General features: G+C 42.3%; 2 protein-coding genes and 1 long non-coding RNA gene across 7 annotated transcripts; 1 reads left to right on the top strand and 2 right to left on the bottom strand.

Annotated features, from left to right (window-relative positions):
• Positions 1-7,137: 7,137 nt before the first annotated feature.
• On the bottom strand, positions 7,138-10,998 carry LOC115143944 (neurogenic differentiation factor 2-like). The gene is made up of 2 exons (XM_029684424.2): positions 10,857-10,998; positions 7,138-8,498 (listed from the first exon to the last, which is right to left on the bottom strand). Exon 2 carries the CDS (start codon positions 8,489-8,491, stop codon positions 7,436-7,438), a length of 1,056 nt encoding a protein of 351 aa, XP_029540284.1. The 5' UTR covers positions 8,492-8,498; positions 10,857-10,998; the 3' UTR covers positions 7,138-7,435.
• A 13,621-nt stretch (positions 10,999-24,619) lies between these two features.
• On the bottom strand, positions 24,620-46,971 carry LOC115143943 (uncharacterized). Of its 4 annotated transcripts, XR_010459283.1 has the most exons (10): positions 46,080-46,971; positions 42,621-45,834; positions 37,160-37,252; positions 34,374-34,485; positions 32,835-33,137; positions 32,619-32,750; positions 29,031-29,389; positions 28,799-28,909; positions 28,155-28,269; positions 24,620-26,271 (listed from the first exon to the last, which is right to left on the bottom strand). It is a non-coding gene; the product is annotated as an uncharacterized LOC115143943 (long non-coding RNA). The 4 variants fall into 4 exon arrangements; XR_010459284.1 differs by having other exon boundaries at positions 28,799-29,389; positions 32,835-33,181; XR_010459282.1 differs by having other exon boundaries at positions 28,799-29,389.
• On the top strand, positions 46,890-67,666 carry LOC115143942 (myc-associated zinc finger protein-like). 2 transcript variants are annotated; one of them, XM_029684421.2, is made up of 7 exons: positions 46,890-47,752; positions 50,966-51,116; positions 51,352-51,749; positions 52,081-52,322; positions 52,630-52,693; positions 53,725-53,896; positions 65,160-67,666. In XM_029684421.2, exons 1-7 carry the CDS (start codon positions 47,720-47,722, stop codon positions 65,504-65,506), a joined length of 1,407 nt encoding a protein of 468 aa, XP_029540281.1. In that variant the 5' UTR covers positions 46,890-47,719; the 3' UTR covers positions 65,507-67,666. The 2 variants fall into 2 exon arrangements, with proteins under 2 accessions (XP_029540281.1, XP_029540280.1); XM_029684420.2 differs by having other exon boundaries at positions 52,630-52,702.
• Positions 67,667-72,089: the final 4,423 nt, after the last annotated feature.

The following is a 72,089-nucleotide window of genomic DNA, read 5'->3' as shown; positions in this document are numbered from 1 at the left end:
ACTGGAAGATCCTTTCAGACAGTTTTTCCACGATGTCTGATTTCATAGACGGATTGCTTAGTGTTCCATCCCTTTATGTGTGCTTCATTAGCTGCCTCAAGAATAAGCTCTGTATCAGTACTCAGGAATGTCTGGATACGTGAATACCCAAAAAAGAGGAATTGTATTCAAAAATGACAATGTCAGGAAAATAAAACTAAAATGATTTCAGCTTTAGATTTCAGCTTGATAAAAAATGGAAACATAACAATCCTAGCTGACTTGGAAGAGCTGCTTGTTATCTATCTTACTAGCAGCCCAGTTATTACATTTAGCTAGCTTGGCTGTTAGATTATTGACTACATACTGTAACTACTGCACAAGGTCAAAGTTTGCAGTGCTGCCTTGTTGTGACGTTGTGAATAACACAAAGGTTTGTGCAAGTACAGGTGTAGCTAGATAGCTAGGTGTAGATAGATAGCTAGCTAACGTAAGTATTGCTCGTTCCTGTCTCTGCCTGGCTGGCTTGCCTTGCAGGCAAACATTAAATTGCAGGGGCACATGTGTTCAGTTCTACTGTAATGTTCGCTGACAATGCATTTTTTGGTAAGCTAGGTAGCTAATATGTTACATAGCTATTTCGGTTCAAATAAAACTTACACAAAAATGACAAAGATTAGAAACAGTGCCGAGGTGAGAAAACGCACTGCTAACTTACTAACGTAAACTCACCCCATTCCGTAAAAATGTGCGCAACCGCAACATTCAAACGAGGCTACAAAGAAAACTAATGGGACTGTAGCGACTGTGTTGACTACAAAATCTGGGGTGTGAACTACGTTTCTATTCAAGCGTTGAACGACCTGGTAATGGCTCTATAGTATTGGAGAAAAGTTGAATAAACGGACCCTCCGTTACATCGGGACATGTCATAACATACAGCACACATAAAGCAACTATTTCTGTCTGACAATCTCTCGCCACCAGGTGTAGCACTTCTCTAATCCTTTAAAAACAAGAAATGGACAGTTACACGGGGGTAAGGGGGGGATACCTAGTCCTTTTTTGCGTCATCATTGCATGCCATCATCATTCTCAAAGCCGCTGTTTACTTCTAAGATCACTTTAGCACCACCCTAAAAACCCGATTCAAATTCAACACAAACCTTCAAATAGGTATGTAATGACACATTATATAAACTCTTTATAGTGTTTTCTTTACATCTTAGAGGCGATAAGGTGATAAGTTGGACAGATCGTTTAGGTCATGCCATTTATTTCGTTGGAAAGGGGAGAAAGTGTGCTTTACAATGGTATTGACATTACAGTTGATCTGGAAATATGACGTTTTTGGGGCGCTAAAATAAGGTCAATTGTACGGACCAAGGCGATGTACGAGTTTACGTGAGTTTAGTTAGCTACTGTAGCCCGAGGTAAAGACAGCTTCAGGTTGAATATTCGCCTGTAGTTTTCCTTACGTCCACCAACAGCAGTTAGGGACCTTCAACATTGTGACAAATCTAATTTTCACATTTCAGCAGCTCTTTAACTATACCTCCTAAAACTTTCAAAACTGTTTCTTGCTAACCCGATGGCATAGACACACATTGCACACACTTTTTTTTGTCGATTTACATCTCGCATCTCTTTAAATGATTTATTTACATTTTTGAATTTCTCCGTAGTTCTTTGGTCATATGACCTACTGACTTCAAACACGGTTCAGAATGTCCACTCACTGGGCCTACACATTGCAACACCTTCAGTTTGTCCATTTCCACCTCACAAGATTTTGCATTAATTTTTCAAACTTTAAAATGTCAATAGAACCTTTGTCATGTGACCTACTGACTTCAAACAAGATTCAGAATGTCCACTGACTACCCTTATATAGTCAGTGGACTATAGTTATTCCATTGTACTGGATGTAATACATATTAGTATTTCACATACATTCATAAGTGCAATACTTTTTTATGACATACTGTGAAAAAGTCTCTTGGCTGCAGGCTCTGTCACTTTCAGACATGCGCAGAGCAGACTGAAAGGGCAAGGGTAGCTCATGACTTGAACTACAGGGGTTCTCTGTAAAGAGAGAGTAATCCTAAAGGCACAGACACACCCCTTGACTTTCAATTGGCACCCTGGTATTGGTATTCTCTCCTGATTGGTCTCCGTGGTGCTTAGTCAATGGGAACTGTGTTGCCAGCCCCATCATGAAGTTGTTACACAGTCTGGCAGTCTGACTAAAGTGCCAGAGGTATGAGGAGAGACATCCTCCTCTGTTTTTATGGGAATAAATATTTTCTAACACTTTGCATCCTATTCTTGGACAGTTAGAAGACACAATGCATCAATGCAACAAAAAAACAAAAAAAAGAATTACTGTCCATGAGTAACCTCAACCTTGTGGGTCTGTGGGTGTTTGGGCCAATAAAGTGCCAACTCAATTCTACCACTGACTAGTCTATCATGCCCCTATGAATGGGGACACAGGGCAAGTTTTTAATCTAAACCAGCCCTTCTTTACTGGAGTTCACTAACCCCTAATCGGGGCTCTTTTCTTGACACACAGTAGCAATTTACCAGATAAATTGCTTTGATTTGATTTGATTTGATTTACCAGCTAAGAAGTCAAGAAGATCAAAAAGTAGATTGTAAGGGTGTATTACATCCTGTGCTGGCCCCATTGTCATATCCATTCTGGACTCTGAGTGGTAAAATCATAGCTGAAAAATACCTCTATGTGTATACTGTATGTGGGAATGTCTTATGTCCGTCCTACATGTAGTGTTGGTATATGGAATATTCTTCAACGGCATATATCATAAATTGCTATTGCAAATAGAAGTATTATGTTCAACAACTGACATTTTCATATATTATTTTGACAAACACACTTTAACACACTTTAGTGGTTACAATTAATTCTCTATTGTCATAGACTGTCATCTGTGATAGGACTTTCTTTAAGCACGTACTGAAGAAACTGTCACTTAATATTTTTTCTTAAAGTCTAAACGCTCTACATTTTTTCACTCTGTGATAGGGTTGGATACTATATGCTACTTTTATATTTTTTATACTAAACATGTCTGGTAATGACATTTAATTCAAAGTAAATGTAAATTCTTTATTTTGATGTAGTTGTGTGGGACAGCCATATGTTCAGTTCATGCCTATGATTTCAGAGGTCAACAAAGCCAACAACTGCTTCATTTTTGTCACTGATAAAGAACCTGGTGTGGCCCAAAGACTGACTGGGTTAGTAACTTTATTTAACATGTTTATAATCTTTTGACAATTTATGATATAACACAATGTATGGCTAATTCGTCATACTGCATTGATATTTTACATTATATATAATGTGTTACGCTTTGTTTTGCTAACAGTGGTTCCATGTGCTGTGCCTAGGAATGAAGACAAGAGTTCAACAGAGTAAAGAACACAAACTGGAAGTGCAGTCTTTGTTGTTGAAAATGTATGCTATACCCCATCCACACTGAAGAGGCTCTGACATGTACATCAATCAATCACCACCTTCCGGAGACACCTGAAACCCCACCTCTTTCAGGAATACCTAGGATAGGATAAAGTAATCCTTCTCACCCCCCCCAACCCCCCCCCCCCCCCCCTTAAAAGATTTAGATGCACTATTGTAAAGTGGCTGTTCCACTGGATGTCTTAAGGTGAACGCACCAATTTGTAAGTCGCTCTGGATAAGAGCGTCTGCTAAATGACTTAAATGTAATGTAATGTACATCAACCAGGGATAAAGATAAAGTTAACACAGTGAAATGTTGTGTCTGTTGACATGTTGGAAAAGATGAAAGGTCTACAATTTCTGTTTAATTTGTCAATATTCCATTTTTATTCATTGATTTACTGGGCACCATTACTATGGTTACATGTTCAGTATATGTATTGACCAGCAAACCCACTGCAGCCCACCTTACTAGCTCACTCTCCATCCCTGCTTTGGACAATTAATAGCATGACTCTCGTACTCTGCCCTTTTCCTGTTTGGTTGATATTAAAGACGAAAGGAGATATTATCTGTCTCTCTCCTATTGTGTACCGCTGTTAAAGAATGTGGAAAAATAAAAAAACATGGAAAATAAGTACTTAGAACTACCAATTATTGTAGATAAATATTAAAGAAAAGGGTAAACTGGACAAACTAAAGGACAAACTTAAGGATGTGCAATGTGTAGGCCCACTGATTGGACATTCTGGACCTTGTTTGAAGTCAGTAGGTCACATGACAATGGAGCTAATGAAATGTTTAAGTTTGAAAAATTAATCTAAAAACATGTGAGATGAAAATTGACAAATTAAAGGGTGTGCCCCGTGTAGGCCCAGTGACTGTACCTTCGGAACCTTGTTTGAGTCCTCCTTTTCTGCAGCAACCAGTGATCCGGGTCAACAGCATCAATGTAACAGTTTTGCTTCTGTCCCTCTCCTTGCCCCTACCTGGGCTCGAACCAGGGACCCTCTGCACACGTCAACAACTGACACCCTCGAAGCATCGTTACCTATCGCTCAACAAAAGCCACAGCCCTTGCAGAGCAAGGGGAACAACTATAGTACTTCAAGGTCTCAGAACGAGTGACATCACCGATTGAAACGCTAACTAGCTGGCACCCCGCTAACTAGCTGGCACCCCGCTAACTCGCTGGCCATTTCACACTGGTTACACTAGCATGTCAGTCCAACAATGATAATTTGAATATATTTTTAAGTTGTTGATTGTTACTTAGAAATATTCGTTCAAATTTAGCAGCATATTACCTTGGATTTTCAACACACAAATTAAGTACTATATAAAAAAAAAAGTGAAGTAAAACCAGAAACCTTTTATTTTAAGTCAAAATCATTGATTTTCTTTTGCAATATTTACTAAGCCCGTGGGCCATTTTTTTACAGTGATGATGGTCTTGTTAAGCTGCTGGAAATGTGACGGAATAAACAATGTAAGAACAAAATATCCAAGCCAGCATCATGGTCTGGGTAGGCACAGTGGTGTAAAAAGTGTTAGTGTGTGAATTAATATGAGGAGTAAATTTGAAGAATTCTTATACATCCCTTCAATGTCTGGTCTCTCAACGAGGAGTACTTTTGAAAGAGTGTACACACACCCATGTTTTGCCGGGTATTGGGATACCTAAAACATAAGAGAAACATACAAGATAACATGTAGACTAACAATTACTTTTGTAATAACAATGGCATTGATTATGGGTGTTGATTATCATCAATTAAAGTTGAGTATGTGCTATGCAATCAGCTGCAGTGATAATAACGAGACAGTATGGAGGACAAAGACAGGGTAACAGAACACACAATAATCCCACTGTAAATTCATTCACTATTCAGTTAGTATTGGAAAGACAAAGAAATGGCACAGAACGCTATAATCACACTGCAATTACATCCAGAGAATTTATAGAGGCGAACCTTTTTGTAGATCCATAGAGAGCCTTACACATTGTCTTGATTTCGTCTGAAATACAGAGGACAGAACAGGCTGCCCCAATATACCAGCCTTAAATACATAAATTAGACACAAACACAACATAAAAAACATGAGCATTCACGACATCTCTCTCGCTGTTTGTGTGTGCCTTACCTGTTTGTGGAGGTTGCTACATTTCTCTATCACAGCACCTAAACTCTCCACCACTTAACCGTCCAGGATAAGACAGGGACTAAAGGGATAAAGATGGAAAGAGATGTTGAAAGAGTGTATCATGGGTTGAAATATTTTTGTCAGGTTTTACAACCCAGTTTCCTGGGTTGCAAACTAAACATAACTTAGATTAAGTATTCTGAGGTTGATTTTCTCTATCAAAGCAGTCCGCCCCAACACATCAGCCTGAAATACATAAATTAGACACATTCAACATGGGTAGTTGATAGACGTAAGATCTGAATGTTTTCATTTTTGCACGTTTAACATAACCTAGATTGCGTCCTCTCTCTGTGTGTGTTTTACCTTGTTTGTGGAGGCTGAGTTTCTCACAGCACCCAAACTATCTACAACTTAACTGGACAGGGGCAGGATAACCTAGTGGTTAGAGCATCGGACTAGTAACCGAAAGGTTGGAAGTTCAAACCCACGAGCAGACAAGGTACAAAATCTGTCGTTCTGCCCCTGAACAGGCAGTTAACCCACTGTTCCTAGGCCGTCATTGAAAATAAGAATTTGTTCTTAACTGACTTGCCTAGTAAAATAAAGGTAAAAATAAATAAAAATAAATAAATAAACATTCAACGTTACTATGCTAAACAAAAAAAGTGGCAGGTAGCTAGCTAGCAGAGATGCAATGATGAGAGACAAGAACTTCAATAAATAATGATTGAATAAATATCCAATAGGCCTACATAGGCATAAACTATTATGGTTGGCGAGTCCGAGCTAACCAAGGTAGTTGGTGATGCCTAGTTATATAAAGGATAAGTACTTTTAAAAAAATAGTGACGTTTCCGTTGATGGCACACGAGTGGAAGAACTGTCCATGGTCCTGGCTCTGGTTGGCGACAGCTAGTGCTCGCGTCTTTTTTTGCTGGCATGAGAGAGATCACATTTGTAAAATGATACACGCACTAGCGCCATTTACTCAGGAGCGCACTGCTGGTTCCAAAACCCCTCTTTTGAACAGGGTTATTCAAGGCATCCCTTATGTCTACAACGTTTAAAAAACGAACTGATAGCAGATTATGGGTTCTTAAATTAAATGTAAGGTTCCCTTAACCTTAATTATCCTAATGGATCCTACAGGAATCTAAAGGTTGATTACTTTAAATTACCCCGAAGGATTTTCCAGGAAACGTTTATTTTTTAGGGTGTACAGTATACTAGGCTATAGACCTATTCCTAAAACGCCCATTAAGCTTTTGGTCAGTTTAATGATGAATTGTCTTTCGTTTCAATATTGGATTTGGAAACGAACCTAATGCAGAAAGTGGTTCTTGTCACTTAGATAGTTATGTACTCAAATAATGTATTTGTGATTCCATGGTGGAGCTCTTGCCCTTCAGCATACAGTGAGATTGACTCAATTTCTCAAGTCAGAAATAATTTATTTGTTCAACCACCTCATGTCAGATAATTATAAAATATTGTTTTATTTTTTGTTTTATAAGATGTTTCGTTCATGTAACACATTTTATTTTGAGTGCACTCGCATTATGCATACACGGCGACATTTGATTGGAAATATTGATTTCTGACATACCTTCAAATGTGCATAACGACAATTCAGGAACGACATCAATAAAACAGAGAACCAACATTGAGAATATTGGTATTTCTCTCTCAATTCCTGCCACCCCACCTTCCGTTTTCTAAAAACCTCATCCAGTGTCAAAATGAATAGGCTATTATAGCCTAACGTTACGATTTTTAGTTGGGTATTTAGGGGTCCGGTGGGTTGTTAGGGTTTTGGTGAATTCAGTTGTGGTAAAGGACGTTAAGTTCCTCGTACACGGGCGTCTTGTCATGGTGTAATAAGTGCATGTCATGAAATGGCGGCGGCACGTTTTCAGAGTGCGCGGAACCGCTGCGCGCTCCCGATGTGCCGAACGCTAGTCCGTGGACAGCAGTGGCGCGCGAAGCAGACAGTCCAGAGTAGTGCATAGCATAGTGATAGTTCATGTCTGTGTCCGGCGACCCACACTCCTGTTGACTCACGGAAAAGTTGCCGTTGACGCACACAGGCGAGCTGTGATGGCCCCCATAGTCTGGGCTGTCGTACTCTGGGGAGATTGCCCCTGGGTAGACCGCGTCGCCGTAGCCGTAGTTATGGGTCCTCATATGCCGACTGGAGCCGGGTTGGCACTGAGGGCTGGACAGACGGGGACACTGGTAGGAGTAAGGGTGCACGGAGAAAGAGGAGTTGGGGACATGGAACCGGGCCCCGTCAGGACACTGCTCTGTCAATAAGTTCCGAGAGTTGAGCTGCAGACAACCAGCTACTAGATTTGTGGTGGGCTGGGACAGGCCCTTGCACAGTGTCTGCACGTAGGATACTACATCTGGCCTTTTCCCATTGCGCAAGATCTCCCCGAGCGCCCAAATGTAATTCTTGGCCAGTCTCAGCGTCTCTATCTTTGAGAGCTTTTGCGTTTTGGAATAACAGGGGACTACTTTGCGCAAATTGTCCAGCGCAGAGTTCAAATCGTGCATACGCGTTCTCTCTCGTGCGTTGGCTTTTTGACGCCGCACCTTGGAGCGCTCAATTCGTGCTGGCGTCATCTTGCGTTTCTTTGGCCCGGGCTTTTCCCCCTCGTTCTCATCACCACAGTCCTCATCGTCGACGTCATCCCCAGCCATCTCGGATTGATCCCGGCTGCTTCCCTCTCTGGCGTCGCCGTCATCCAAGTCGTCGTCTTGCACGGGACCCATGTCTTCCTCCTTGGTTTTGGAGTCCTCGCCCTCGCTGTTCTCCACCCAACCCGAGAGCTTCTGGACATCCGGCAGAACCTCGCTGAATAGCCTTGTCAACATGGTGGCACTGGAAAACACATCACAAGACAGATGAGAACTAGAAGCAGTTTCAGACAGTGCATGGTCTTGGTGATAGGCAATGTCTTATCCAAAATGAGATGTATACCTATGTGTGCACTTCAGCCAAGTTCCATAGGCCTCTAATATAATAGGCTAATGTTCCTATAAGAACTTTAGACATCGTGTTAATTCATGAGTCTAAAATTACTTTGATTAGGCTATTCGTCAAAATAACAGGCTATTATTAAATATATGTTTTATCTTAGTAGGGGGTTGCTACAGAGGGGCGACAGACGGGACCAACTAAGCGCTTCCCTCAATTCTCCGTGCACGTGCCTTGGCGTGCAGTCTCACAGCAGGTTTTTCGGTGCTGGCCCTATGGGCTGGCTGATCATAAGGTCCCATGGGGCACGTTGTGCGGCGGGTAGACACCCCCCCCCCCCCCCCCCCCCCCACACACACACACACACACACCATTTCTGGCCACATTCCAACACAGGCATAATAAATTGTGGACTAATTTTAGAATATACCCTACCCATAAATTAATATACCCTACCCATAAATTTCTGATAATATTCACAATTTTACTTCGTTAGTTGCATCGAATAATAACCGATTCTACGCATGTGTGAATGGCCTAAATGGTTATGCCAATTTGACATGACAGATTTGCTGTAAAATAGCCTTAGCTTTCTTTTCCTCCCTTTCCCCTTCAACAATTAGCAGGCTGCCACAGCAGAACTAAGTCTTCAGTCTATATTTTTGTAGGTTATCTGGATTTGGAAAAAGAGGATAAAATCATCCCTGGACAACTATGTTTACAGTAACATGCTGACCAGAACGCTCTCCCGCGTGCGTCATCATGCGCATGTTGATTGTGTCCTTCTACACCAGACACGATTAGGACACACAGGTTTAAATATCAAAACGAACTCTGAACAAACTATATTCATTTGGGGACAGGTCAAGAAGCAAACATTTATGGAAATTTAGCTCGCTATCTTGCTGTTGCTAGCTAATTTGTCCTGGGATATAAACATTAGGTTGTTATTTTACCTGAAATGCACAAGGTCCTCTACTCCGACAATTAATCCACAGATAAAAGGGTAAACCGAGTTTGTTTCTAGTAATCTCTCCTCCTTCAGGCTTCTTTATTGGACGTTTCCTGGGGCCCAGAGTTTTTCCTGATCTGGTAGCTTACCTAACCAACTTTGGACCCTAGTTGAGACATTTGATTTACTTCCATATAAAACAGCTACTCCCGGTGTTATAGCCTACCAACGTTTTCAGTCACAATTACCACATGTAATGATTTGCATGATATTGTTCAAAATTAACCCTGGTTTGTTGTAATGTTGGCCTACTGTAGCTTACTTTAATATTGTATGACAGGGTTAATCTTTCATTTCGGATAGGCTAACGTTACTTAATGACATGCTGTTATAGCAAGTCTGTATTTGGTCTTGAAGCTCAAATGTAATGCGTGTAGCCTACAGACAAGAATATAAAACCAATAATTGTCTGCTTGTGAATTGTTGCATTATTCAAGAGTTGTATATGGTTCGGTTGCAATATACAATAGTTTAATATGTTTATAAGAAACGTTTGTCATTGAATAGTTTGTGCTTACTGGCTAGTGGTATTTACTGTCATATTCATGGTTAATTTGAGCTACTGACCAAGAATGTCGCGTTGCCAGCCACAACGAAGGTAAGGCAAGGATGTAATGTGAATTGAAAAGTAGAATTCTCTTCCGCTACCACTCACTCTCCTTCATATCTTGTAGGGCCATAATGCTCTGACACACAGACACATTTACCGTATCCCATGTGCTGCTTAGTATGATTTCCTTTTGATTTGATTTTAGGTTCTGTCCCTTAAATGGCTCCATTTCAAACGGAGATACGATTTCAGGGACTTTTAAAATAAAGTCCCAACCCTCTCTCAAAGGAAACGACAAAGCTCCATCGATAAGCCTCCGATATGAATAGAATAATGCATGTACATTTTTAGTGGACCTATAATGCATGTCAAATTGATAGTTAAAGGCTTTCTTATTAAATGTAGTTGTCCGCGCTGTGCATGGAATCAACCCCTTCCCGTGTTCGCGATACATGATAGCGCGGATAAAGAGCGTGGAGCAGGATTAAATTATGTCTTTGACTCTGTCACTCTTGATATGCGATAAAACAACGAGGGTTGAACAATATCATTTCATTCATGCGCAAGATACGCTGTAGCCTAGTTTCTCTAAAGAGCAATCTTGTGAAATAACACATGTTCCATTCAACCTTTGTATAAATTCTCTCGTTGGTGTTAGTTCCATAATTCGTTGAGGGCCACCCAAAAAATGTAAACCTACCGCCGTCTTGGAGCTGGGTGAGAGGCGAAAGCACGTTTGTTTAGACCATCTCCGGGTGGCCAGTCCAAGTCCACACCGCTCCTGCATGGACACTTCAATTGGTGCGGCTGAAGTCAAGCTCGCTGCTTTTTCGCTGTGCTATCCCTACCCCAACTACGCAGATACAGTAGTGCGGTATACTCTACCAGGGCTGGGTGGGTTACATACAAGCTATGATGCAAGGCCATATGGCTGACACATCATTGGCAAGAGTCATGACATGAGCGCGGGTGATTGACATGCGCCCGCATTCACAGAGAGTGCCTTCTGGAGGGAAGAGGGACTCGCCATCTGTCACAGCCAGCCAGTAAGAGAGAGAAAGAGAGTAACAAAAACGGAGAGAGAATGAAATGTTCTCGTTTGATGTCGTTTTTATGACAAATTTCACTCCTATCAGAGCATAGGCCTAACAATGGACACCCATTTATGAATCTATTTAGGCCTAGCTAGGTCATTCCTACTGTCTGGTGCTTTTTGGACCTCTTAACTTTTGAAAAATAAAGTATGTTTTTTGTTTTTGTATTCTAGCAGAAAAAGGACACATTTGATTTCCCGAAAAACAGTCAAGCTCAGGTGCATTTTCCAACCTGTTAGTGTATACTTCTAACAGGGTGGACATTTGGAGCCTAAACTAGCCATAGCGCTTGTGAGTGAGCCAGATTGAGCTAGAATAATGGGGACCACTTGAACAGGATTTTAACTTCTCTATCAAACATATTTGACCATTTAGTAATTGGGTTCATTTTCTTCATAATTTAGCTTAACAGGGTGGAAATGTATGAGTGGAGCACACAGACTACCACGAAACATTGTCAAATAGATACAACTGAGACTGAGTGTATATATTTATGTTGCTTTGTACCGTTGTTTTCCCACCAAAGAAATTGTGACACTTCCTGAATGTGGTGTCGTTGCAGGACGGTGTTGTTTTCTTAAAGGAGAATTACAACAAAAGACATTGGTGGAAAGTTATTTCAGGGGCACACAGAACATCTAAAATAAAATAATAATAATAAATACAATAATTGTGAAAAACATGTCCATGAGAGAATTTTAACTAGGACTATAAAATAATGGAGACAGATTTTAAATATTGTATTATGTTATGGCTTATATTATATTTCTCATGGAAGTTGATGAATAACATCTGGGGGACATGGCAAAAACACCTACATCCAGTGAATTGTTTTTTTGAAAATGTATTGACTTCCCTTTCAATATCCATATTTTTGTGTTTTTTTAAGGATACCTGACCTTATAATTAAAGCCTAATTTGCTATTTAACACTAAATAAGTGATATTTCCCGAGGACAGAAAATTCACATCACTATAGGAATGACCCAGCTATATATTTAGGCTATATTAATATAGATGTTATAAACTACATTACCAAAAGAATGTGGACATCGAACATCTCATTCCAAAATCATTCAAATGAATATGGGTTGGTCCCCCCGTTGCTGCTATAACAGCCTCCACTCTTCTGGGAAGTCTATATACTAGATGTTGCAACAATGCTGCTTGCTTCCATTTAGGCACAAGAGCATTAGTGAGGTCAGGCACTGATGCTGGGCGATTAGGCCTGGCTCACAGTCGGCGTTCCAATTCATCCCAAAGTTGTTCGATGAGGTTGGGGTCAGGGCTCTGTGCAGGCCAGTCAAGTTCTTTCACATCGATCTCAACAAACCAAATAAACAAATTTCTGTGTGGACTTCGCTTTGTGCACGGGGCATTGTCATGCTGAAATGGCCTTCCCCAAATTGTTGCCACAAAGTTGGAAGCACAGAATCATCTAGAATGTCATTGTATGCTGTAGCATTAAGATTTACCGTCACTGGAACTAAGGGGCTTAGCAAGAACCATAAATACAGCCCCAGACCATTATTCCTCCTCCACCAAACTGTACAGTTGGCACTATGCATTGGGGCAGGTAGCGTTCTCCTGGCATCCGCCAAACCCATATTAGTTCTTCGGAATGCCAGAAGGTGAAGCATAACTCCACATAGCCTTGGATAGCCATAGTCTCTGATCCACCTCTATGCAGACGACACCATTCTGTATACTTCTGGCCCTTCTTTGGACACTTAACAACAACCCTCCAGGTAAGCTTCAATGCCATACAACTCTCCTTCCGTGGCCTCCAATTGCTCTTAAATACAAGTAAAACTAAATGCATGCTCTTCAACCGATCGCTGCCTGCACCTGCCCGCCTGTCCAACATCACTACTCTGGACGGCTCTGACTTAGAATACGTGGACAACTACAAATACCTAGGTGTCTGGTTAGACTGTAAACTCTCCTTCCAGACCCACATCAAACATATTTAATCCAAAGTTAAATCTAGAATTCGCTTCCTATTTTACAACAAAGCATCCTTCACTCATGCTGCCAAACATACCCTCGTAAAACTGAACAACCTACCGATCCTCGACTTCGGCGATGTCATTTACAAAATAGCCTCCAATACCCTACCCAACAAATTGGATGCAGTCTATCACAGTGCAATCCGTTTTGTCACCAAAGCCCCATATACTACCCACCATTGCGACCTGTACGCTCTCGTTGGCTGGCCCTCGCTTCATACTCGTCGCCAAACCCACTGGCTCCATGTCATCTACAAGACCCTGCTAGGTAAAGTCCCCCCTTATCTCAGCTCGCTGGTCACCATAGCATCACCCACCTGTAGCACACGCTCCAGCAGGTAAATCTCTCTGGTCACCCCCAAAACCGATTCTTTCTTTGGCCGCCTCTCCTTCCAGTTCTCTGCTGCCAATGACTGGAACGAACTACAAAAATCTCTGAAACTGGAAACACTTATCTCCCTCACTAGCTTTAAGCACCAACTGTCAAAGCAGCTCACAGATTACTGCACCTGTACATAGCCCACCTATAATTTAGCCCAAACAACTACCTCTTTCCCTACTGTATTTATTTTATTTATCTCCTTTGCACCCCATTATTTTTATTTCTACTTTGCACATTCTTCCACTGCAAATCTACCATTCCAGTGTTTTACTTGCTATATTGTATTTACTTTGCCACCATGGCCTTTTTCTTGCCTTTACCTCCCTTATCTCACCTCACTTGCTCACATCGTATTTAGACTTGTTTCTACTGTATTATTGACTGTATGTTTGTTTTACTCCATGTGTAACTCTGTGTCGTTGTATGTGTCGTACTGCTTTGCTTTATCTTGGCCAGGTCGCAATTGTAAATGAGAACTTGTTCTCAACTTGCCTACCTGGTTAAATAAAGGTGAAATAAATAAAATAAATAAATAATGCGTTTCCACTGCTCCAGAGTCCAATGGAGGCGAGCTTTACACCACGCCAGCCGAGACCATGGAAACCCATTTCACGAAGCTCCCGACGAACAGTTATTGTGCTGACATTGCTTCCAGAAGCAGTTTGGAACTCGGAAGTGAGTGTTGCATTCGAGGACAGATTATTTTTTACTCACTACGAGCTTCAGCACACAGCAGTTCCGTTCAGTGAGATTGTGTGGCCTACCACTTCATGGCTGAGCCGTTGTTGTTCCTAGACGTTTCCATTTCAAAATAACAGCACTTATAGTTGACCGAATTTGACGAACTGACTTGTTGGAAAGGTGGCATCCTATGATGGTGCCACGTTAAAAATCACTGAGCTCTTCAGTAAGGCTATTCGGCTACTGCCAATGTTTATCTATGGAGATTACATGGCTGATTTTACACAGTTGTCAGCAACGGGTGTGGCTGAAATAGCCAAATCCACTAATTTGAAGGGGTGTCCACATACTTTTGTATATATAGTGTATATCACTTTCTTGCAATTAGAGAAAATACATAATCAATGTGAATTCCACACCAAACCACAAAGCTAACCACAAAGACCGCCAAGGTAAATTTGGCTAAATGAGTCATTTGAACAGAGATAATCAGGGCTGTGCTCTGAGAGAGCCTCCTAGCTTAGAGATGCCCACATGCCTGGCAGTGCTAGTGGGCAGGATACTGATGGGTGGCGGGACAGTGTGGAATCAGAGGGGCAAAAGAAGAGATAGAGAGGCACATGTTAAGGAATATGTATTGCGAATAAGCTTCAATAGCCACATTCTTAATACTCGTCCAAACCCTACATTTCGGCAGGATATCCATCTGGAAATGGGGAGACCCAGGTGCCCAATATGTGCCAGCATGCATATGGGTCGTGAGTTTCATGTCATTGAATATAATTGTCACAAGCTGAATAAAATTATATTTTGGTTGTTAATTTTATTTATATAAAACTTTATTTGATTAGGCAAGTCAATTAAGAACAATTTTTTTATTTCAATGACAGCCTACCTAGGAACAGTGGGTTAACTGCTTTGTTCAGGGGCAGAACAACAGATTTTTACCTTGTCAGCTCGGGGGGTTCGATCTAGCAACCTTACAGCCACTAGGCTACCTATCGCCCTATATTTAGTTTAGAAAATAAGTATTTGGAAATTGACAAGTGATTAAAATATGCATTTGTTTAAGATATTAAGACCTATATTGGCGCATTCGTCCGTTGCCATGGATTTGCATAATGCATTTTTGCATCCAACCAATCTGTGACCGTCTAGGCGTCAGATCTCGCCAACTAGCTAGCTAAAAAGAGATCTGGGGCCTTGTACCTGCTGGTACACATTTCTGTAGCCTAATACAAGCTTGTGTTCATCATGGTAGAAACAATTTGCTTAAATCATTAGTAAACTATATTGAAAAGCAATATACTTTGCACATGTTCGACTTGGGAAAGCAGTTAGCGATTGCCCTTACTGATTAAGATTTTACGCACAGGAGGGGGGGCCCAGACTATGCTTCGCACCCATGGGGGTGAAAGCTAAGCTCTGCCCCTGGACTGAATGCAACAATAGCTGTATTCCTTTCAATTGTATAATATTAGCTGGACCATATGGTAATAGCCATGGCCTATATACCTTTGATGATAGCATGATACAGAGCATGAGACAGAAGAAGCGTCAGTGCAGGACACTCAGGTATGCTTATATTGATTGACATTAAACCTTTTCAAAGGAAATAATAAGAATGACAAAACTATCTGGCCTAAAGCAATTGACAGTCTCAGATACAGGGTTTCAGGTCCACAACACTGCTGGTTTTCAATCTTCTCCTCTATTCTGGGACTAATACAGGGCTAAATGGGGAAACCTGGGCTGCGTTCAGTACATTTTTACGTTCTCGAACCTTTAATTGAATGGAAACGGTGCTTTACTGAACGACCAGTTGAAAAACAGGGAGGGGGTTGGGTTGTGGAACGCTGTCAGCCTACTGCCCTTTAAATATGTCACTCTTTGCTTCAAGAAACACCTCGCACACCCACCAAACGGTGGCAAACGTACCTCAAAATCTGTTCAATAACTTTTTGGGGAAACGTGTTGTTCAGTACAAACCGCTCTGCAACTTAGCAAACGTTCAAGCGACCGGAACGCACCTTAGGTGAGTGGGCTCTCCCAGCCAATCAATGACATTCAATCGATGAAGAAAACCAGCAGTACTGCAGACCACAAGGCTCGCACGCAAAAAAGGAAGAGAAAAACCTGTGCACAGCAGTGTGTCTAGATCCAGTTGCTGGTTTTGGCATTATTATGAAATTATATTTGCTATACATTACAGGCTAGATGGAAGCATTTTAGATAGCCTTTAATTTAAGGTACTAGCATTAACAAAGTTGTGGGTTCAACTCCCACCCAGGCTATTTCTGCTGGTTGTTGTTGCGGGGGAAAAGTGGCTGCCCAAAAGCGGATTACTCTGCGGCTGCCGGCTATAGGATACTCTTTCTTGGAATAGATACTTTATTGTGCATTTGAGGAACATAAATGTGACTTCTGCCTAACTCATACACACATGGAATGGCAAAGGGTCAGCCATGGAGCACAGTGCCACAGGATGGAGAGCAGTTTTATAGGGCTTAAGTGTCTTGCTCCAGGCCACGACAGCAGGTACCTGGGATCAGAGACCAGCAGCCATCAGGTTCCCACAGTTCCGTTTTTATGCCCTGCCCGGGCTCGAAACAGCAACATTCCATCTACCAATCTGCCTTCTGAACCTCTTGGCAAGTGGTTCTCAATCTTTTCATTTTCCAAGGTCCTTCTAAAATGCTTTCAGAAAATCTGGGGACCTCATAAGTCAGAGATAACATGTATATGCTAATTGTGATTGATATTCATTGTCAACACTCAAAATATGAAAATTAACATTGTTTTAAATATTTTAATTCCTGATAAACAGTACTCTCCTATTAAATGTAAGATATTTTGTCCTTACTGCAGCTATTTTCTGTTTGTATGTTTTCTTCCTAAAAGCTCTGAGACCCTCCTGGGTTCCTAGCCCCCCTGGTTGAGATATGTTGTCCTATGTGCCCTTACACCGTATGGCTGTTTCTGTTCCCTCATAAGTGGTTGAAGTTGGTTAAATACATTAAAGTGTGTTTTACAAAGTGGAATGTGCCAGTGAGTCTACCAATCAGCACCTTTGAGCACTACTCTGTATGATGCATGGCTGACATCTAGTGGTCGTGAATAGGTACTGTAGTAGTATGCCTACACCTAAATCATTTCGTGTCTCTTTTTTTCAACTGCAATAAGACTGTTTGATACGACCACCATTGGCAATTTTAGCGTATAAATCTTGGTGGGGCAAACTCCACCAATGTTTTTTTAGATGCATGCACTCGTTCCTTGTTCCTCGTTCCAATGTTCTCACAGCCAGATAGGAGACATGCTGGACATTCCGTACCCTTGCCTCCTCGGTCTCCTTCACCCTAACATGGCACTCCAGGAATTCAAGCGCATGTTCGCTTCCACAATTGGAGCATTTCACTTCATCTGGCATATGATACTCTTCCCTCCTGCACACACTTGACACAAGACCAAATATTTTATAATTATGACACTGAAGGGGCTTGTGCACAACAGCTCTTACAGGGTATCTCATGAATCCTAACTTTATATGAGACGGGAGAGACTCTTCATCAAAGAACAGTAGCATGGATGCAGTAAAATTATTTTCTCCATCCACCATACAGGTCAGTCTGGATACCACTACATCTATGTCTTTAGTTATGTCCTCTGCCTTTACAGTACTTATTGTGCCACCCCAGAAATAACCCCCTTTATAGGCGCCCCGCTACAAAAATCCATACAGGAAACATTCCACTTCGATATCTTTTTTAGTCTTAACACACACTTCTTCTCCTCTGCAGAAGCACAGGAAATCTATATAAGACCACTTCTTGTGACTCTCACCGATTTCACACTTCCCTCCAACACATTCCAGATTTTCCTCGAGACGTTAAATGGATTTCCCAGGTAGCATTAATCCAAAAACAACTACAAAGCCAACTAAAAATGAATCTAGTGGTTTCCTATTTTCCACCACAGCTTTTACTTCTCTTGTTTCACTTTTTCTTTGACACTGTCACACACTCATTCTCACTCTCTGTGTTATTATCTTCACCTGACTCACTAGCAGTTTGAAGATGACGGTAGGTGAACATGCTTTGACTTGAAGTTTGCGTGGGCAGAGCCTTGGAGTGCGTCCAAGCGCCCTGATTGGTTGGAATTGAGATAGGCGATTGACAGGTCTGAAGGTCAGGTTACGAGGGTCTGCCTTTATTTATTTTTTAGACAAATCATTATTTAAATATGTAATCCCACTTTCATTCATTTACATTTTCTTAATTAAAAAAAAAATGTATTTCTTCCTTAAATATGATAATGAGGGTTGTCAAGCAAACGTATGTGGGTGGTATCTAACACACCATTGTTTGATCAATGTTAAGGCACGTTGCTCAATTTAATTTGCCTGGGCTGCATTCAGTAAGACAGAACTTGTTCAACGTTTAATTAAACAGAAATGGTAATGTACTGAACGAACAGTTGAAAAACTGTGCAATTATGGTGGCCCAGAGGACAATAGTCTATGGTGTGCTGATCTAGGTCTCTGTTATCACCTGCACTCTGGTGAAGTCGTAGGGCACATTTCTTGAAATTGTTAAGAACTAACCGGGTCCACTTCTGTGTTCGTTGTAGCAGCTAGCCGACCCACGTTTTTGATAAATGGATCCACATGGAAAAGCAGGTAATCTGGAGAGGCATCATTTCCAGCAGCTTTAGCCAGCACTGCCAAGTCTCCGGCAACCGTTCACCTGATTACAGCCATACTACTTGCCAGAATAACTGGGCTACTGTAGCTATTTACTGGTTATAAATCTCTCAAGTGATTGTTTACTTTCCAGGCCATCAAAGCCAGGCAAAAAGCAATCGAGCAACGCACAGTGACATTCAAATCAAATGTAATTGTCACATGATTCATAAACAACAGGTGTAGACTAACAGTTAAACACTTTCATTGATCAACCAATGGTGTGTTAGATACCACATTGATTGACACCCCCTCATTATCATATTAAGGAAATACAGAAATAAATAAATGCATAAATATAAAAAAAACAAAAGCACAAAGTGTTGGTCCCATGTTTCATGTGCTGAAATAAAAGATCCCAGAAATGTTCCATACATTTTTTACATTTGAGTCATTTAGCAGATGCTGTTATCCAGAGCGACTTCCAGGAGCAATTAGGGTTACGTGCCTTGCTCAAGGGCACATCGACAGATTTTTCACCTAGTCGGCTTGAGGATTCAAAACAGCGACCTTTTGGTAACTCTCCCAATGCTCTTAACAACTAGGCTGCCACAAGAAGCTGACTTATCAAACATGTTGTGCACAAATTTGATTACGTCCCTGTTAGTTAGTATTTCTCCTTTACCAAGATAATCCATCCACCTGACAGGTGTGGCATATCAAGAAGCTGATTAATTAAACAGCATGATCATTATACTGGGGACAATAAAGGGCCACTCTAAAATGTGCAGTTTTGTCACACAACACAATACCGCAGATGTCTCAAGTTTTGAGGGAGCGTGCAATTAGCATTCTGACTGCAGGAATGTCCACCAGAGCTGTTGTGAGAGAATTGAATGTTAATTTCTCTACCATAAGCCGCCTCCAACATCATTTTAGAGAATTTGGCGGTACGTTCTACCGGCCTCACAACAGCAGACCATGTGTCACCATGCCAGTCCAGGACCTCCACATCCGGCTTCTTCACCTGTGGGATCATCTGAGACCAGCCACCCGGACAGCTGATGAAACTGTGGGTTCACACAACCAAACAATTGTTGCACAAACGGTTAGAAACCGTCTCAGTTAAGCTCATCTGTGTGTTTGAAGCTTGTGATCCTAACCAGGGTCTTGACCTGACTGCTGTTCGGCATCGTAACCGACTTCAGTGGGCAAATGCTCACCTTCTATGGCTTCTGGCTCTCTGGAGAAGTGTGCTCTTCACAGATGAATCCCAGTTTTATCTGTACCGGGCAGATGGCAGATAGTGTGTACGGCGTTGTGAGCGAGCTGATACTGGTGTCAACACTGTTAATAACAGAGTGCCCTAGGGTAGCGTTAGGGTTATGGTATGGGCAGGCATAAGCTACGGACAACAAACACAAGGCATTTTATTGATGGCAATTTGAATGCACAAATATCGTGATGAGGTACTGAGGCCCATTGTCGTGCCATTCATCCACCACCATCACCTCAAGTTTCAGCATGATAATTCACAGCCCCATGTTGCAAGGATCTGTACACCATTTCTGGAAGCTGAAAATGGCCCAGTTCTTCCATGGCCTACATACTCACCAGACATGTCACCCATTGAGCACGTTTACGACGTGTACGACACCGAGTTCCAGTTCCCGCCAATATCCAGCAAGTTCGCACAGCCATTGAAGAGGAGTGGGAAAACATTTCAGAGGGCACAATCATCAGCCAAATCAACTCTATGCGAAGGAGATGTGTCGCGCTGCATGAGGCAAATGGTGGTCACACCAGATACTGACTGGTTTTCTGATCCACGCCCCTAACTTCTTTTGTGACCAACATACACATATCTGTATTCCCAGTCATGTGAAATCCATAGATTACGGCCTTTTGAATTGATTTCAATTGACTGATTTCCTTATATGAACTGCTACTCAGTAAAATCTCTGAAATTGTTGCATGTTGCATTTATATTTTTGTTCAGTGAATATAAATGAATAAAATGGACGAAAGTGTGAATAATTACATAATTCATTGAATTAGTTTGAGTCGTGGCCAAAAGTTTTGAGAATGACACAAATATTCATTTTCACAAAGTCTGCTGCCTCAGTGTCTTTAGATATTGTTGTCAGATGTTACTATGGAATACTGAAGTATAATTACACGCATTTCATAAGTGTCAAAGGCTTTTACTGACAATTACATGAAGTTGATGGAAAGAGTCAATATTTGCAGTTGTTGACCCTTCTTTTTCAAGACCTCTGCAATCCGCCCTGGCATGCTGCCAATTAACTTCTGGGCCACATCCTGACTGATGGCATCCCATTCTTGCATAATCAATGCTTGGAGTTTGTCAGAATTTGTGGGTTTTTGTTTGTCCACCCGCCTCTTGAGGATTGACTACAAGCTCCCAATGAGATTAAGGTCTGGGGGGTTTCCTGGCCATGGACCCAAAATATCGATGTTTTGTTCCCCGAGGCACTTAGTTATGACTTTTGCCTTATGGCAAGGTGCTCCATCATGCTGGAAAAGTCATTGTTCGTCACCAAACTGTTCCTGGATGGTTGGGAGAAGTTGCTCTCAGAGGATGTGTTGGTACCATTCTTTATTCATGGCTGTGTTAGGCAAAATTGTGAGTGAACGCACTCCCTTGGCTGAGAAGCAATCCCACACATGAATGGTCTCAGGATGCTTTACTGTTGGCATGACACAGGACTGATGGTAGCGCTCATCTTGTCTTCTCCAGACAAGTTTTTTTCCGGATGCCCCAAACAATTGAAAAGGGGATTCATCAGAGAAAATTACTTTACCCCAGTCCTCAGCAGTCCAATCCCTGTACCTTTTGCAGAACATCAGTCTGTCCCTGATGTTTTTCCTGGAGAGAAGTGGCTTCTTTGCTGCCTTTCTTGACACCAGGCCATCCTCCAAAAGTCTTCTCCTCACTGTGCGTACATATGCACTCACACCTGCCTGCTGCCATTCCTGAGCAAGCTCTGTACTGGTGGTGCCTCGATCCCGCAGCTGAATCAACTTTAGGAGACGGTCCTGGCTCTTGCTGGTCTTTCTTGGAAGCCTTCTTCACAACAATTGAACTGCTCTCCTTGAAGTTCTTGATGATCCGATAAATGGTTGATTTAGGTGCAGTCTTACTGGCAGCAATATCCTTACCTGTGAAGCCCTTTTTGTGCAAAGCAATGATGACGGCATGTGTTTCCTGGGAGGTAACCATGGTTGACAGAGGAGGAACAATGATTCCAAGCACCACCCTCCTTTTGAAGCTTCCAGTCTGTTATTCAAACTCAATCAGCATGACAGAGTGATCTCCAGCCTTGTCCTCATCAACACTCACACCGGTGTTAACGAGAGAATCACTGACATGATGTCAGCTGGTCATTTTGTGGCAGGGCTGAAATGGAGTGGAAATGTTTTTGGGGGGATTCAGTTCATTTGCATGGCAAATAGGGACTTTGCAATTAATTGCAATTCATCTGATCACTCTTCATAACATTCTGGAATATATGCAAATTGCCATCATACAAACTCATCATACAGGCAGCAGACTTTGTGAAAAATAATATTTGTGTCATTCTCAAAACTATTGGCCACAACTGTACAGATATGAAGAGAAAAATAAATACATTTTGATCACTATTTTTGTATTTTCTTGTTCATTTATTTATTTGTATGGATGTCAGAAAATTAAATACACCTTAGCCAAATACATTTAAACTAAGTTTTTCACAATTCCTGACATTTAATCCTAGTAAGAATTCCCTGTCTTAGGTCAGTTAGGATCACCACTTCATTTTAAGAATGTGAAATGTCAGAATAATAGTAGAGAGAATGATTCATTTCAGCTTTTATTTCTTTCATCACATTCCCAGTGTGTCAGAAGTTTACATACACTCAATTAGTATTTGGTAGTATTGCCTTTAAATTCTTTAACCTGGGTCAAAAGTTTCAGGTAGCCATCCACAAGCTTCCCACAATAAGTTGGGTGAATTCTGGCCCATTCCTCCTGACAGAGTTGGTGTAACTGAGTCAGGTTTGTAGGCCTCCTTGCTCGCACACGCTTTTTAATTCTGCCCTTAAATTTTCTATAGGATTGAGGTCAGGGCTTTGTTATGGCCACTCCAATACCTTGACTTTGTTGTCCTTAAGCCATTTTGCCACAACTTTGGAAGTATTCTTGGGGTCATTGTCCATTTGGAAGACCCATTTGCAACCAAGCTTTAACTTCCTGACTGATATCTTGATATGTTGCTTCAATATCTCTACATAATTTTCCTCCCTAAATGATGCCATCTATTTTGTGAAGTCCCCCAGTGCACCAGTCCCTCCTGCAGCAAAGCACCCCCATAACATGATTCTGCCACCTCCGTGCTTCACGGTTGGGTTGGTGTTCTTCGGCTTGCAAGCATCCCCCTTTTTCCTCCAAACATAACGATGGTCATTATGGCCAAACAGTTCTATTTTTGTTTCATCAGACCAGAGGACATTTTTCCAAAAAGTACGATCTTTGTCCCCATGTGTAGTTGCAAACCGTTGTCAGGCTTTTTCATGGCGGTTTTGGAGCAGTGGCTTCTTCCTTGCTGAGAGGCCTTTCGGGTTATTATTGGGGTGGCAGGGTAGCCTAGTGGTTAGAGCGTTGGACTAGTAACCGGAAGGTTGCGAGTTCAAACCCCCTTTCTATCCCTGAACAGGCAGTTAACCCACTGTTCCTAGGCCGTCATGGAAAATAAGAATTTGTTCTTAACTGACTTGCCTGGTTAAATAAAGGTTAAAAAAACATGTCGATATAGGACAAATTTGACTGTGGATATAGATACTTTTGTACCCGTTTCCTCCAGCATCTTCACAAGGTCCTTTGCTGTTGTTCTGGGATTGATTTGCACTTTTCGCACCAACGTACGTTCATCTCTAGGAGACAAAACGCATCTCCTTCCTGAGTGGTATGACGGCTACGTGGTCCCATGGTGTTTAATACTTGCGTACTATTGTTTGTACAGATGAACATGGTACTTTCTGGCGTTTGGAAATTGCTCCCAATGATGAACCAGACTTGTGGAGGTCAACTATTTTTTGCCTGATTTCTTTTGATTTTCCCATGTCAAGCAAAGAGGCACTGAGTTTGAAGTACATTCACAGGTACACCTCCAATTGACTCAAATTATGTCAATTAGCCTATCAGAAGCTTCTAAAGCTATGACATAATTTTCTGGAATTTTCCAAGCTGTTTAAAGGCAGTCAATTTAGTGTATGTAAACTTTTGACCCACTGGAATTGTGATACAGTGAATTAGTGAAATAATCTGTCTGTAAACACTTGTTCGAAAAATTACTTGTGTCATGCACAAAGTAGATGTCCTAACCGACTTGCCAAAACTATAGTTTGTTAACAAGAAATGTGTGGAGTGGTTGAAAAACAAGTTTTTATGACTCCAACCTAAGTGTATGAAAACGTCCGACTTCAACAGTAGCTAGAAATGGCAAACAAGTTAGCATATTTCATACTAAGATAATGGTTCTAAAACATGTTCTTGGGTTCAAAATAACCCTACTGAAAATGTCAGATGAAGTTTGTGAGTGAATTAAACATGAGCTTATTCTCTCACCGAGTTTAATACAAGAGTTTAGCCATCTTGGAATTAAGAACAAATCCAATAACATCATTTTCAAGAATCTAATTCCTTCCCAACTTTATGCTTAATGGGAAACAGAAGAAATTGCACAATAACATTTCCAATAACCTTTTTGAGTTAAAAAAAAACCTTCTTCATAAGACAGTTAAGAAATGTCTTCTTAAGGTTTTGATGAATCTCGGCCCTTTCATTTAATCCATATGTTGGTCACATCACATTTGTATTGCCTCATTAACCTACAGTATAGGTAACATAAATCACTGACTTCCATGTGCACGAACATACATAGCCTTGTCTGACCAACATATTTTTCAGCATAACATCCTATTTGTCCCAAGTATGACAAACATATACACTGAGTGTAATAAACATTAAGGACACCTGCTCTTTCCATTACGTAAACTGACCAGGTGATTCCAGGTGAAAGATATGATCCCTCATTGACGTCACTTGTTAAATACATTTAAATCAGTGTAGATGAAGGGGAGGAGAATGGTTAAAGGATTTCTATGCCTTGAGACAATTGCGACGTGGATTGTGTGCCCTTCAGAAGGGTGAATGGGCAAGACAAATTATTTAAATGACTTCGAACAGGGTTATGGTAGTAAGTGCCAGGCGCACCGTTGTGTCAAGAACTGCAACGCTGCTGGGTTTTTCACACGTGTGTCAAGAATGGTCCACCACCCAAAGGACATCCAGCCAACTTGACACAACTGTGGGAAGCATTGGAGTCAACATGGGCCAGCATCCCTGTGGAACGCTTCGACACATTGTAGAGTCAAATCAAATTGTATTTGTCACATGCGCCGAATACAACAGGTGTAAACTTGACCATTAAATACTTACTTTACAAGCCCTTATACAACAATGCAGTTAAGAAAATAGAGTTAAGAAAATGCATTTACTAAATAAAGTTAAAAAAAGTAACAATTAAATAACAATAACGAGGCTAAATACAGGGGGTACCGGTACCGAGTCAATGTGCGGGGGTACAGGTCCATTACCTGACGATTTGAGTCTGTTCTGAGGGCAAAAGGGGGGCTGGGGGGGTGCAACTCAATATTAGGAAGTTGTTCCTAATGTTAGAAATACTCAGTGTATAGTTTGCCCTATAAAACTCACACACACACACACACACACACACAGACATTCATTCCTCAACCACTTTCATCTTCTGATTCACTGTCCTCTTTTACATCTGTGCTGACCGAGCCATCATCAGCCAACATTTGAAAATGCTCTTGCTGGCAATACAAAAGGCCATTGTGTAGGTCTGCCTGTATTGTGTGCCTCACCTCTGCTGCCCTAAGGCACATGTTATGCATCTTTAAAAAGCCCCAGCTCTTGCTGGCAATACAAAAGGCCATTGTGTAGGTCTTCCTGTATTGTGTGCCTCACCTCTGCTGCCCTAAGGCACATGCTATGCATCTTTAAAAAGCCCCAGCTCTTGCTGGCAATACAAAAGGCCATTGTGTAGGTCTGCCTGTATTGTGTGCCTCTCCTCTGCTGCCCTAAGGCACATGTTATGCATCTTTAGGCGTTGATCTGCGGTTTTATTCTCTCCGATGTCCGCTTGATTTTTCTGGAGAGCCACACAGCAATGGTTTGTCCATCTGAAAAACAATTTTAAGAAATGGTCATGAAAATCGTGAAGTTTGATAGAAATCTTTCATATAGTTCAAAGCACCTGGGTGAATGAGACGTAGATAACAGCAGTGATATGCCAGCGTGTGATGCAGTGTTCAACAACACTGAATTGGCTGCAGTACCTGCATACTTTCTGACCAGGCCACAATAGGAAGAGCTCGACAGGACCAGTCTATTGGCTGCAGTACCTGCATACTTTCTGACCTGGCCACAATAGGCAGAGAACTACAGGACCAGTCTATTGGCTGCAGTACCTGCATACTTTCTGACCAGGCCACAATAGGAAGAGCACTACAGGACCAGTCTATTGGCTGCAGTACCTGCATACTTTCTGACCAGGCCACAATAGGAAGAGCACTACAGGACCAGTCTATTGGCTGCAGTACCTGCATACTTTCTGACCTGGCCACAATAGGCAGAGCACTACAGGACCAGTCTATGGATTGTAGCCAGCAGGCAGAGAATCATCTTAGTCTGCATACTTTCTGACCAGGCCACAATAGGAAGAGCGCTACAGGACCAGTCTATGGATTGTAGCCAGTAGACAGAGAATCATCTTAGTCTGCATACTTTCTGACCAGGCCACAATAGTCTGCAGACTTTCCATAATTGCTGCACAGTGTTGAAGAGACCAGCGTACAATCCGGTTTCTCTTCTCCATGGCCTTCAACCTTTTCTCCAGGCTGAAACGTGAACATTTATGTTATAAGGTTTAAAACCTATATCGAGTAGCCCCAATACAGTGGGACAAATATAGAGACAACATCCTACTTTTCAAGCTGAGTAGTCAACTGAGCATTCCTTTCATCGGTGATTGCCGGGGACATCATGTCAGACCTTGAAAATATTATAAAGATATATAACTGAAAATATAAACAGTATGAAAGCATCTCAACATACAACTAACCAGTTAGGAAGGCAACAATACCTTTGAGTGTAGAGTGGATAATGCAGAGTGAAGTGTTGGTACTTCATGTACAATAGATTAAAGCAGGGGGGGGTACTCATGTTTCTGGGTTATGTAGTGGAAGGGTCAGCTGGAAGCAGGAAGGGGTGATAAGTGTATAAAGTAACAGGAAGTAGCTATGCAGATCCAAGATATGGTGAGACTAGGACACAGACTAAGCCAGACAGAAAGGGGTGTTTAGAGATGGTGAGAGTAGGACACAGGCTAAGCCAGACAGAAAGGGGTGTTTAGAGATGGTGAGACTAGGACACAGACTAAGCCAGACAGAAAGGGGTGTTTAGAGATGGTGAGACTAGGACACAGACTAAGCCAGACAGAAAGTGGTGTTTAGAGATGGTGAGAGTAGGACACAGGCTAACCCAGACAGAAATGGGTGTTTAGAGATGGTGAGACTAGGACACAGACTAAGCCAGACAGAAAGGGGTGTTTAGAGATGGTGAGACTAGGACACAGGCTAAGCCAGACAGAAAGGGGTGTTTAGAGATGGTGAGACTAGGACACAGACTAAGCCAGACAGAAAGGGGTGTTTAGAGATGGTGAGACTAGGACACAGGCTAAGACAGACAGAAAGGGGTGTTTAGAGATGGTGAGACTAGGACACAGACTAAGCCAGACAGAAAGGGGTGTTTAGAGATGGTGAGACTAGGACACAGGCTAAGCCAGACGGAATGGGTGTTTAGAGATGGTGAGACTAGGACACAGGCTAAGCCAGACAGAAAGGGGTGTTTAGAGACAGTGAGAGTAGGACACAGGCTAAGCCAGACAGAAAGGGGTGTTTAGAGATGGTGAGACTAGGACACAGGCTAAGCCAGACAGAAAGGGGTGTTTAGAGACGGGATAAAACCTTAGGTCAGAGATGTAGCAACTGCTTATGTGGCTTACTGTTGTTCTGCGAGAGTTTCCACGCATCTCTCCTGCCAGGTAAGGAACAACGTCCTCTTGTCTGTGAGGGTCTCCATCTGACGGGTCCAAACTTCCACGTCCGACTGGGTGCTGCCTACGACATAATCAAGGGCTTCATTAAATCCATTGCAGAACATAATAAACCACACTGGCAGTTGTGCTGAGTTCTACATGTGCAATGCTCACAGGTTAGAGAGAAATATCTTATGGACAATGTTAGGAATTTTACTCAAATATCAAATGGTCAGTGAAACCACAACAAGGATTTCATCATCAAATCAATCAAATGTATTTTATAAAAGCCCTTTTTACATCAGCAGTTGTAAAACAGCATCACATAGTGCGTTACAGATACCCTGTCTAAAAACACCAAAGAGCAAGCAATGCAGAGTCAGAAGCACAATTACAAGCAGCTCTTGGTGTGCTTGTCATACAGATGGATAATCAGAACCGCATAGGGCACACAAACACACGTTCAAACGTTCATACTGTAGATGACCAGCAGGGTCAGGCAAAGACTGCAATGGCTATAGAGGGTGCACAACACTCTAGGGTCAGATGGCTTTCATGTTTTAGGATGTCAAGGTTTATGGGTAGGGTGGGTTGTGTGGGGGGGCTAGTACCTTTCCGTTCACCTTCCCACCCATGGGCAAGACGATACTCAATCATAGGACTGACAGACGAGAGAAGATCTGACTCTTTCACATCGGCAAACCATTCCATAAAGATGAGCTCTGTGGGAGAAAGCCTTGTCTTATGATACTGCAGCCCTGCTGCCAATGAATCTGATTGAATTTGCAGAAAAGGATCATGATATATAAATAAAAGTTATGAGCAAAACACATGGAATCTAACCTAGAATGCTGTTAAGCAACACCATCAACTCCTCCTTTGCCTCGGCTTCCTCTATCAGGACCTTCTGCCGACGGAGTTGTATTGCCGGTGCTATAACATCAGCGTTTTTTGGGGGCAAAATGATATCAACACAATCCTGAACAATAGGTCGTCTCAATACTTAACTGATTTCCAGTTATACCTTGCTTCTCCCTGACCCTGGATGCGTAGTAGAGGGCATCTTTGAGGGCGTCAACACGATGAGTTGGTGTCATCTCTTTTGTGATCTTCACAAATGTTCTAACGTAGGACCACATCCTCTCCATCTGTTCTCCGTCAGCAAGCCCACTACCAGTCACACACCTGGTACCATTAGTGACCTGAAATGTAAAGTACAATCAGAAAAAATAATGAGCATTACAATGGGTGATGATGAATTAAAGGACAAATTACAGGACTGCTTTGCTAGCACAGACTGGAATATGTTCTGGGATTATTCCGATGGTATTGAGGAGTACACCACATCAATCACTGGCTTTATCAATAAGTGCATCGAGGACGTCGTCCCCACGGTGACTGCACGTACATACCCCAACCATAAGCCATGGATTACAGGCAACATTCACACTGAGCTAAAGGGCAGAGGTGCCGCTTTCAAGGAGCGGGACTAACCCGGAAGCTTATAATAAATCCTGCTATGCCCTCCGACAAACCAGCAAACAGGCAAAGCGTCAATACAGGACTAAGACTGAATCGTACTACACCGGCTCCGACGCTCGTCAGATGTGTCAGGGCTTGCTAACTATTACAGACTACAAAGGGAAGCAAAGCCGAGAGATGCACAGTAACACGAGCCTACAAGATGAGCTAAATAAATATGCTCGCTTCGAGGCAAGTAACACTGAAACATGCATGAGAGCATCAGCTGTTACAGACGGCTGTGTGATCACGCTCTCCACAGCAGATGGGAATAAGACCTTCAAACAGGTCAACACTCACAAGGCCGCAGGGCCAGACGGATTACCAGGACGTATACTGCGACCATGCGCTGACCAACTGGCAAGTGTCTTCACTGACATTTTCAACCTCTCCCTGTCTGAGTCTGTAATACCAACATGTTTCAATTAGACCACCATGGTCCCTGTGCCCAAGAACACTAAGGTAACCTGACTAAATGACTACCGACACGGAGCACTCACGTCTGTAGCCATGAAGTGCTTTGAAAGGCTGGTCATGGCTCACATCAACACCATTTTCCCAGAAACCCTAGACCCACCATAATTTGCATACCCCCCCCCCCCCAACAGATCCACAGATGATGCTATCTCTATTGCACTCCACATTGCCCTTTCCCACCTGGTCAAAAGGAACAACTATGTGAGAATGCTATTCACTGACTACAGCTCAGCGTTCAACACCATAGTGCCCTCAAAGCTAATCGCTAAGCTAAGGACCCTGGGACTAAACACCTCCCTCTGCAACTGGATCCTGGACTTCCTGAAGGGCCGCTCCCAGGTGGTGAGGGTAGGTAACAACACATCCACCATGCTGATCCTCAACACAGGTGCCCCTCAGGGGTGCGTGGTCAGTCCCCTTCTGTACTCCCTGTTCACTCATGACTGCACGGCCAGGCATGACTCCAACACCATCATTAAGTTTGCTGATGATACAACAGTGGAAGGTCTGATCACCAACAACGATGAGACTGCCCATAGGGAGGAGGTCAGAGACCTGGCCGTGTAGTGCAAAGCCAACAACCTCTCCCTCAACGTGATCAAGACCAAGGAGATGATTGTGGAATAAAGGAGAAGGAGGACCGAGCACGCCCCCATTCTCGTCGACGAGGCTGTAGTGGAGCAGGTTGAGAGCTTCAAGTTCCTTGGCGTCCAGATCACCAACAAACTAACAAGGTCCAAGCACACCAAGACAGTCGTGAAGAGGGCACGACAAAACCTATTCCCCCTCAGGAGACAAACAATTTGGCATGGGTCCTCAGATCCTTAAAGGTTCTACTGCTGCACCATCGGGAGCATCACTGCCTGGTATGGCAACTGCTCGGCCATCCGACCATAAGGCACTACAGAGGGTAGTGCATACGGCCCAGTACATCACCAGGTCAAAGCTTCATGCCATCCAGGACCTCTATACCAGGCGGTGTCAGAGGAAGGCCCTAAAATTTGTCAAAGACTCCAGCCACCCTAGTCATAGACTGTTCTCTCTGCAACCACACAGTAAGCGGTACCGGAGCGCCAAGTCTAGGTCCAAGAGGCTTCTAAACAGCTTCTACCCTCAAGCCATAAGACTCCTGAACATCTAGTCAAATGGCTACCCAGACTATTTGCATTTCCCTCCCCTCCGGAACACCGCTGCTACTCTCGATTATTATCTATGCATAGTCACTAAGAACTCTACCTACATGTACATATTACCTCAATTACCTTGTCACCGGTACCCGGCACACTGATATTGACTCTGTGCCGGTAACCCCTGTATATATCCCGCTATTGTTATTTACTGCTGCTCTTTAATTATTTGTTATTCTTATCCTCTTACCTTTTTGGGGGGGTATTTTCTTAAAACTGCATGGTTGGTTAAGGGCTTGTAAGTAAACACCAGTCTCCAAGTCAACAGTGAAGAGGCAACTCCGGGATGCTGGCCTTCTAGGCGGAGTTGCAAAGAAAAAGCCATATCTCAGACTGGCCAATAAAAAGAAAACTTTAAGATGGGCAAAAGAACACAGACACTGGACAGAGGAACTCTGCCTAGAAGGCCAGCATCACGGAGTCGCCTCTTCACTGTTGACGTTGAGACTGGTGTTTTGAGGGTACTATTTAATGAAGCTGCCAGTTGAGGACTTTTTTCCAAACTAGACACTCTAATGTACTTGTCCTCTTGCTCAGTTGTGCACTGGGGCCTCCCACTCTATTCTGGTTAGAGCCAGTTTACGCTGTTCTGTGAAGGGAGTAGTACACAGGGTTGTACGATATTTTCAGTTTCTTGGCAATTTTTCGCATGGAATAGCCTTAATTTCTCAGAACAAGAATAGACTGACGAGTTTCAGAAGAAAGTGCTTTGTTTCTGGCCATTTTGAGCCTGTAATCGAACCCACAAATGCTGATGCTTCAGATACTAAACTAGTCTAAAGAAGGCCAGTTTTATTGCTTCTTTAACCAGCACAACAGTTTTCATAATTGCAAAATGGTTTTCTAATGATCAATTCGCCTTTTAAAAAGATCAACTTGGATTAGCTGACACAACGTGGCATTGGAACACAGGAGTGATGGTTGCTGATAATGGGCCTCTGTACGCCTATGTAGATATTCCATCAAAAATCTGTCGTTTCTAGCTACAATAGTCATTTACAACATTAACAATGTCTACACTGTATTTCTAATCAATTTAATGTTATTTTAATGGACGAAAAGTGTTCTTTAAAAAAACAAATACATTTCTAAGTGACCCCAAACTTTTGAACGGTAGCGTATATAAGAAAGACAACCGAGGTTGGATATATTTCCCCTTATAAATGATGAACAACACTGAATGAAAATAAGAATCCTAGCTTAATGAGACTCTATAGTTGTCCATTCATTGTTATCATTGACATACCTATGGACCGAGAAGGCACTTTGTTTCATCCGAGGTCAGTGGCGCCAAATCCCTGAGAGTCTCTCGTTCAAACTGCCAGTGTTAGAACTCCTCAAATGACTCATTTGTGAGTTTCCGGTAGAGCTCAATTGTCTGGAGATAAAAATAATAATACTCCTCATATTAAAGAACACTTACATATATGGTTTGATTTCCAATCTAGAATACAATAACTACCTTCCAGCATGTATTGGATTTATGGAAAGGTAATCCCCCTCAAAGACACTCCTCACTCCAGCTGCGGGGCTGCAAACTGGCGCAGGAGATCCACTGAAATTTCTGTTTGCGGCATTTGGGGGGTGGCAGGCCAGTCTGTGGAGGATCAGAGTGACAGGTTCTAGCTCACAGTTGGGGGGTGGCAGACCAGTCTGTGGAGGATCAGAGTGATAGGTTCCAGCTCACAGTTGGGGGGTGGCAGACCAGTCTGTGGAGGATCAGAGTGACAGGTTCCAGCTCACAGTTGGGGGGTGGCAGACCAGTCTGTGGAGGATCAGAGTGATAGGTTCCAGCTCACAGTTGCAAAACTGCAGCCAGACATCATGAGCTCTTCCAGAAATGAGGACATTCCGTTACATTGCTAAAACATTACATCCGATGTTGGTGAGATGCATGTCTCCTAAGAACTTTCAAAATGACTCCATATTTTCATCAAAATTACAGAGTGAACAGGGTTATGGTAAACTACATCAAATTAAATCAAAATTGTTATTTGCGCAGGAATACAGCATAGTGTGCACAATACAATGAAATAAGTAGATTACAGTATATTAAGTACAGTAGTTGCCATAGCAGCAAAGAGTCCGTTCAGTTTTCATCAACAGTCTTATGACTTGAGGGAGAAACTGTCTCTGAGCATGGTGCTGCTACACTTGACTTGAGGGAGAAACAGTCTCTGAACATGTTGCTGCTACACTTGATGCTCTGATACACTTTGTCTTATGACTTGAGGGAGAAACTGTCTCTGAGCATGGTGCTGCTACACTTGATGCTCTGATACACTTTGTCTTATGACTTGAGGGAGAAACTGTCTCTGAGCATGGTGCTGCTACACTTGATGCTCTGATACACTTTGTCTTATGACTTGAGGGAGAAACGGTCTCTGAACATGGTGCTGCTACACTTGATGCTCTGATACACTTTGTCTTATGACTTGAGGGAGAAACTGTCTCTGAACATGGTGCTGCTACACTTGATGCTCTGATACACTTTGTCTTATGACTTGAGGGAGAAACTGTCTCTGAGCATGGTGCTGCTACACTTGATGCTCTGATACACTTTGTCTTATGACTTGAGGGAGAAACTGTCTCTGAGCATGGTGCTGCTACACTTGATGCTCTGATACACTTTGTCTTATGACTTGGGGGAGAAACTGTCTCTGAGCATGGTGCTGCTACACTTGATGCTCTGATACACTTTGTCTTATGACTTGAGGGAGAAACTGTCTCTGAGCATGGTGCTGCTACTCTTGACTTGAGGGAGAAACTGTCTCTGAGCATGGTGCTGCTACTCTTGACTTGAGGGAGAAACTGTCTCTGAGCATGGTGCTGCTACTCTTGACTTGAGGGAGAAACTGTCTCTGAGCATGGTGCTGCTACTCTTGACTTGAGGGAGAAACTGTCTCTGAGCATGGTGCTGCTACACTTGATGCTCTGATACGCTTTGCAAAATGGTGAAGGACACAGACGTCTTAGTTTCCAAATGTAATATAAGTCCTACCTCTAATGTTAACAGTCAGAGTACGGTTGTACTGGCTGTGACAGTCATGGTCATCTTGTCTCCTGCACTCTCATCGTAGGGCCACAGGAACACATGGGTTGAACTGCCCTGACTAAGACAGACAGGCAGACACAAAGTTGTTGTAGAACAGACGACAGTAGCTGCAGATTAGAAACTACACTATCAGGGGGATATTTAATTGCACAAGTTATTAGAAAACTCCAAATCAACTCTGTGCTTGGCACGAGAGATTTTATCACATTTACCTTACCACTGCAGAGAACTGTAACTTTTATAGAAAGTGAACTGTATGTACATGATTAGGGGTGTTGCGGTGACCGTACTACCGCCACACCGGAGGTCACGAGTCATGAAGGCAGTCAAATTCCACGTGACCGTTTAGTCACGGTAATTAGGCTTCTCCAAGCTCTGATGCTGCTGATGGTCATTAGTATCCTACCAAACTTGCCTGGTACCCAGCACTCCATTGTCCCTCCAATCACTTTGACATCTATGCAAATGTATCAAAAATCAAATCAAACACTTAATGAGATCCCATGAGTTCATGTTGCGCACAATTTCTATAGGCAACTGCTTGAGAAAACAGAGTGATTGCCTTTATTAAAAAGAGGAGGATCCCATCAGCTTTCTATAGGCCTACTATATTTATTTCTCAACTTTCCTAATGTTAAGCACATTGCTTATATTTACAACGAGAGTATAGCCTACCTGGCTGGCATGACAACGAACCACGGGAAAAGCGACCTCCATTCGCTATTTTAGCGCATAGATTACATCCATTTTTTCCCCCACTGTCCATTTCGATACATGTGCATGAAAACAGTCCATTCTAAAAACACATTTCACACAAATATTATTTAGTATATGTAAAGATAAGATTAAATCAAGAATAGCTTGATGGGTGACAATATTATCCTATCACTATATATGATATATTATCACTTTTGAATGATGCCCAGCATAAGAAACAATGCCTTTCTCAAATCATAGACGCACACATCTTTGTAGCCTAGCCCATAGGCCTATATGTTCTGATAAGGTTTGGATCACGACTAAAGTGTCCAAATAATTTATTAAAATTAAGCATCGTTAATGCGCTTTACAAGGGGTGCCTAACTGGTATACATAAGCAGCGCGTGACTTTCAAGATTGGGGTAGATCATTTTCACCATATAAATGCACTTTTATAATAAAAGCATTACCTGCATAATCACATTTGTGGTCACTTTTGATAATGGTGTTTTCCGCTAATGACACATTCATGCTTATTGCCTACTGCCCTGTGTTCATTTCTGCGCTTTTAATGTGAAGAAATAGCCTATTAGTTTACCAACATTTTAACCTAAAAATTCTGATCTGTTGCGTCAGGCTCATTGCATATAAAAGTTTAGTTGATGCTGGTGGTTGTATTAATTTTGGATCTATCGCATCCCACAACTGTCCCAGACTATGTTTGGAATATTTATTTCCCACACAGGATAGGTCGACTTTTGTACTTTGTCAATCTACTGTCCCCCATAGGCTAGTGCTTTTGCTGTTCGTTAGGCCTACACATCCTGTTGGCTGACGAAGAGTAAATGTGGACAGTCTTGTGTCTGTCTTCATGTGTGGCCTGTGAGACCCGATCACGTGATGGAGAACCATGTGAGTGAGAGGTGATTCGGAGCGCACGGCACTCAGGGAGAAGGCATGGTGTTTTTTGGGGGGTGCATTACAGCGACACAAAGGGGATGCCGACTTGAAATTCAAGGCATTATCAAGTGGTTGTCAAATTGTGAATGAGACACTGATGTAGTGTCTACACGCCTTTCAAGCTACTTTTTTCAAATCATCATTAGAGTTGCATCATGCAGCCTAACAATGTATTAAACATGAAACATATCGCCCAACGCTTGTATCACAACTTCTAAAGTTCTATTAATAACTCTAAATTAAGCATATAGCAGTACCTATCCCTAACCGCTCAACACAGAATAGCCGCATGTGCGCACTCCCTCAAATCGTTTGGAGAAAATATTATTTATATTTCATTCAATTCTATTCTTCATACTATAAAATAATGCCACGGAATTATAAGCAAATCTTGGCTGCTAAATGAACTAGTGTAGCCCACATCCATTTGGCATAGCCACATCAGGACCTAACATGAGGACAACTCAGAGTATGCTATTCTGTTCTTCTGAAATAAACATTTTCTTTATGTCATGCTTCTTTAGACCTGCCAAAAATAAATCATGGATTTATTGTGATGGTGAAGGCTATATTACATGCATTTATTATACTTTAAAAACTGTAGATTTTCCAAAGGTCTGCATAAGTGGCTTGTGGAAGCTGGGAGATGCTAAATGTGTTTGTTAATTAGCGGTCAATTACCATGAGAGCGACAGCCATTTGTTTGATAAACACCGGCTGACATAATATCGTGAGCGCCACAGCCCTATACATGATCAACATTTTTGACTGGGAAGCAATTGTTTAAAGCCAGAAGTTGACAGGTTTGTTGACATAAGATCAAATATATTACCTTCCATAACTCCCAACTGGTGAACAATGTTCTCACAGCACAGATGGCACAGAAATATTTATCTGAGCCACAATCACAACATCCGCTGCCTTCCTTTTTTCTTTTTTATGATAGAGGTGCATCACTGCAGCTGGGCACAACTTCTGCTGCAGAGGGAACCGGCTCTGTTCTCCCAGTACTCGCTAAAGAGTAGTAACACTTGTTACTGAGTTGAATTAGGTGAACAGAGCAACTTTCTCACCGATCCAAGTTGATGCAGGGGTGTCGGCACTATCACGCCTCTAGTCAGGTCTCTGTAAACCAGCCTGGCTCTTTTTCTTCTCAAAGATGGAATCTAAAGAAAAACAGTTTGATTTACTCTAAATGAAGATATAATATTAATTACATTTACATGATCTGATTCATAGGACACAATAATCTACTGTATCAATGCATGACTAGTGGAGTTACTTTGCTTACACAATTATTTTCTTATAGGGAATCTAAAGACCGTTATGGGTTGGAAGTTGTGCTTCGCATGGACATTAAGTAGTCTACAATGCCTTTAGAGACAGGTAATGATTCAACTTTTGGCTTCAACAAGCATGGGACAGGAATATTTTGGGCATCTTGGCTAATGATTGATCATTGTTGGGATTGTTAATGTACCATCTAATACTTGCCTAGTCCAGTGGTTCTCAACCTTTTTCGGTCATTGTAGGCCTAATCACATCTTGCTCTGCCCATGGTGCCCCCAAAGTACCCCCTCATATGCATTTTAAATGTAGGCATTATACGAAATGGGTCTTTCTAAGTACCTACTTTGGATATTGGTTCCTGGATATATGAATGAAGTAAGCATTGGCTAGAGTTCAAATCCATGCGAGAAAGTGTACTAGTGTACTTTTACAACAACAAAAAGTATGGAGATTTAAGACCGAGACAGGAGACGCAGTCAAAGAAATTAGACCCAGCCTAGCACCAAAAACAGGAAAGGACACCATGCTGCTGCTTCTTCTTCAGTAGGGTTTCCTGTATCCCCTTCTCCCTCATACTAGATCTCAGCCTCTTTCTTTCCCCACACTGTGGCAATACTGTACATGTTCCACGGTCTCGGTTTCCTGGCAATACTCGCACTTTCCTGTTGGATGCTTTCCTATCACATTTTAGGACCTATTCAACTGGCTGTGTTCCATCCTTAAATCTTGTAAAAATAGCATCCTCTCTTCTGTCTCTTCCTGCCGTCCTCACCTCCACAACTTCTCTCTGTACTTGAAATAAATGCCCACCTTCAGAATCTCTATTCCACTGCTCCTGCCATCTCATCACTGTCTAGATCAGGCTTTTTGCCTCTGCCTTGCTCATTGAAACCACAACCTCAACATCCCCACTACTAAGTGATTGTTTAGCCAGTACATCAACTGTCTCATTCCCCTTCACCCCCACATGGACTGGGACCCAAGTAAATCTTATCTGTATACCCATTTGTCTAATCCTGCAATGGGTTTGTAGCACCTCATAAAGCAGGTCTTATCTGCTATGTGATATAAAGGACTGGAGACTCATTAACACGGCACATGAATCAGAGCAAATAACTACTCTGTCTGGCTCGACTTCACCCACTGCAAGGTCAACAGTATGGCCATCATCTCAGCCGTATATACAGCCAGATGATCTGTAATACGTTTCCTGATTGCGAACCCACGTTCCTGCACTTCAAATACTGACCCAGTGCGTCCTGTCCTTGCATCTTTAAAACCATCTGTGTAAAAGGCCATAAAATCCTGATGCACAGTATCCAGATGTCTCTTAAACCAATCAGATGGATCAACACCCTCCCTATCTTTCTGTAGTCTCTCCAGATGGATCAACACCCTCCCTATCTTTCTGTAGTCTCTCCAGATGGATCAACACCCTCCCTATCTTTCTGTAGTCTCTCCAGATGGATCAACACCCGCCCTATCTTTCTGTAGTCTCTCCAGATGGATCAACACCCTCCCTATCTTTCTGTAGTCTCTCCAGATGGATCAACACCCTCCCTATCTTTCTGTAGTCTCTCCAGATGGATCAACACCCTCCCTATCTTTCTGTAGTCTCTCCAGATGGATCAACACCCTCCATATCAATTCAATTCAATTGACTTTATTGACACGGCAAGTTCATTATTACTTACATTGTCAAAGTATATATATCGGAAAAAAATTGAAAAAAATGTATATTTATATATAAATATATATATTTTGTATATAAATAAATGGTGGGACCAACAGCAATAATAACAGTTGTAGTGGACATGGGATTACCATTAACAACAACAACAATATTAATGAGAACAACAATACATTAAAGCAATGGTAGTGAACCAGTGTCAACATGACTGAGAAGACACATGACGTTGTATGAAAGACAAAACAAAACAAGATGGGAAATATTATCGACATTACTTTGCACTTTTCACTGGCTGTCCCTCAGGTTGTGGCAGGAGGACACATATTTGGCTGCCAAAACTGCACATTTTGGCTTTTCACCCAATAAATATTGGATTTTTTCTTAATCTTTTATGGTTTCAAATTCTTTGTATTGAATTATAATTTTGGGAAATAAATATTCTCTTAGGTCTGAGTATTTGTCACAGTGTAATAGGATATGCAGCTCTGTCTCTACCTCTCCCCTGGAGCAGAGTGAGCACAGCCTGTCCTCTCTGGGCAGCCAGGTTTGTCTGTGACAACCGGTCTCTATAGCCAGACTGTGCTCACTGAGTCTGTACCTAGTCAATGTTTTCCTCAGTTTTCTATCAGTCACTGTGGTCAGATAGTACGGCTGGCAGACTGTCTGTTTAGAGCCAAATAGCATTGAAGTTTACTTTGATTTTTTTGTGGTGTCTTTCCAATAGGTGATGACATATGTTTCTTTTTGTTTTGTGATGATTTGGTTGGGCCAGATTTTCTGAGTGCTGTCCTGAGGCTCTATGGGGTTGGTTTGGGTTGGTGAACTGAGCCTCAGAGCCAGCTGGCTGAGGGGACTCCTCTTTTTTCATCTCTTGACATTGTAGAGCTGTGTGATGTAATGTTTTGGGGTCACTTGTTTTTAGGTGGTTGTAAAATTTGATGGCTCTTTTTTTCTATTCGAATGAGGGGGTATTGGCCCAATTCTGCTCTTCGTGCGTTATTTGGAGTTTTTCTTTGCACTTGCAATACAGTCTTGCAAAACTCTGCATGCGGTATTTCGATTGGATGTTTGTCCCATTTGGTAAATTCATTATTAGAGATCGGACCCCATACCTCACTGCCGTATAGAGCAATTGGTTCTATAACTGATTGAAAAAGTTTGAGCCAGATTCTAATTTGAATTTCGATTTTGATGTTCCTTTTAATGGCATAGAATGCTCTTCTTGCTTTGTCTCTCAGCTCACTCACCGCCATGTGAAAGCTACCGGTGTTGCTGATATTTAGTCCTAGATATGTGTAGTTTTTGGTGTGTTCTAATAGAACTGAGTCCAAATAGAATTTATATTTGTCATCCTTATTTCCAGACCTTTTTAGGAATATCATTATATATATATTTTTTTTTAGGTTTAACGGTCAGAGTCCAGGTCTGACAGAACCTGTGAAGATGATCTAGGTGCTGCTGTAGCCCCTCTTTAGTGGGAGACAGCAGCACCAGGTCGTCTGCGTATAGCAGACTGTCAGGATTTGGCCAGGATTGTTCCGGTTTTGGCCACTAGATGCCCCCATTGTGCTTTTTTGACCTTTTTGTTTCCCGCTGTTTCCAGATTATTATTTGCACCTGTGCCTCGTTTCCCTCCCTTTCCCGAGTTCGTAACCGGGTCCTGACAGCAGACACTTGATTTTAGTGTTGTGTAAGGTGATACCAGGTGCTGCCGATTTCTTCTAATGTTTTTGCCCCAATTCATTAATGTAGATGTTAAATAGTGTTGGACTTATTGGGCAGCCCTGTTTCACTCCCCGTCCCTGAGAGAAGAAGTCTGTTTGCTTGTTGCCAATTTTAACTGCACATTTGTTTTTAGTGTACATTGATTTAATAAAATCATGTTTTCCCTCCAATACCACTTTCTATTAGTTTATAAAAAAAGACCTTTGTGCCAAATTGAATCAAATGCTTTCTTGAAATCTACAAAACATGAGTAGATTTTGCCTTCGTTTTGGTTTACATGTTTATCTATTAGAGTGTGGAGGGTGTAAATGTGGTCTTTTGTACGATTTTAATTTTTTTTAGAAATCCAATCTGGCTTCTGCTCAGGACGTTGTGTTCGTCAAGGAAATGATGTAGTCTGCTATTTATAATACTGCAGAGAATTTCCCCCAAGTTGCTGTTAATGCAAATTCCTCTGTAATTATTTGGGTCAAATTTGTCTCCATTTTTATAGATTGGTGTGATCAATCCCTGGTTCCAAATATCGGGAAAATACCTGCAGTGAGGATAATGTTGAAGAGTTTGAGTATAGCCAATTTGAATTTGTGGTCTGTATATTTGATCATTTCATTTAAAATACCATCAGCACCACAGGCCTTTTTGGGTTGTAGAGTGCATAGTTTTTCCAATAATTCTTATTCTGTAATTGGGGTAGCCACAGGATTCTGATAGTCTTTGACTGCTGATTCAAGGATTTGTAATTTTTCTTGTATATCTTTTTGTTCTGGGCTTTGTTATATTGCTGTAGAGGTTTGCAAAGTGATTTCTCCACATATCCCCATTTTGGATAGCCAATTCCTCATGAGGTTTGTTTAATTTATTCCAATTCTCCCAGAAGTGGTTTGATTCTATGGATTCCTCAATTCCATCCATCTGATTTCTAATGTGCTGTTCCTTTTTTGTTCTCAGGGTGTGTTTGTATTGCTTCAGTGTTTCCCCATATTGAAGGCGTATATTTTTGTTTTCTGGTTCTCTGTGTTTTTGATTAGATATATTTCTCAATGACTGATATTTTTGAAATCATTATCAAACCATTTTTCATTATCTGTTATTTCTGGTTTGTTCTTATGCTTCTTTAAATTAGCCAAGGAGGCTAATTTGTCAAATATATAGTTTATGTTCTAAACAGCCAAATGTACACCTTCATTGCTGTAGGAGAATGTTAAGGCTAAAAAGTTGTCCAGGAGAGATTGTATTTTTTGGTAGATGTCTGTACTGTAATTTATTGGGCCGTGATGCTTCATGGTTGGGTTCTGCTCTTCTCAGATACATTGTGATTTTACTGTGGTCTGAGAGAGGTGTTAGTGGGCTGACTGTGAAGGCTCTGAGAGACTCTGGGTTTAGGTCGGTGAGGAAGTAGTCTGTTTGATTCCTTTTAATTTAGTGGATGGTATGATTATCTCCCTATAACCTAGTGGACAGCCAGTGGAAACATAACCTTTGCACCATGTTTCCTGTAGTACTACAATATCAACATCATCAATTTCTTTCAGGAAGTCTGGGTTTCTGCTCTTTAGTCCAAAAGCAGAGGACTTCAATCCTTGTAAATTCCAACATGCAACGTAAAAATATTTCATAAATTATTTTTTTAAAATTTACCTTCAAAATGAGACAAAACACTCACAATCCAACAAGAACTATTAAAATAAGATTTTTCAATTAAAGTAAACTCTTATTATGCAAATGTGATTTGTTTATTATTCAAATAGAGTTTGTGTCATGCCACTTGGGTGGGTGTAGTGTGAGGATGGTGGAGTTCTTGTGCGTTCTTGTGCTTGTGCTCATCTTACCATGACCCTCGGCCTATCACATGTGAGCATAGTAGACTCAGCATGTTTAATGTCACTCATTTGGTTGGTGGGGGCTGGGCCAGTTGCTCCTCTCACAGCCTGTGCCTGCTGGGCTGTGGCTCCTCCTCCAAGTGTGGGTGTGCGGTGGGGGGTAGGGGGGTGGGAGGCCTCATCTGGGTGGCTCTGAAGCTGGGCTGGGGTGGTCTGTGCTGCACTGGCTGTGGTAGGCATTGAGGTGGTGATGTGGTCGTGGCTGGGAGTCCCAGGGTGCTGGTCCGGGGTATTGTCCCGGTGATCTTTTTCGGGGTGGAGATTGCTCTGCTGTTCCTGGGTGGAGAGGTCGGACTGCGGTTTAAAGCGACGTCCTTGAGAGTCTTGGCAAGGATGGGGACTGTCTCCCTGTACAGGTGAACATGGTCATAGAGACAGTCCAGATCGATGGTGGGCCAGGTGTACATTGGGTCGCAGGGCACAGTCCCTATCTTTCTGTAGTCTCTCCAGATGGATCAACACCCTCGATATCTTTCTGTAGTCTCTCCAGATGGATCAACACCCTCGCTATCTTTCTGTAGTCTCTCCAGGTGGATCAACACCCTCCCTATCTTTCTGTAGTCTCTAATCAGATGGATCAACACCCTCCCTATCTTTCTGTAGTCCCACTCCCTAGTCCCACTCCCTTCTGACCCGACTCATCCTCTTGATCATCCCCCACTCTTCTCCCACAGGTGTCGCCCTTCCAATGGTGTTACAGAACCAACGCCAACATGACCAATTCGCCTGACGGATAGTTCTCCTCAACAGGGCCTGCTGATACTGAATCAGACTGAGGGATAGTTCTCCTCACCAGGGCCTGCTGATACTGAATCAGACTGAGGGATAGTTCTCCTCACCAGGGCCTGCTGATACTGAATCAGACTGAGGGATAGTTCTCCTCAACAGGGCCTGCTGATACTGAATCAGACTGAGGGATAGTTCTCCTCACCAGGGCCTGCTGATACTGAATCAGACTGAGGGATAGTTCTCCTCACCAGGGCCTGCTGATACTGAATCAGACTGAGGGATAGTTCTCCTCACCAGGGCCTGCTGATACTGAATCAGACTGAGGGATAGTTCTCCTCACCAGGGCCTGCTGATACTGAATCAGACTGAGGGATAGTTCTCCTCACCAGGGCCTGCTGATACTGAATCAGACTGAGGGATAGTTCTCCTCACCAGGGCCTGCTGATACTGAATCAGACTGAGGGATAGTTCTCCTCACCAGGGCCTGCTGATACTGAATCAGACTGAGGGATAGTTCTCCTCACCAGGGCCTGCTGATACCGAATCGGACTGAGGGATAGTATAGTTCTCCTCACCAGGGCCTGCTGATACTGAATCAGACGGACGGATAGTTCTCCTCACCAGGGCCTGCTGATACTGAATCAGACTGAGGGATAGTTCTCCTCACCAGGGCCTGCTGATACTGAATCAGACTGAGGGATAGTTCTCCTCACCAGGGCCTGCTGATACTGAATCAGACTGAGGGATAGTTCTCCTCACCAGGGCCTGCTGATACTGAATCAGACTGAGGGATTGTTCTCCTCACCAGGGCCTGCTGATACTGAATCAGACTGAGGGATAGTTCTCCTCACCAGGGCCTGCTGATACTGAATCAGACTGAGGAATAGTTCTCCTCTCCAGGGCCTGCTGATACTGAATCAGATGTTGGAAGTTATACGTCCTTTTCAGTACTCTAAATGTCTTGTTTCTATTCCTCACAACTGCCCCACACTCCTTCGTCCACCACGGGACTGCTTTCCTCCTCCTCCCTGAACTCTTAGGTATCGCCTCAGTAGCTGCCCCCACTAACGCTGTTCTCACCCAGTTATTCATACTGTCCACATCCCCTCTCATATCCACCCGAGCCATCACCTGCTCACTCAGCTCCTGAAACTGATCCCACTTTGCCCTTCCAAACACCCACCTGCCTACTCCATCCACTGGAACCTCCTCCCTCCGGCCTACTGTGCATAGTAGTGATCACACCCTACTCCTCCCTTACCTCCCACTCACAGATTCCTGCCATCACACTAGATACCAGAGTGAGGTCCAAGGCAGACTCTTCCCTGTGGCCCTCCACCCTCTCCAGCACTTCCAGGTCTAATATCTGACACGGATTATAGTAGTTTACTACCACCCCTCCTCTACTACATATTCCTGTTCAATACCTCTGCCTAGCATCCTATAAGAAAGTCCTTGCTTTATGAAAGTGGCACCCCCCCACCCCTGTCCCTCGTCCCTACGTTTCCTGCACACAAATCACATCAGGCTAAGGAGCCTTATTGCTATTATAAACTGGCTACCAATGTAATCAGAGCAGTAAAACTAAATGTTTTGTCAGACCAGTGGTATACAGTCTGATATACTATGGCCTTCAGCCAATCAGAATTCAGGGCTCAAACCACCCAGTTTATAATAACTCATGTATCCTATGGTTACTTTATTAGGCAGTACCCGTTCCTTGAAGTGTAACATAAACGGGCCATCTACCCTAACTCCACCCCTTGTTTCTTGCTATATTTGATCATTTACTAGAATAACTAATCTCAAATTGTCCCTTACCTCTTTAGTGCCAACACTCACAGGCACTCCTGTTATCACCCCTTTAATCCACAGTTTTCCTGCATGATCAGTCCAGCTGCTCGACACCACCTTACACTTCCCTATTTGCTTCACTCAAGAGCTTTTTCCCCTCTGCGCATTGTCCTTACAGAACATCAACAAGCTCCCATATAGTAACACTTTAGCGTTGACAATTTCCCCAATCAACTACTTTATCACAGCCGTCAACCTTATCGGACTCGTCGCCCCAACTCCCCCTTCCTCCCTTAAAGTTCATAATCACTTTATGCTCCTCCTCACCTCGCGATGCATCTTGCCCTTCCTCTACACTCTCGACCCCCGAACTGCCGCTGGAAACTGTCGCTCTCTTCAAACGTCCTTTGCTGCCTCCATACCTCTCTCTCCCCTTCAAACCCCTACTCACATTATCTCCCCATTTATTTGTACCACAATGCCCCACACTTTGTTCTCCATCGCCTAACATCCCCGACCCAGTCACAAGCCCAGCCGTGCCGAAGCGAGTCAAGTTGTTTATCAGCGACGGATCGCTAGCCACCGCTTTCAGCCTCAACTCTGTCACGACACCATGCCACGGGCTCCCCGGAAATGTACGCTGAAAAAACCCACATACATCTCATAAAGTTAATGCACATCTTTTTAAATTGATGATATATTCTAATCGAATTGTACTCAAGAAATGTTCTTCCCTACTTATATATTCAGATCGAATTGTTCTCAGGAAATGTCCTTCCCTACTATGGGTCATATTAGCGGGCTATCACGGGGTAAAAACACTTTTTAAAATCCATTGCATTAGCTTTGTAAATCACAGTAAAAAAAAATAACGCGAATACGTACCTTTGGCGAAGGGAAAGGACGCCAGATCTTCTAGTTTTAGTTACTGCACAATAAAAATGGCCTTTACCGCCGCCAACGTAAACGGGGTGTAATAACAGTTGTCGTTGACGCTGCTCGGAAATGATGACATAAAACGATGATTGGAACCTTCTGACCAAAGAGTCGCACCGCCCCACTGTCTGATTCACATCGCGTGATTTATGATGTCCATTATATCGACTGATTGGTTCTGTATGGAGTGTTATGTAAGAGCCCAAAGCATTATATATACATATGTAATATATGTTACAACACTAGAATTATACTATTACTGCAGATATATTATGACATTATAACGCAACAACTCGACATAATGCTTCTTTAACACAGGCTTAGGAGATCTTATATGTTGTGATAATAGCAGTCAGTTTACATTAACTTTATGAGATTTATTTGGTTTTTATTATTACCAAAAAACCTCCAACGTGAACTAAAAGTGACGTTAGATAATGAAGATGATCTAATAGAACAAATAAGATATCCTATATCTGTGTTTCCCACAGACCTTATTTTCGGCGTTTATCCAAAACCCTACAAATACGCCATTAATTTTCCTCATATGCATTGTCCAACGAACATGGCGGAGTTAGGGCCTACAAAAAGACTCCATTAATATTTCTCTCTATAGCAACGGCAGAGATCTATTTATGATGGTCTGAAAAATACTGTTGTGCAATATCTGTCGGCCGAAACCCCGAGGAGGAGGGGGCAGAAAGGAAATGCTCCAATGGGGGAGAGGGAACTTAAGGAGGGTGACCAACGAATATAAATGATATCCCTTTAAGAGCAACTGGGACATAGCGGTGCAAGAAAAGGAGAGGAGGGGGAGAAGAAAGAGGATTTAAAAAGAAAAGGAAGAAAGATACATGGAGGGAGGAGGGAGAGCGAGCAATAAAAAAAGAAAGATGACATCCTCGCAATTGAACAGCCGAGGTGGAGCGATAGGCTGCGTCCCGGCGCGAGCGCTCTTAGCTTAGGGTCAGGGCTTGAATCCAACAACGAGGCTTCGACAAAACAAGCGATTGGCCTGTTGGGGGAAATCGGAAGAATAGATTCATAAATTAAAATAATGAACTGCTACTCTTTCGAATGCGTTTATTGTAACACTGATAGTAGTTGTCATTGTGTGTAAATGTATTACTTTTAATTTTAAGATCGACCTATTATATGACTACGGCTATATAAATAACATTGATTTTGTGCGCACAGATATTTGGTTTCACAGTCATCAATGCCAAGAGATATGCATTCCTTATGCTTTGATAAAATTAAAGTTTGAAACCAAAGTCAAAGATAAATAGGCCACTATTGGAGCTGGTAATTCCACTCAGGCAGTCAGCCTAGACGAAACGCCTGCGTGAATTTGAATAGCTTGAATACGCCTGTTAGATAAATATTTTTACAATGTACATTTTTGATAGTTGCATGTCCCTTTCGGATGATCAATAGCATACTTTTCTTGTTGCATTTGAATACTGTCAACATAGATCTTCTCGCCACAATCATCAACAGTGCGATTAAATATTATGTCAACGGTTTACTGTCGAATCGCCATCAGGATTACTTAGCTGATTTTATACTCTTCATCGCTTTGGTGCAAAATGGATGCTGCTTGGAGCAATTTTCTCTTCCAGGTAAGTTTTAATTGACCTTCTTTCTATTCGTGTGTGGGCTTTTTTGAAGAATGGCTGTTGAATATTTTTTTGTTTGCAGCCCCCAGGGGCCTGGCCATTTAGGTAAACGAAGTAGCATTTACTCCAAACCAGTGGTTCCCAAACTTTTTATCGTCCCGTTACACCTTCAAACATTCAACCTCCAGCTGCGTACCCCCTCTAGCACCAGGGTCAGCGCACTCTCAAATGTTGTCTTTTGCTATCATTGTAAGCCTGACACACACACTACGTGTGAGCGTCTTTCTTTTCCCACACCGCAGTTAAGCCAAAACCACGCCCCGTTATTCAGAGAGGCGTTCCTCGACGCTTTGGACGCTCTCCAAGTCCGGAAGTGAATACCACGGAGCGCCAAATTTCAGTCACTGATTAATAACGTTTGCCCTTGTATTTCAAGATTGAAAAATATAACAACGTAATGTGGACAGAGCTATCAATTAACGTCCTTTAACGCGCAAAGACAGATTCAATGGCTGTAGCAATTCGACTGAATGATTAGCTAAAATATTAGAGAAATTATGAATAATAAACATATGCTTTAACCTGATGATATATTATCATTAGTAGTGTACTTCAAATACCGACCTAGTAACGTTAAGTAGCCCATTTTAACTTAGCTGACCTTCAATTGAGGGAATTCAGCAAAGTTCTGAGCTATTCAATGACTTAAGTTCTAAGTCATTGAAACTAAAAAATAAATACATGGGCAAATGTTACCAGACATGATGATAATAGGCCTGCATTATGGTAGGCAGCTAATTGTTAAATTACACTTTCCATCCTTACCTTGGAAGGCCACTGTGTCTGCGCTCATGCCTGTGAGAGAGACAACGTTAGCTAGCCAATGGGAGCGTAGTAGAACGCCCCTCTAAATAATGGGGGGAAGTTTTGGTTGAACTGCATTGGGAAAAAGACACATACCATACATTTATTAAACATAAGAATGAGTGTGAGTTTTTGTCACAACCAGGCTCGTGGGAAGTGACAAAGAGCTCTTCTAGGACAAGGGCACAAATAATAATAATCAATCATTTTTCTCTTTATTTAACCATCTTACATATACAACTTTTTTTTCCTCGAAAATTGTGAATAACTCACCACAGGTTAATGAGAAGGGTGTGCTGGAAAGGATGCACATAACTGCAATGTTGGGTTGTATTGGAGAGAGTCTCCGTTTTAAATAATTTTCCACACACAGTCTGTGCCTGTATGTAGTTTTCATGCTAGTGCGGGCCGAGGTCCGTGGTTGGAAAGGGCGCCCGTGTCTTAACAGCACGATTTGCCAAGACGGGATACTCTGAGCGCAGCCCAATACAGAAATCTGGCAGTGGCTTCTGATTAAATTAAATTTTCACAGAACTGCTTGTTGCAATTTCAATGAGGCTCTCTTGTTCAGATATTGGCAAGTGGACTGGAGGCAGGGCATGAAAGGGATAAAGAATCCAGTTGTTTGTGCCATCCGTTTTGGGAAAGTACCTGCCTAATTTGCACCAAACTCACTCCGGTTCTTCACTATATCTCATATGACATTGTCCGTTAGCTTGAGTTCATTTGCACACAAACAATCATACAATGATGTAAAGACCTGTGTGTTGTCCTTGTTAATGCAGACAGAGAAGAGCTCCAACTTCTTAATCATAGCCTCAATTTTGTCCCGTGCATTGAATATAGTTGCGGAGAGTCCCCTGTAAATCCTAGATTGAGATCATTCAGGTGAGAAAAACATCACCCAGGTAGGCCAGTCTTGTGAGGAACTCATCATCATGAGAGTGGTCAGACAAGTGAAAATGATGGCCAGTGAAGAAAACTAAGCTCGTCTTTCAATTTTATATATATAAAAAAACGTGTCAATACTTTGCCCCTGGATAATCAGCGCACTCCTGTATGTTGTATAAGCGTAACATGGTCGCTGCCCATATCATTGTATATCGCAGAAAATACACGAGAGTTCAGGGACTTTGCTTTAACAAAGTTAATCATTTTCACTATATAGTGTCCAAAACGTCTTTCAAGTTGTCAGGCATTTCTTTGGCAGTAAGAGCCTCTCGGTGGATGCTGCAGTGTACCCAAGTGGTGTCAGGAGCAACTGCTTGCACGCGCGTTACCACTCCACTGTGTCCCCTTATCATGGCTTTTGTGCAACCAGTACAGATACCAACACATATTGACCACCAAAGTCCATTTGATGTCACAAAGCTGTCCAGTACTTTAAAAATATCCTCTCCTTTTGCCCTGGTTTCCAGTGGTTTGCAGAAGAGGATGTCTTCCTTAATTGCTCAATTCTCGCTCAAAAAACTCCCGTCGCTTATTTTTCAAATTGGTCTGTTTTGTTTCTAAATGTCTGCTTAAGAGTGAAGGTTTCATCGAGTTGTGAGATAGTACTTTTGAACATATAACACACTGTGGCTGAGGAAAGGCACTACTCCCAATACAAGTGAACCCCAATCAATGTAGTTCTCATCATATTTGCGTCTTCGATGGTCCAATGTCCCTGTCTGTTGTTCGGTGCTTTCCTGGGTAAGGGGGCAGTAGCTCTTCGGCTGCATCAGATTCACAACTGTCAGTGTCCATGTTAGCTGGACTAACACCGAATGTAGAATTACTGATGCTAGCATTGGATGTGCTCGTGGAAGCAGAACAACTTGTGTTATCGACAGGTGCAGGTGTAGTACTGCTGGTAGTAGCAGTATTACCAGTAGAGCTGTTATGCGTCTCTATGGCCGTACTTGTTTTTAACCATTTATCAATTTTTGAGCAAATGGAATGAGCAGCAGCTACGTACTGACCATTAGTGGAATTCCCACAAGAGTAACGGTTAATGTGATTGGATGTGAATTATTTGACTAGGCTACCTGTATTTGACATTGTGTTGTTGTTTCGCTGAACACTAGATGGTTGAATTTTATTTTTGCAGTGAAACGAGGCTACTCGGGTGAGAAAGACCTCACCTAAATGTATTGCCCCGTTGGAAAATATAAATGTTTTGAAAATGTGAAGAATGTTTTTTTATATATATGTATATATTTTTTAAATTATCAAATAAAATAAAATGCGAATCACATTTTTATTTGGTGAACCCCAACGGCATTGCGCTACTCCTGGGGGTACCCCAGTTTGGGAATACCTGCCCTAGACAATGCAGTGACTTTCTGCTGATGGCTGTGTTTATTTCTCCAGACTACTCCCACCCAAAACCAAGTGGAGGGGACCCTCCAATCAGAACTCTTACCAGTCCATATGGCCTCTCCTCAGACCCCTCCCACAGAGCACATAGTCCATCCTCCTTCCACGGTGGACACTGCTGCCCTCAATGAAGAACCCTTACCTGGTGAGAGAATCATGGGTTGTGAAATACCATTGCTTCTTCAGCCGTTATCAGCAATTAAGTTGAAAAGGAAGTCATGTAGATTGCCAAACAAGTGGTCTGTTATCCTGTTATAAGCCTAATGTGTTAGTCTTTATACTATTATATTTTGAATTGATAGGGATATTATTATTAATGTGCATTTTCTCTCCGTCTTCCTCTTTCATTCCCTCTCTTCTTCCGCTCTTCCGGCCTACAGTGAAGACGGTGTCCCGGCCTGCCCGTGTGCCCCACATCTGTGCCATATGCAGCAAGCAGTTCAAGAACAACTACAACCTGCGGCGGCACCAGTCGGTCCACACCGGGGTACGCATGAAGCGAGCAGGGGAGCAGGAGGAGGGGGCAAAGGAGGGTGGCAATGGTGCCGGCCCAGCGCAGGTGGTGTCGGGAGGTAGGACGGAGAGGTACACGGTCCCCCTCACCCTGCTCCACCTCTCCGTTCCTCCCCCTCTCCCCCCTCCCAGCGTGCTGGCGTCCCAGCAGCCAGCTGTGGGTAGTCAGGATGGCGAAGAGGTTGCCATGGCAAGCGTAGTGGCTAGCGTTAACCCCCATGCTCCTCCTGCAGCTGTTGACATGGGGGCGGGGGCGACAGCACAGGTGGGTCAGGGTGCTTCTGGAGGTTGTTGTTGTCGTCGTCCGTGAAAAGGAAAACTAGACTTTAGGTTTCTCTTGCATGGTCTTTATGGAGATTGTGGAAAAGCCTTATTTTCAATAGAGGGAATTCAGCACTTTATGCAAACGGTCCAAAGAAATGATCTAGGAGTAGCGAGCCATGTTTGTCTGCGTGGTTCGGAAAGACACAGAGACTCGACAATATGATATGTAAATAATCAACAAGGCATGTGTAATAGTCATGTCCGACAATGCATAAAAAACTGTTTGTATTCCTCACAAACAATGTTAGTTCTCCTCACCCCCTCCCTCCCAGCGGCCATCGAACCCAAACCCTGTGCGGAAGAATCACGCTTGTGAAACGTGCGGGAAGGCCTTCCGAGACGTGTACCACCTTAACCGACACCGTCTCTCCCACTCGGATGAGAAACCCTTCTCCTGCCCCATCTGCCAGCAGAGGTTCAAGAGGAAGGACCGCATGAGCCACCACGTGCGCTCTCACCAAGGTGGTGTGGAGAAACCCTACGTGTGCCCCCACTGTGCCAAGGCTTTCTCCAGGTGAGAATGGCACGCTATAGGCCAGAGAAGAGTCAAGAAAAGTCCACATCCCATGCCATGAGTTGTGTAGATGCAGCTGTAAGGCTCAACCCAAAATGAATGGAAAATTTAAGCACCACAAATTTTGTATCTTTTTCATTCATATTGGGTTGTGGCATTTAGCTGTATCTACACAAAACATGCCCTGGGACTTTAACTTATCTTAAGACATCTGACAAAGTTTGAATTTGGAAGTTCACATTTTCAGCTGGAGAAAGTGTATAACAAGGTATTGTGGTCTCAACTCTTCCTGTCTCACTTCTTTCAGGCCCGACCATCTCAACAGTCACGTCAGACAAGTCCACTCTTCTGAACGACCCTTCAAGTGTCCGGTACTTGATGTTTGTGCTATTTTATTTCCTTTTACACCTCTCAAATCTCAATACAGTCATTGTTAATCATCCATTTGCTTCTCTGTACCTTAAATCCTTCCTACCATAACTATCCATTGTAATAGAATTGGGGTTGGGATCAATTCCATTTATATTCAGTCAATTCAGGAAGTGAACTGAAATTCAAATTTTCTTTGGAATTGGAATTTGAGTTTACTTCCTTAATTGACTGAATTGAAATGGAATTGACTCCAACCCTGAATTAAATCAAATGAAAGCTTGTTTTGCTATTAACCCTGAGCCTACAATTTCCACTTCCCCGCGGAAATGTAATTAACACAATACAAAAATCCAAATCAAAACCCATCTGTTTAAGCTATAAAAAAGTTTGCATGGGCTGTGCATCCGCTGATATTGCCCTTCCGCATCTGTGGTGGTGGCAGAGCTAGAGCAGTGTTTGTCAGACCATGAGACATCCCGAAAATTGCTGTTCTCATAAAACGTCTGTAGCGTCCGACCGGTTTGGCCTACAAAGTATTAAGACCAATTTGTTGAAAGATGACTCTCACGAACGTGGTGGTGTTCTCTGTCATTATGGGGTATAGGTTGATGCTGGGGGAAAAAATATTGTATACATTTTAGAATAAGGCTGTAACATAACAAAATGTGGGAAAAGTAGAGGGTTCTGAATACTTTCTGAATGCACTGTATATCTTGAGATAGTTTAGTGCCTAAAATAAGGGGTTAAATATATGTAAAAAAGTTTCCTGATCTTCCTTATCTCTCAGAGATAGGAGAGGCACTTCAGAACAAACTTCCTTTAGATTTTTTTGTTCTGTTGATTCCAGTGAATCTTATTCAATGCTAATAGCAGTAATGCCAAATTCATCCAATAATGTTTTTTTCATACATCTCTTGGATCGATTAAGCAGTCTTAAAATAAATCAAAACCTGTCTATAGGGTTAAACTACTGCTTCCTCTGTATCTTTATGGATAACCAGTCATTCCTCATATCTCTTGATGTGTTTAGACGTGCGAATCCAGCTTCGCCACGAGGGACCGGCTACGCGCCCATATGATCCGCCACGAGGAGAAGGTCCCGTGCCACATATGCGGCAAGCTCCTGTCTGCTGCCTACATCACCGATCACATGAGGGTCCACAACCAATCGCAGCACCACGCCTGCCATCTCTGTAACCGCAGTGAGTGTCTGTCAACACCCCAGATTGTTTGATGGGTGAAGATTTTAAGAAACGTTTCGAGTTTATAAGTGGTTTATCTGATCTTAATAAACATTCAAAGTTTATAAATGGTTTATTTAGAGGTAATAAACATTTGTCAAGACCTGGCATGGAAAAAATTGTCAAGTCCATGCACAAAAAGCTTTTTTTTGTACACTCATTTGTTTATATCCCTGTTAGTAAGCATTTCTCATTTGACAAGATAATCCATCCACCTGACAGGTGTGTCATATCAAGAAGCTGATTAAACAAAATGATCATTACACAGATGGACCTTGGGCTGGAGACAATAAAAGGCCACTTTAAAGTGTGTGTGTGTGGAGGGGAGGGGGGGGGGGTGCTGAGGAGTAGTTACAGTGGGGTAAAAAAATATTTAGTCAGCCACCAATTGTGCAAGTTCTCCCACTTAAAAAGATGAGAGAGGCCTGTAATTTTCACCATAGGTACACTTCAACTATGACAGACAAAATGGGAAAAAAATCCAGAAAATCGCATTGTAGGATTTTAAATTAATTTATTTGCAAATTATGGTGGAAAATAAGTATTTGGTCAATAACAAAAGTTTATCTCAATACTTTGTTATATACCCTTTGTTGGCAATGACAGAGGTCAAACGTTTTCTGTAAGTCTTCACAAGGTTTTCACACACTGTTGCTGGTATTTTGGCCCATTCCTCCATGCAGATCTCCTCCAGAGCAGTGATGTTTTGGGGCTGTTGCTGGGCAACACAGACTTTCAACTCCCTCCAAAGATTTTCTATGGGGTTGAGATCTGGAGACTGGCTAGGCCACTCCAGGACCTTGAAATGCTTCTTACGAAGCCTCTCCTTCGTTGCCCGGGCGGTGTGTTTGGGATCATTGTCATGCTGAAAGACCCAGCCACGTTTCATCTTCAATGCCCTTGCTGATGGAAGGAGGTTTTCACTCACGATACATGGCCCCATTCATTCTTTCCTTTACACAGATCAGTAGATTTGGATAGAAAACACTCTAGTGTCTGTGAGTATAACAGAACTGATTTGGCAGGCAAAAACCTGAGAAAAATCCATCCAAAAAGTAGGATTTGTTTTTGTTTTGTAGTTTTCTATTCAATGCCATTACAGTATCCATTGACTTAGGACTCAAATTGTAGTTCCTATGCCTTCCACTAGATGTCAACAGTCTTTAGAAATTGTTTCAGGCTTGTATTCTCAGTGTCACAGAGCTTTTTCATGCACACGACCGAGAGAGTACCTTTCTTGTTTACCTTTTATATTGACAACGTTATTGTTTGGTTGAAATATTAGTGATTATTTGGGCTAAAAACAACCTGTCGATTTGAATATAAACATCGTTTGATATGTTTCTATGAACTTTACGGATACAATTTGGATTTTTTTTGTCTGCCTGTTGTGACTGCGTTTGAGGCTGTGGATTACTGGATAAAACGTGCGAACAAAACAGAGGTTTTTGGATATAAAGAGAGACTTTATCGAACAAAACAAACATTTATTGAGTAAATGAATGTCTTCTGAGTGTAACCATATGAAGATCATCAAAGGTAAGTGATTAATTTTATCTCTATTTCTGACTTTTGTAACTCTTCTACTTGGCTGGTTACTGTTTGTAATGATTTGTCTGCTGGGCGATGTTCTTAAATAATCGTAAGGTATGCTTTTGCCATAAAGCCTTTTTGAAATCTGACACTGGTTGGATTCACAAGAAGTTTATCTTTAAACCTATGTAAAAATACTTGTATGTTTTCTGAATTTTTATAATGTGTATTTCTGTATTTAAATTTGTCGCTCTGCAATTTCACTGGATGTTGGCCAGGTGGGACACTAGCCTCCCACATACCCTATGTAACGGCGTTTGTCTGTTGAAGGAGAGTCGGACCAAAATGCAGCGTGGTGGTTACTCATGTTCTTTAATGAAGAATCGCGATACATGAAATAACTATATAAATACAAAACAACAAACGGAACGTGAAAACCTAATTACAGCCTATCTGGTGAACACTACACAGAGACAGGAACAATCACCCACAAACACACAGTGAAACCCAGGCTACCTAAATATGGTTCCCAATCAGAGACAACGAGAATCACCTGACTCTGATTGAGAACCGCCTCAGGCAGCCAAGCCTATTCAAAACACCCCTACTCAGCCACAATCCCCAATGCCTACAAAAACCCCAATACGACAATACAATAAACCCATGTCACACCCTGGCCTGAACAAAATAATTAAAGAAAACACAAAATACTAAGACCAAGGCGTGACACCCTAGGGAGGTTAAGACACTAACAGCTTACAGACGGTAGGCAATTAAGGTCACAGTTATGAAAGCTTAGGACACAAAAGAGACCTTTCTCCTGACTCTGAAAAACACCAAAAGAAAGATGCCCAGGGTCCTTGTTCATCTGAGTGAATGTGCCTTAGGCATGCTGCAAGGAGGCATGAGGACTGCAGATGTGGCCAGGGCAATAAATTGCAATGTCCGTAGTGTGAGACGCTTAAGACAGCGCTACAGGGAGACAGGGCGGACAGCTGATCGTCCTCACAGTTGCAGACCATGTATAACAACACCTGCACAGGATCGGTACATCCGAAACAACCTGCAGGACAGTTACAGGATGGCAACAACAACTGCCCGAGTTGCAACAGGAATGCACCAAGAATGCACAATCCCTCCATCAGTGCTCAGACAGTCCGCAATAAGCTGAGAGAGGCTGGACTGAGGGCTTGTAGGCCTTTTGTAAGGCAGGTCCTCACCAGAAATCACCGGCAACAACGTCGCCTATGGGCACAAACCCACTGTCGCTGGACCAGACAGGACTAGCAAAAAGTGCTCTCACTGACGAGTCGCGGTTTTGTCTCAACAGGGGTGATGGTCGGATTTGCATTTATCGTCGAAGGAATGAGCGTTACACTGAGGCCTGTACTCTGGATCGGGATCGCCCCACACCGCCCCAGACCATCGGACTGAGCTTGTTGTCATTGCAAGCAATGTCAACGCTGTGCGTTACAGAGAAGACATCCTCCTCCCTCATGTGGTACCCTTCCTGCAGGCTCATCCTGACATGACCCTCCAGCATGTCAATGCCATCAGCCATACTGCTTGTTCTGTGCGTGATTTCCTGCAAGACAGGAATGTCAGTGTTCTGCCATGGCCAGCGAAGAGCCCGGATCTCAATCCCATTGACCACGTCTGGGACCTTTTGGACCGGAGGGTGAGGGCTAGGGCCATTCCCCCCAGAAATGTCCGGGAACTTGCAGGTGCCTTGGTGGGGTAACATCTCACAGCAAGAACTGGCAAATCTGGTGCAGTCCATAAGGAGATGCACTGCAGTACTTTTAATGCAGCTGGATACTGACTGTTACTTTTGATTTTAACCCCCCCCCCTTGTTCAGGGACACATTATTCAATTTGTTAGTCACTTGTCTGTGGAAGTTATTCAGTTTATGTCTGTTATTGATTCTTGTTATGGTCATACAAATATTTACACGTTAAGTTTGCTGAAAATAAACGCAGTTGACAGTGAGAGGACGTTTTTTTTTTTTGCTGAGTATGTATGTATGTATGTATGTATGTATGTATGTATGTATGTATGTATGTATGTATGTATGTATGTATGTATGTATGTATGTATGTATGTATGTATGTATGTATGTATAAAATTATTGAAGAACATAACGTACAAATGCCTCATGAGCTTAATTCAGCTTTCACACCCCTTTGGAAGCCAAACTATAAACTTGTTTTACTCCAATGTTCATAAACAAACACTGTATAGACCCAAAACATGGTTAAAACAATAGTTTTGATATCATGGATGGTCAGTCCTTTCATCCACAGCTCTGTCTATGAATTAGAGAGTGGTTACATTCAGCTTTTTACCAAAACACAGAGGGGTTGGTCAGTTTCTTTTTTTTGACTGCGGATTGGCCCTTTTTAAAGGAACACATTTTCATTCTAGCCCGCCTACCCTACCTTTTTATAAAGCAGGGATCATCAACTAGATTCAGCCGCTGGCCGATTTATTTCTTGAGTGGATGGTTAGGTGGCCGGAACATAATTACAAATAATTTGAAGACTGCAAAATGATAGCAAGAAGCCCACACCGATATAATGTTTGATTAAAACATAATTTCAAACCTTACTTGAGGTTACAACAAACGTAATACTCAAAGTACAAGTCTGTCAGAAGCTCTGAAGGGGTGCTCATGCACAAACTAGGCATCTCTGCTCTTCTAGGCGTTGGGCCAAAGTAACAATATTTCTGTTCTTCTGTTAGTCCTTTCCTTGAGAGTGAAGTCACAGAACATCCTAACACAATAACAAGAAACAATATGCTACATGCAGTCACACATTTGCAGAGACGCAGAGGACAAAAAAATGTCCACTACACCCCCTCCTTTTATCACCATATGTGATAACAAAAATGTATGTTACTTCTTAACATGCATTCCGTCTATTAACAGGAATGCATTTAGTAAATACTTATTATTACACACAAGAAGCATAACAATAGGGAAAAATCCATTATATTTGATCCTTTTTTTACATTATAAGGTTGCTGTCATTTAACAACCTAACTTAAAACCTTCAGGTACTTAATCAAACATGGATACTAACTCATTCTTGCATATTATCATCCATTATAGGGGGAAAGGGAAGTTCCTGGTAAGACAGCAAGTTATTTGACCAGACAAAAGGTAGTCAAGTGCCTCTCTGTTTTGCAGGGTCACCTTGTGGCGTGCTTTCACTCCTCATTCAGAGGAACCAAGGCATCTCTAGTAGTTTTTCCCATTTTCTCAACTTTAATACCCAAATCTCTCATTTGATCTAAGGCACATGCAACTCCATATTGGGGCAGCAAAACACCAGCGAATCGGGAGAAGAATGTCTACACCTGAGTGACATCTGCAAGGGATCACTTATTAAAACGAGGGGTCGACTGATGATGGTCACTGAACAGAACTCTCCATTCTGTTTGTGTTTCCAATGACTCTCATGGCCAGCACCACAAACGCAACAGCACACGTCCCTCCCCAATTAGGTGGTAAACTATAAGAAGCAAATAGGCCACACAACCAATAGGTACAATTTGTGGCTCCTTCAGTGCGATGTACTTGTTGTAGACAGAAATTGTATAACTCATATTACCTGGTGCTCCTGTAACAGAATCATGTACTACAAGAGAGCAGTTATTGCTACCATTAACCAACATAGTACAGTTACAAACATTTTCAACAAAATGGTTACTCCCATTTCCTCTAATACACCAGGGGGCTACCAGCAATCCTACTAGAGAGATTGGTGGGTCACTGCAATTGTTTGGTCTAGGATATACTAGGCTGACCGTAACATTGTACATCGCAAAATAAGTAATGGGGTCTGGATTTCTGGGGGGGAAATTGGCCAATGACAGTATTGAGGACAGTTGAATAGTTAAGTTCACTCCCAAGGGAACCCCTACATATGGGAACCCCTTACCTACTCCCACAGGACCCAACCCACATACCCAACAAGCTGTCTTATATGAGGTGACATTTGTCACCATTCCAGCTGGAGAGAGGAACAGACTCTCTCCCTCATCTTGACCTTTTACTTCTCTTTTCCTTTCTCCTTCTGGACCACTACTCCGGGTCTGCAGTGGTTCCTTTGGCTCAGGACTTTCATCTTCACCTGAACAGACACCCACTGGAGGGAAAACCTACTGTTCCAAGCAATACAATGGTGTAGATCCAGACAGTCAGGCCACACAGCCTAAGGGATGGGACTCCCGACATCCTCCTCAGGGGCAGGAACTCGTCAGCAGCGCGACACTTGAATCCAGGTGTCCCTCTCAGCTACCTTTTACTGCGGTCATCAAAACCTGATATGGTCCTCTCCAATGAGAATCCTTCCAGCTCTTCCTTCTGTAGTCTTTTACCAACATGAAGTTGCCAGAGCACAGATAATGCTCAGTTCCTCCTGATAGGTTGGGCAGAGAAGCCTTCACCTGGGGGAACAGAGTCTTAAGAATATTGTTAAGTGAGATGCAGTATGCTACCTTGTCTTCCATTCCCTGCGACGTCAACCTGTTTTGAGGAAAGGGTGGGTTAGTCATTCTCATGGATAGCCCTGTCAACACCTCATGGGGGAGCTAGACCAGTCACTGTGTGGGATCTGCCTCTCATGCTCACGAGTGCAAATGGAAGCACCTTCACCCATGGCACCTTCACCAATCAGTTTAATAAATTTAGTTTTTAGGGTTTGGTTGTTCTACCACACCCCCAGACTGAGGATGATGGGCACAATGGGTTCTCAAATCAATATGTAAAACCTCTGACAGGGACTGAACAATCTCATTCACGAAATTACGACCATTGTCGGAGAAGACGTTTGACGGCAGACCCACCTTGGTATGATCTCTCACAGAAGAGCCTATGCCCCAGCTGCTGCTGTAGCTCTCCTGCAGGGAAAAGTTTCAATACATTTTGAAAATATGTAAACAATCACCAAACAATACTTGTTCCTCTCACAAGGGGTCAACTCAATGAAGTCCATCATTAAGTTCTCAGAGACCCTCTGGTCTAGAATGGGACACGGGGACACAGTAAATCCTACTGTGCTCCCAATATTTATTTACAAGATCCACCATCCATCTTTTTGAAAAAATGGCCTTGACAATTTAACAAGGTATTGGGAAATACAACAGGGCATGGCAGGTCTATTAGAATCATCAAACCATGTACCCGAGGTATCCTTGCGACAGTGTTCAGCCTACCGCCTTTTCTCAGTCGCATCAGCTGCTGCCTGCAAAATAACATCATTAGGAGAGAAGGGGTTAGTGGGAACAGGAACTGCTGCCATCTGTAGAAGAAGGGAAACACTGTCCTTTGCAGAAGTGTGTGCTTGGCACTTTAACCACTCCAAAATATGAGGAAAGCTGAATGGCCGTCAGCAAAGAGGAGACAAGATCGCTGTGAGCAATAGTTTTTCCAGACTAAGTAAAAAATGGTCTATTCCACAACATGCTAAAATCGCGCACAACACCAAATGCAAATCGACTATCGGTGTAGATATTAAGAGAGCAATCCTTTGCCTAAATACATGCTCTGTTTAAACCAAATAACTCTGCTGCCTGAACAGACAAGTGAGAGGGAAGTCTAGCACTTTCCACAGTTTGAACAGAGGTGACAACAGCATAGCCTACTAAATGTTCACCCTTGTCGTCTCGCTGGGCTGAGCCATCCACAAAAAATAAAAGTCAGAATCTCAATGGCCAATTCAGCCATGTACTTCACCAGCATCAACTGTAGGGAAGAGAGTGGAGAGGTTAAGTATAGTACATCCCTTCAGTGTAACATGAGACATTGTCAAAAGGATGTTCTAATAATCTAGCAATCTGGCAGGTGTAAAATGGGCAGTTTTAGTCTGTAATAATGGCATGAACCGTTATGGGGAACATGCACCGTCAGCTCAGTCATTGCTACAATATCGGAACATGTCAAATCCGAGTTGCAACAGAGACTTTATCGCCTCAAGCTTATCTTTAGAGAGGGCCCTGCCCTCAGAAGTAATGTCATGACCCAAATATTTAACATAACTTCTACACAACTGCATCTTAGAGAGGGAAGCTTTATGACCATTTTCAGCTAAGAACATCAACAATGTATCTTTGTGATAGATTTCCTCAGATGTGGAACAGACCAACAGGTCATCAACATATTGAACCACAGTACTACCTCCAGGGGGAATAAAACCTTCCAGGTTTTCGCCATTTTCTGGGCAAAAATGGAAGGTTATTACCATCACCAGGACAGTCCCTTGCAAAATGTCCTGGCTTGAAACAGTTGTAGCAGCTCCAGTTTCTCTTTCCAGGGGTGCCTTGCGCTCCTCACCATCTGCCTCTTCCCATTCCTCTACCGAGGCCATCTGCCTCATCCTTGACCTCCACCTCCACAGTATCCTCTTCCTCCAGCAAATAACATCAACTGTGCAGCTTGTAGTTAAGCACCAGTCTTGGAGTTCTTAGACCTGATCTATCTTTCTGCATGGGGATGTGAGGTTTGACATCAGCAAGGGTCTTTGTCTCCCACCCAATGCATGTAGTGGTCACAGCTGTCTTCTGGTCTTGTCGCAGGCCAGTACCCACTGCATGACACAGCAGACTGCCGTATGAGTCTTTGTCAGGGGTCAGACCAGAGTGCTGTAGGAAGATCTCCATTCGTTCCTGATAGTCCTAAAAGCCGGCCTTCATCATGGTGGAATGTATTTTCTGTTAGTCTGTGTGCTTTGGGTTTGTTGTCGTTACATTATTTAACACAGCAGTGAGTTGGTCAGCACAGTTGGCATCACTGGTCCAACCTCCTTTACACTAGTTCCACTTGAACTTCAAACACAGACGGAATATTTCCTCAATTTCACAATTTCAAAGTTAAATGAACAGATCTTTATTATCATGGCCGGAGACTATTCTACTTTGGTTATACATGGCAAGGATTGCTCTCACCTCTTCTTCAAACTTCACAGCATCTTTCGCAGGATCATGCTGTCCAATATTCTGCCTGGCACAGTACCCCCTTACCAAATTTCTTTGCCATCACTTTACTGGGTTCCTTTGGTACCAAATCTGGGTCTTCATATCTACTTTTACTGTTCCCTTTCCCTATTATTACTTTTAATGATACCTTATCAATTTACTTTACTCTAACATTTATCACACTTATACCTCAATCATTCTGGGAACTAATTTCCCTTTTCCAGTAAATTAGTCAATCATACAAAAAATCATTCCACTGCATCACTTACTATTCTTTAAATCCTAAAATGGAGTTCGCAGTACTTCCATGGTTCCCAGAACTACATATTCCCTGAATACCTACAGACAACATTGCAGACGGGGTCTCTCTACCCCTGCCTAGTGCCCTCTTAGGACTCTGGATCCTTTTTCTAAGCTTCTGAAAATAGTTATTGTTCAAAATTCATTTAAATTGACTTACTGAAATTCAGTTGTCAGTCCTTCCAGGGTTCGTAGATTGTGTGTTCTCCTGGGCAGCCCACAGTGAGTCCTCTTTGGTCAGACGGGTATGACCCTTGCACGCCTTCACATGGAATGCACCACCGGTGCTTCCTCACTGCCGAGCTACACAGGTAGACTCAATCATCCTGTTTCGTCATGCCAAATTTTCGTGTAAATTACCACTAAGGACTCAAAGTTAAATCAACAGATCTTTATTATCATGGCCGGAGAGGTTACAACAAACATAATACTATAAAGTATAATACAAAGTACAAGTCTGTCAGAATCTCTGAAGGGATGCTCTCTCTTCAGCACTCTTTACACTCAAGCACAAACTAGGTGTCCCTACTCTCAGGGTGCAATAGGCTGATCATGACCTTGCACACATAGTTTATAGGTGTTGGGCCAATGTAACAATGTGTTCCCTTCTTTCTGTTCTTCTATCAGTCATTTCCCTGCGAGCAAAGTCACAGAACATCCTAACACAATAACAAGAAACAATACGCTACATGTAGTCACGCATTTGCAGAGACACAGAGGACACAACAATGTTCACTACAATACGATCACATGCAGTACCAGTCAAAAATTTGGACACAACTACTCTCTCAAGGATTTTTATTTATTTTTTACTATTTTCAGACATTAAAACTAGGAAGTAACATGTAGTAACCAATTAAAATGATAAACAAATCAAAATATATTTTATATTTGAAATTCTTCAAAGTAGCCACAATTTGCCTTGATGACAGTTTTGCACACTCTTGGCGTTCTCTCAACCAGCTTCATGAGGTAGTCACCTGGAATGCATTTAAATTAACAGGTGTGTCTTGTTAAGTTAATTTATGGGATTTCTTTCCTTCATAATGCCTTTGAGCCAATCAGTTGTGTTGTGACAAGGTAGGGGTGGTATACAGAAGATGGCTCCATTTGGTAAAAGACCAAGGCCATATTATGGCAATTACAGGTCAAAAAAGCAAAGAGAAATTTAGGACATGAAGGTCAGTCAATTTGGAAAATTTCAAGAACTTTGAAAGTTTCTTCGAGTGCAGTCACAATTAACATCAAGCACTATGAAACTGGCTCTCATAAGGACAGGAAAGGAAGACCCAGAGTTACCTCTGCTGCAGAGGATACGTTCATTAGAATTACCAGCCTCAGAAATTGCAGCCCAAATATATGCTTCACAGAGTTCAAATAACAGACATCTCAACATCAACTGTTCAGAGGGGACTGCATGAATCAGGCCTTCATGGTCGAATTGCTGCAATGAAACCACTACTTAAGGACACCAATAAGAAGAAATTACATGCTTGGGCCAAGAAACTTGAGCAATGGGCATTAGACCGGTGGAAATCTGTCCTTTGGTCTGATTAGTCCAAATTTGAGATTTTCCAACCGTTGTGTTTTTGTGAGACACAGAGTAGGTGAACGGATGATCTCTGCTTGTGTGTTTCCTACCGTGAAGCATGGAGGAAGAGGTGTAATGGTGTGGGGGTGCTTTGCTGGTGACACTGTCAGTGATTTATTTAGAATTCAAGGCACACTTAACCAGCATGGCTACCACAGCATTCTGCAGCAAAACACCTTCCCATCTGGTTTGCACTTAGTGGGACGATCATTTGTTTTTCAACAGAACAATAACCCACCACACTTCCAGGCTGTGTAAGTGCTATTTGACCAAGAAGGAGAGTGATGCAGTGCTGCATCAGATGACCTGGCCTCCACAATCACCCGACCTCTACCCAATTGAGATGGTTTGGGATGAGTTGGACCGCAGAGTGCCAAAAGTGTGCAAAGCTGTCATTAAGGCAAAGGATGGCTACTTTGAAGAATCTAAAATATATTTAGATTTTTTTAACACTTTTTTGTTACTACATGATTCCATATGTGTTATTTCATAGTTTTGATGTCTTCAATATTATTCTACAATGTAGAAAATATTTTTTTTAAATGAAGAAAAACCCTTGAATGAGAAGGTGTGTCCAAACTTTTGACTGGTACCTTATATCTCTTTATCATGCGTGGGAATCATTTGGAACGGATTTCTAAAATCAAAATCACTTGCAGCAGATTTGTTTTTACAGTCTTAGTCCAACAATGTTTGTTTTTTTGCTCAGAAAACTTGGGGGGCCAAATAAAATCACCTGCCATTTGTGGAGCCACGCTATAAAGCAGTACTTGTACAGCCTTGAAATGATACTAACTGCTAACTCTCTGTATCTCCTCCAGGCTTCACCACTCTGACCTACCTGCGCGTCCACGCCCAGAAGCACCACGGCCAGGAGTGGAAGGAGAGCGCTGGCATCTTCGGCGGCACGGGCTCCGGCGGTGTCCTTGTGTGCCAGCTGTGCGGGGTGCACTGCAAGACCCCCACCCAGCTGCAGGGCCACATGGGCACCCACAGCACAGGGGTCCAAGGGGGATCTCCCAGCCCTGTCACCTCTAGTGGGGCATCCAGCTCCTCCATGTCCCTTGGCAACATGGTGTCCGCCCCAAACTTCTACATCAGCGGCAACACGGTGGTGGACCTGCTAGTGTCGGATTGCTCCAGCATCCAGCCTCAGTCCCACAGTTAGCAGAGTGGAGCCTCATTTGAACCACAGCCCCTTGAGTCCCTAAGTCCTAAAGTGAGAGGTTAGGAGGACAAAGGGGGCTTGCTTAGGGGAGAGCCACAGTAAAGAATGTGGCTACTCAAAGTCCCATAGCTAGTGGAAAAGGGGGAAAGGGACAGAGCGGGCTGGCTTAGGGGAGACAGAGGCAGAGAGAAAGTATGCGAGAACAGTTAGGAGAATGTGGCGAGAGGGGGGGACATATGTCCCGTACGCTGCTGATACGATGACCCGAGACAACGACAAATACTAAAGTGAGTTCCCCCAACGTGGCTGAACTTTCTTGCACTTTCAGGACTCCTATGACTCCTCCTATATGTGGTCTTGTGTGCGTCTACTCTATCCCTCTCCCTCCCTTCTTCCACCCTTGGTCTCCCTCAGTCCCAGCAACTACTCCCCTCTGCTAGTAATGTGTATGTCAGAAACACTTTCCTTTTGTCTCCTTTTTGTCGCTCTCTTTTCCGAGCCTTCAAAAGAAAGGCTTGTAGTAAGAAGTTGGGGGATGATATAAAAGAGTAACAGGGAAATTATCTTACAAAAGGTTGCGTATATTAGTAGGATATTCTGAAAGAGAATGAAAAGTTGAGGGGGAGAATAGCACATAAGTCAGGGGCTGCTACCTTCCAGAAATGGACAGGAGTAGACACTGTGTATAAATTGTGTTATCACAGAGTATGTCTGTTTTAAATAGGGCCAACGATGTATCTGGAGGTTAGCCCATACTGTAATGGTGATTCTGAACAGTGTACTTCATCTATTTGTTTCAGGTACAGTAGAGAGAGAAAAAAACATTGGTAAAGTTGAGTTAAGGAGTATCAAGCACCTTACAAATGTTGATGTTTAATTTCACCGAAGGTTCAGACAGGTATTTGCTCTGCGTCTTCCTCTCTGGGCACGGCCACATTTTAATGCTCATGACTGCTACTGTACAGCCAGGCTCATGACACAGTTCACTTGCACCTAAAACACCATTTGCATGAAAGTGAAACTAAGACAACTTTTTGCTTTTAGGAAAAGTAAAGTTATCATGCTTACAAGAACGTTAGCCGCAGTCCCCCTTACACTACAGATCAAGTGGCCATTGATTCAGTCAAATTAATTGTACCCATGTCTGCCATTTTCTTTGTTCGTAACTGTCATTGCCATAGTCTCCTTTGTTTTGTTCCTTGTACGAGTTCACATGATAAACTCATTCATTCGAATTCTAGACACCACCATGTACAGTGGGGCAAAAAAGTATTTAGTCAGCCACCAATTGTGCAAGTCCTCCCACTTAAAAAGATGAGAGAGGCCTGTAATTTTCATCATAGGTACACTTAAACTATGACAGACAAAATGAGAAGAAAAAATCCAGAAAATCACATTGTAGAATTTTTAATGAATTTATTTGCATCTTTTTAAGTGGGAGAACTTGCACAATTGGTGGCTGACTAAATACTTTTTTGCCCCACTGTATATGCACACAGCGTTCTGATCACAACTCATATTATGACTTACTGCTCCCCATGAATCTGAGAAAAATCACTTTTCCTCAGATAATTTTGGTTGTTAGACTTTTTCAGTGGTTAAGGTGTGATGTCATGGAAGGGCTTTAAATGTCAAAGGTCAGGTTGAGATAAGTATATCCAGGTACTACTTGTGTTCTGTGCCCCACCCCTGGTATGCTTTCAACAAGTCCTGGTTTTGTACTGAAGTGCTTCATTTCATCTGTTTAGTGTTGGTATGTTAGCTTGAAAAAAACTTTTTCTTCCTGTTGAGAAAAGTAGTGATTTAATCAAAGTTATTTTAGGGTTCCCGCATTAAGCAAAACAAATTATATTTTTAAACTATATTCTATGAACCTGTACAGCTCTTGCGATACATCTTAATGCCTTATTGTACTCAACTGCGTTTTAATTATTTTATTCTGAACTATTTAAAATCTTAGTCATGGATTTATTAAGGACATTAATGGGATGTATTTATATTTTTATATTTCAACAGTATGCATGTTTATGAACAGTTGTTGGAGCCAAACCATTTTTGACGCTTACCACGATCATGAATATTAAGTTATTATTTTGTAGATGAAGTAGAGATCATGTTATTTTGTAATGTTTACTATTAAAAGTAAAACGACTAAACAGATGAGGTGAGGGGTGTCCATTATTTATTTGGTGTTTGTGTGTGTCACACACATGCTTGAGATAGAAAGTCTAAGGATTTTTTGTCAATGTCAGATCAGGTGTAATGAGAATGGTGGGCGGTGGCATGCAACTGGTAACAACATTTGTGGTATCTCTGACAAGTAAAATATATTAAGTGTGAGATGAGCATTTTTTTTTATTTGAGTAAACTGATGAAAGTACATAATGGGCTCACATTAATCTCGTAATTAGACAAGATATTGAGTTTCTTAAACAAAGGTTCAGATGGAGCCAGGTAATTAGAGGAGGCTAGTCTTGGAAATGACTTTTGTATAATGTGTAATTTGTGTAGGTAGGAGGCATACAGTGAATGAGATATGGGTAAATTCAGCTTTAGTATAGAGTTAGGAAGCAAGCTTGATGAACCAAACCACTAAACTGTCTGATGATACCAACTGATTTCATCACTATGCTGCAGGCAAATTAAGTATGATGTTTCCAGGATAACTTTTCTTTAATTAGAACTCAGAGGAATCTACTGGATGTTCCATTTCATTCCCACCAATTAAGATTATGGCTTCTTTTTTAAAACATTTTTTAACAATGCTTATTTTTATTAATAATTAATACAATAAAGTTACATTTGTTAACATTTAAAGATAATTGTTTATCTGGAAACATTCAGATAATCTGTCCATGCCTGAGTTGGCTTCATTAATTAGTGAATACAAATTATTGTGTGATAAAATCAAATTGGTGTCATCAGCAAAGAGAATGGCAAGTATGGTAGAATACACAGCAGCAAGGTCATTGACCTAGATTAGAAATTAAAAAGGTTCAATTATCGAACCCTGTGGCAAGATATCTTGGCCCTGGTAGGTGCACAGATGTTTGTATAAACAAATGGTTCTCGATCATAAACATAAAGTTATAGCCAATTATATGTATAATCATGAAAACGTAATAATGCAATTCAATAAATAATATTTCGTGATGAACCGTGTCAAACACTTTGGATACATCTAAAAAAAAAACGCCAAGTGCGTATTCGTTGTTGTTCAGGGCTGTAAAGATTTGATCCACAAGTTGCAAAAGAGACATATCTGTGGAGTCGTTTTTACAAAAACCATATTGGTGCTCATATAGAATAAAGTGTTGTTTTAAATGTTTCAACATTCTCTTATGCACCAATTTTTCTAGGATTTTAGTCAAACGTGTTAGTACAGATATTAGGTGATAATGTGTAAAAGATCTGGAATCCCCAGATTTGTAGAGGGGGATAACTTTGGAAATTTTCAAACCTTTAGGAACAATACCAGTTTGCATTGATTTGCTGAAGATTAACAGGACCAGTCAAAAGTTTGGACACACCTACTCATTCAAGGGTTTTCCTTAATTTTTACTATTTTCTACATTGTAGGATAATAGTGAAGACATCAGAAATAACACATATGGAATCATGTAGTAACCAAAAAAGTGTTTAAAAAATCAATTTTAAATTTGAGATTCTTCAAAGTAGCCACCCTTTGCCTTGATGACAGCTTTGCACACTCTTGGCAATCTCTTAACCAGCTTCATGAGGTAGTCACCTGGAATGCATTTAAATTAACAGGTGTGCCTTGTTAAAAGTTCATTTGTGGAATTTCTTTCCTTAATGCATTTGAGTCAATCAGAAGATAGCCCTATTTGGTAAAAGAACATGTGGCAAGAACAGCTCAAACAAGCAAAGAGAAACGACAGTCCATCATTAATTAAGAACATGATGGTCAGTCAATCCGAAAAATTTCAAGAACTTTGAAAGTTTCTTCAAAGTTACCTCTGCTGCAGAGGATACGTTCATTAGAGTTACCAGCCTCAGAAACTGCAGCCCTAATAAATGCTTCACAGAGTTTAAGTAGCAGACACATCTCAACATCTACTGTTTAGAGGAGACTGTGTGAATTAGGCCTTCGTGGTTGAATTGATGTAAAAAAAAAAAAAACACTACTAAAGGACACCAATAAGAATATGAAACTTGCTTGGACCAAGAAACACGAGCAATGGACATTAGACCGGTGGAAATCTGTCCTTTGGTCTGATGAGTCCAAATTTGAGATTTTTGCTTCCAACCTCCGTGTCTTTGTGAGACAGAGAGTAGGTGAACATTTACATTACATTTACATTTAAGTCATTTAGCAGACGCTCTTATCCAGAGCGACTTACAAATTGGTGCTTTCACCTTATGACATCCAGTGGAACAGCCACTTTACAATAGTGCATCTAAGTCTTTTAAGGGGGGGGGGGGGGGGGGTGAGAAGGATTACTTTATCCTATCCTAGGTATTCCTTAAAGAGGATGATCTCCAGATGTGTGGTTGATCTCCAGATCTCCAGATGTGTGGTTCCCACCATGAAGCATGGAGGAGGAAGTGTGATGGTGTGGGTGTACTTTGCTGGTGACACTCAGTGATTTATTTAGAATTCAAGGCACACTTAACAAGCATAGCTACCACAGCATTCTGCAGCGATACGCCATCCCATCTGGTTTGCGCTTGGTGGGGTTATCATTTATTTTTCAACAGGACAATGACTCAAGGGCTATTTTACCAAGGAGAGTGATGGAGTGCTGCATCAGATGACCTGGCCTACACAATCACCCGGCCTCAACCCAATTGAGATGGTTCGGGATGAGTTGGACCGCAGGGTAAAGGAAAAGCAGCCAACAAGTGCTCAGCAAATGTGGAAACTCCTTTAATCGTGTTGGAAAAACATTCCTCATGAAGCTGGTTGAGGGAAGCCAAGAGTGTGCAATCTCTATTGCACTCCACACTGCCCTAACCCACCTGGACAAACTAAGGATCCTGGGACTAAACACCTCCCTCTGCAACTGGATCCTGGACTTCCTGACGGGCCACCCCCAGGTGGTAAGGGTAGGTAACAAAACATCTGCCACTCTGCTCCTCACACGGGGGCCCCTCAGAGGTGCGTGCTCAGTCCCCTCCTGTACTCCCTGCTAATGCAATTTGGTTGTGCTTATGAAGGTGTTAGGTAACATTAGAATAACAAATGTAAATATTTGAAAGAACATAATAACATTTTCATTAATTTATGTTACTGTAGGCGTGGAGTGCCTTTGTTACAACCAAACTCAGCAAAAAAAGAAACCTGTCTTTCAAAGATAATTCTTAAAAATCCAAATAACTTCACAGATCTTCTTCGTAAAGGGTTTAAACACGGTTTCCCATGCTTGTTCAATGAATCATAAACAATGAATGAACATGCGCCTGTGGAACGGTCGTTAAGACACTAATAGCTTACAGATGGTAAGCAATTAAGGTCACAGTTATGAAAACTTAGGACACTAAAGAGGCCTTTCTACTGACTCTGAAAAACAACAAAAGAAAGATGCCCAGGGTCCCTGCTCATCTGCGTGAACGTGCCTTAGGCATGCTGAAAGGAGGCATGAGGACTGCAGATGGGGCCAGGGCAATAAATTGCAATGTCCGTACTGTGAGACACCAAAGACAGCGCTACAGGGAGACAAGACAGACAGCTGATCATCCTCGCAGTGACAGACCACGTGTAACAACACCTGCACAGGATCTGTACATCTGAACATCACACCTGCGGGACAGGTACAGGATGGTAACAACAACTGCCCGAGTTACACAAGGAAAACACAATCCCTCCATCAGTGCTCAGACTGTCCGCAATAGGCTGAGAGAGGCTGGACTGAGGGCTTGTAGGCCTGTTGTAAGGCAGGTCCTCACCAGACATCACCTGCAACAACGTCTCCTATGGGCACAAACCCACCATCGCTGGACCAGACAGGACTGGCAAAAAGTGCTCTTCACTGACGAGTCATGGTTTTGTCTCACCAGGGGTGATGGTCGGATTCGCGTTCATCGTCGAAGGACAGCGCATTACACCGAGGCCTGTACTCTGGAGCGTGATTGATTTGGAGGTGGAGGGTCCGTCATGGTCTGGGGCAGTGTGTCACAGCATCATCGGACTGAGCACGTCTGGGACCTGTTCGATCAGCGGGTGAGGGCTAGAGCCATTCCCCCAGGAATGTCCGGGAACTTGTAGGTGCCTTGGTGGAAGAGTGGGGTAACATCTGACAGCAAGTACTGGAAAATCTGGTGCAGTCCATGAGGAGGAGATGCACTGCAGTACTTAATATAGCTAGTGGCCACACTAGATACTGACTGTTACTTTTGTAAGGGGTGCGAACCGGTGGCAGGGAAGTCAGTCGCAGGAGAGCAGAACTTGGTAATAGCCGGAGCAGTTTAATAGCAGAACCAACGGCATAAAAAAAACAAGATATTGAGTACAAAAACCCATCGCTCACCAATAAACACGTGCACAAGCACTTACAATAAACAATCTCACACAAAGACATGGGGGGAACAGAGGGTTAAATACACAACAAATGATTGAGGGAAT

The sequence above is a fragment of the Oncorhynchus nerka genome, linkage group LG16 (genome assembly GCF_034236695.1).
Source record: "Oncorhynchus nerka isolate Pitt River linkage group LG16, Oner_Uvic_2.0, whole genome shotgun sequence".
In the NCBI taxonomy this organism is placed as follows: Eukaryota; Metazoa; Chordata; class Actinopteri; order Salmoniformes; family Salmonidae; genus Oncorhynchus; species Oncorhynchus nerka.
This window is presented reverse-complemented; position numbering and strand designations above follow the sequence as displayed.

Excerpts from the sequence above, each read along its gene's own strand:
- LOC115143944 (XM_029684424.2), bottom strand. The coding sequence starts at position 8,491 with ATGTTGACAAGGCTATTCAGCGAGGTTCTGCCGGATGTCCAGAAGCTC.
- LOC115143942 (XM_029684420.2), top strand. The coding sequence starts at position 47,720 with ATGGATGCTGCTTGGAGCAATTTTCTCTTCCAG. Across the intron at positions 52,703-53,724 it reads TCAAGTGTCCGGTACTTGAT|ACGTGCGAATCCAGCTTCGC; the intron begins GTTTGTGCTATT and ends TGATGTGTTTAG. Across the intron at positions 53,897-65,159 it reads CTGCCATCTCTGTAACCGCA|GCTTCACCACTCTGACCTAC; the intron begins GTGAGTGTCTGT and ends TATCTCCTCCAG.